The sequence below is a fragment of the Gossypium hirsutum genome, chromosome A13 (genome assembly GCF_007990345.1).
Source record: "Gossypium hirsutum isolate 1008001.06 chromosome A13, Gossypium_hirsutum_v2.1, whole genome shotgun sequence".
NCBI classification, from domain to species: Eukaryota; Viridiplantae; Streptophyta; class Magnoliopsida; order Malvales; family Malvaceae; genus Gossypium; species Gossypium hirsutum.
In genome coordinates, this window is record NC_053436.1 from 52,896,376 (window position 1) to 52,968,464 (window position 72,089).

A 72,089-nucleotide genomic window follows, 5' to 3' on the forward strand; every position below is an offset into this window, starting at 1 on the left:
GGAGCCATTGGTGTGTTTCGGATGGATTAGCTCTTGTGAGCATTGGTGTGTCTTGGGTCGACCAGCTCTTATGAGCATTTGGTGTGTTTGGGTTGGACTGCCGATGTACTCTTATCCGTAAGTCATTCAACGAACTAAAAATCTCGGTTAGGTAATTTGTTGAGTAATTTGATGGATTTACCATATATTTGAGTATTGAATTGAGCATTTATGATTTATCAATTGAGATTATGGATGATAGGAAACATTCGTGGTTGTATTATTACTATTTGAATTGTTATACTTACTTCGATAAGATTTATTTTTTTAAATACATCGAACTTACTAAGCTTTATTGAGCTTACTTGTGTTAATCTTTGTTCTTGTAGATACTCGGAAGTTTGAACGATCGAATCGGCACTCAAGTCACATGATCCATAAATTTTGATAGTTTTTGGAATGTTCCTTTTCGATTATATAGCATGTAATAAGCTTGTATGTCATTACTAATGTTTTGAATATGTAAATCGTTAAGTATGATCTTGAATGTATATTGTTATACTATATAATAAATGTGAATTTATGTGATATATGTGAATGAGGTAAAATGTGTTGATACAAAATATGATATGTGTTAATACAATGTTGTGTATATGATGCTTAAGTATGATAGATTTGATGAATTGAAAGGTTGTGATTAATGTTTCATTTAGATGTATAATTGTATATATTTATGGTATCAATGAGGATTCATTGGTTAGGCACTTAGGATGTTGATTTGGTATGTTTTTGGCTTGATTAATGTCACTTTGAATAGGTATTTCAGTTGGTAAATGGTTTACTTAGGGTCTAAGTAAGTTTGAAATGGTAAACTTATTGTTTGAGGTTCATTTTGAGTCCACACAGCCTAAGACACGGGCGTGTGACTCAGCCATGTGTGACACACAGCCAGGCGACATGGCCATATGTCTCCTGTAAGTTCTTTTGTATGCAAGTCAGTTAGTTACATAGCCTAGTACACTGGCGTATAAGGTTACCTCAAGAGTTACACAGCCTGGCACACGGGCGTGTGACACGGCCTGCCACACGAGCGTGTGACATGGCTGTGTGACCTTACTCAGTGAGTTACACAGGTGAGGACACTACCTGGGACACGACCATGTATCCCTAGTTCGAAAGTTACACGACCTGAGACAAGGGCATGTGTTTCAGCCATGTGAGGCACACGGCCTAGCCACACGGTCATGTGACCACTATTTCTAAAATTTTGTAACTTTTGCATAAACTTTCCAAATGATTTCAAATTGGTCTTAAATTGTTTTTAAGGTAATTTATGGGCCTCGAGGGCTCGATTTAAGGACATTATGTATGTGAATGATTGATTTATAATGTGTATTGGATAATGTATGAAATGTATATTCAAACATTCAATTTGTATAGTAATGCTCTGTAACCCTAAATCGGTGACGGATACAGGTTAGAGAGGTGTTACATTTAGTGATATCAAAGTTACGGTTTAGTCGATTTTCGGATTGAATGTAGCGTGTGAAATGTTTAGAATTACATGCCATGTAAATCTGTAATAGTGTGATATGTTTGATATGGTCTAACCGTTGTTTTTCTTATAGATATGTAAAGATGTCAGACAGATCTGATGGTGTTGATAATGATGAGGTTAATAGTAATATACCAACCTCTGATCAAGGGACGAGTAGTAATATCTCAATTCGTCATGTACAAGAGCATGAACTTAAAATATGTTTTTCGGGTTTATGAACCAATGGTTCAATGAGTTTATGCAAATGAATACTCTGGCTCAACAACCTCCACCCCTTGTTATATCTTCTGTTATACCCCCTATTGCACCTCCACCTCCTACTGTGACTGAGCCTAGTTGACCTATTCTGATAAAGAAGCTTACGAAGTGTAGTGCCGAAGAATTTTGAGGTAGATTGAAATATGATCTAGTTAAAGCTAAGTATTGGCTTTAGAACATCTTGCGAGTTTTTGAAGAAATGGCTTGCCCTCTTGATAATTTTCTTAGATATGTCATTTCATTGTTAAAAGAGGAAGCGAACAGTTGGTGGACTACGTTGGTAGTTGTGGTACCAAGAGAGAAAATTTCCTAGGATTTCTTTCAGACCGAGTTTAAAAATATGTAAGAAAACGGTATCTAGACAAGAAAAAGAGAGAATTTCTTGAGTTATGACAAGAAAATAAGTCGGTGGCTGAGTATGAGAGAGAGTTTGTGTATCTTAATAAATATGTCCGGGACATTGTGCCTACTGAAGAAGAGATGTGTATCCGATTTGAAGATAGTCTTAATGATGGAATTAGAATGATGATCGGAGGTAATGAAATTCGAGAATTTTTTGTCTTATCTAATTGTGCATAGAAAATGGAAGAAGTGTACGATCGCAAGATACAAAGGGATAGACAGATTCGAGAGTTTAATAAAAGAAGTCATTCATAGTCATTTTTTGTATCACTGACAAAGAAGACCAAAAAGGATTTCAATCGGGCTACTTCAGTGTCTGAGCACCTGAACAAAAGTAAATTAACTAAGCACGATTATAAAACTCCCACAAAACCAATTGATAGTATGGGAAGTGTACGGAACGCTCCAAAGCTCAGTTGTAAACATTATGGAAAATTTCATCCTAGTGAGTGTAGAGCTAAGTCGGAAGCATGTTATAAATGTGGGTCGATTGATCACTTTCTTTGAAATTCTTCTAAACAGTTAAAGGAAAATGAAGAATAGAATGAAAAGAAAATGTCTACATCTCAGAAAGATAGAAGTTTGGACCAGAATAGTAACGTTGTACAGGAGCAAAAGACACCATTGTTTGATCAGAGGCTAGAGCACCTACTCGTACATATGTCATTCAAGCCAGAGAGAAGCTGCTACATCTAATGTGATTGTTGGTACATTTTATCTCTTTGATGTTATTGTGTATGCAATGGTTGACCCTGGGTCAACTCATTTTTATACTTGCACAGCATTAGTAATGGAAAAGAAATTACCTGTTGAATCCATTGAATATAATATTCAAGTTTTTAATCCACTAATCAAAGTATGATAGTTAACTTAGTTTGTCGTAAATGTCCACTAAAAGTTAGAGGCTGTGAATTCCTTATTGATTTGATGTTATTACCCTTTCGAGAATTTGATGTTATTCTGGGTATCGGTTGGCTATCGTTGCATGATTTTGTGGTAAACTGTAGACAGAAACGGATTGATTTGAAACATCGGACAGGAGAGATGATTTCAGTGAAGTCCGAAGGGCCGAAAAATACTATTGGAATCATTTCAACTATTTTCGCACAGAGATTGACACGTAAAGGTAGTGAAACATTTCTAGCGTACATTCTTGATACCAAAGATTCAGAATCGAAGTTAGATCAGTTGCCGATTGTTAGTGAATTTACTGATGTATTTCCTAAAGAGTTTTCAGGTTTACCTCCTGATCGTGATGTTGATTTTATGATTGATCTGGTTCCTGGAACTGCACCGATATCTATATCACCCAGCTGAATTAAAAGAGTTGAAAGCACAATTGCAGGAGTTATTAGATAGAGGGTTTATTCGACCGAGTACATCTCCCTAGGGTGCACCTGTGTTATTTGTGAAAAAGAAATATGACTCTTTGAGATTGTGTATAGATACAGGCAGTTGAACAAAGTCATGATAAAAAATAATTATCTATTGCCATGTATCAACGATTTTTTTAATCAATTAAAAGGTGCCACATTGTTTTCAAAGATAGATCTCAGATTCGAGTATTATCAGTTGAAGGTTAAAGACTGTGATGTGTCAAAAACTGCTTTCAGAACTCGTTATGGTCATTATGAGTTTCCGGTAATGCCATTTGGTCTGACTAATGCCCCTGCTACTTTTATGGATTTAATGAATCAAGTTTTTTAGCCTCATTTGGATAAATTTAGGGTTGTGTTTATTGATGATATATTAATTTATTACAAGACAGAATCGGAGCATGCTCAACACTTGAGAATTGTGTTACTAACTTTGAAAGAAAAAAGGTTGTATGCAAAGTTTAGTAAATGTGAATTCTGGCTTTGCGAGGTTGGATTTTTAGGTCACATAGTATCAGCTGAAGGAATTCAAGTTGATCCGAGTAAAGTTTCTACTGTGATAACTTGGAAAACTCTAACAAATGTTTCTGAAGTGCAAAGTTTCCTGGGTTTAGTAGGTTACTACTGTCGTTTTGTTAAAAACTTCTCAATCATTGCTTCACCGACCAGATTACTATAGAAAAATGTCGAGTTTGTTTGGTCTGATAAGTGCCAATAGAGTTTTGATCAACTGAAAAACATGTTGACAGAAACTCAAGTGTTGACTCTGCCTGAGTCTGGGGTAGCATATGTTGTTTATAGTGATGCATCTCTCAACGGTTTGGGGTGTGTGCTGAAACAGGTAGAGAAAGTAGTAGTTTATGCTTCTCGGCAGTTAAAGTCACATGAAAAGAATTATCCTACTCATGATCTTGAGCTGGCCGCGATTATATTCACTTTGAAGATTTGGAGACATTATTTATACGGCGAGAAATGTCACGTGTTTACAGATCACAAAATTTTAAAGTATTTGATGATTCAGAAAAAACTAAATTTGAGACAGAGATGTTGGTTAGAGCTACTGAAAGATTATGATTTGGTTATTGATTATCATCCGGGAAAGGCTAATGTGGTTGTGGATGCACTCAATCGAAAGATGTCTTTGTTTGCACTTCGAGCATTGAACACTCATTTAGCTTTGAATGAAGATGGTTCTGTATTGGAAGAGTTGAGAACTAAACCCTTGTTTCTACAATGAATTTGGGACTTACAAAACGACGATCGGAAGCTAATGTTGGAAAGAAAACTATTTCAGAATAATTTGAGTATTGAATACAGTGTTGATGATGATGGTACATTACGTTATCGTGATAGGATTTTCGCTCCGAATGATTTAGATTTGAAAAGAGATATCATGTCTGAAGCTCATAGCAGTATGTATTCTATTCATCCTGGTAGCATGAAGATGTACTGTGATTTGAAATAGATGTATTGGTGGCTGGGTATGAAACGTGAAATTTGTGAATTCATAGCTAAATGTTTGATTTGCCAATAGGTAAAAGCAAAGAGTTTACTACAACCTGTTATGATTCTTGAGTGGAAGTGGGAACGAGTCATGATGGATTTCACATTTGGTTTACTTGTAACTCCGAAAAAGAAAGATTCAATCTGGGTGATTGTTGACAAATTAACTAAATCAGTAGACTTTATTCTAGTCACAACAGATTTCTCACTTGAGAGATTAGCAGAATTATATGTGTCTGAGATTGTTAGATTACACAGGGTCCCGATATCTATCATTTCTAATCATAATCCAAGGTTTACATCGAGATTTTGGAGTAAACTTCACTAGGCTTTGAGCACTAAACTCAATTTCAGTACAGCGTTTTATCCTCAAATAGATGGGCAGTCAGAACGAGTGATACAGATTTTGGAAAATATGCTACAATGTTGTATACTCAAGTTTAAAGGTAGTTAGAAAAAGCATCTGACGTTAGCTGAGTTTGCTTATAATTACAGTTATTGGTCTAGTTTCAAAATGGCACCGTTTGAATCTCTTTATGGAAGAAAGTATAAAACACTGTTGTATTAGTCTGAATTGAGCAAATCCAAAACGGTGGGAATTGATTTGATTCGAGAGACTGAAGATAAAGTTTGAATTATTCGAGATTGTTTGAAAGTTACACTTGATCGTCAGAAATTGTACGCAGATCTAAAAAGAAAAGATATAGAATTTGCTGTTAGCGATCGAGAATTTCTAAAAGTTTCTCCATGGAAGAAAGTTCTATGTTTTGGTAAGAAAGGAAAGATAAGTTTGAGATTTATCGAACCGTACGAAATTGTTGAAAGAATTGGCCCTGTAGCTTATAGATTAGCTTTACCCTCTGAACTTGAGAAAATTCATAATGTGTTTCATGTTTCAATGCTGAAACGGTACAAATCTAGTCTTTCACACATGATTCCTCATAGTGAGATTGAACTACAGCCAGATATGACGTATTCTGAAGAACTAGTGAACATTTTGGCTCGAGAAATTAAAAAACTATGGAATAAACAGGTACCATTAATAAAAGTCTTGTGGCATCGTCATAGAATAGAAGAAGCTACCTAGGAAACCGAGGAAACGATGAAATTACAATATCCAAATCTATTCTCAAGTAACAATTTCGAGGCCGAAATTTCCTAAGGGGGAGAGTTGTAACAGTCCAATTTTTAATGGTGATAGAATAGTGGTTTCGAGGTAATAAATTTTCGTCTTGCCGATTCATACATATTATTTTTAGAATATTTATGGAGTTATTAGCATCTTATTAAAATTTTGGTTAAGAAATTTTGTCGTTTAGATAGTTAATTAAAGAAAAATGACTAAATTGAAAAAGGTGTAAAACTTAGTAATTATTGCATTTAAAAGATAAAATAGTTTAATTACTAAAAGAGGAAGGACTTAGGTAATAATTAGGCCTTATGTAATGAGGTTGGACAGCAATTGATATTAAAATGTTAGTATAATATATGATTAATGGAAAAATTGTAAATAAACAAAAGTAAAATAAAACAAATTGAAAGAAATAAACTTTTATTCTTCATAATTTGACTTCATCTTTGCCGAAAACCCATGGAAGAATAACTTGGAGAATCGGCTAGACTTAATACCTTGCATGTAAATGAATTTGATACTCGTTTCTTGTAATTTTTATATTTTTAAGATCGTTGCAACTACGTACAGCTAGCCCGTACCTTCGTTTTTGAATCTGTTAAAAAATTTAGAAGTTTTCGTTGATGAATCTTGAATTTTTTTTATGATAACTATGTATTTGAAGCTTTAGTTGTGTTGTTTGATGATTTTGTAAAGTAATTTTTGTTAGATTTTGATTTTAGTATTAAATTGTGAAAATGTCAAAATTTTAAGGTTTGATAGTGAATTTAATATTCATTAGGGACTGTTTAAGGGTCTAGTATATTCAGCTAAAATATTAACTTGAGAAAATGGTTAATTTGATGAATTTTAGGTTAAGGGACTAAATTGTAAAAGTTTTAAAAGTTAGGGATAATTGTGTAAATTTAAAAAATAAAAGGGTATAAAATGTAAAATGAATTCAAAACTGAAATGTAAGTTAATAATTGAATAATTTTACATTTTAGATCAAGACCTAGTTGATTCTCCTAGAAAATGGAAAATTACATAATAGTCCCTGAACATCTACAACTACTACAATTCAGACCAGGTAAATTCGTATAGTTCATAACCTAACATCTTTATAAAATGTTTGATGATAATATGTAATGTGATAGTTATATTTGATTAGAAATGTTGTAAGTTAATTGAGGAAAATTTGTTGAAATTCTATACTTAGATCGGATTGAATGCGGGATAGAGTATAGTCGAGATATGGTGTGTTAGGGGGGATTAGAGTGGAGATGGTTGTGGAGTGCTACATATATGCTTTTCGAGTAAACCGAAGTTCAGCATTTGTTGTGAACACTCGTGTTATACTCTTTGTTTTGGTGTGTTTCGGTTGGACTAGCTCTTCGGAGCCATTGGTTTGTTTCGGATGGATTAGCTCTAATGAGCATTAGTGTGCCTCTATTGGATTATCTCTTATGAGCATCTTGGTAAGGTAACTTGTTGAGTAATAAAATGGATTTACCATATATTTAAGTACTGAATTGAGCATTTATGATTTATCAATTGAGATTGTGGATGACAAGGAACATTCGTGGTTGTAGTATTTGTAACAGCCCGATTTTGGGTCTAATTGGAACAGTGGTTGTCGGACCACAAATCCAACACAAAAAAATTTATTTTTATTATATTTTTATGGTCTACAGTTTTACGGAGTGATTTCGTCAAAATTTCGTTCAAAAATTTTGATGTTTGGGCACTCAATTTGGTCAAAAGGACTAAATTGTAAAAAGTACAAAACTTGAGTTTTATAAGCTAGAGGTGTCTAATTGTTATGAAATTTTAAATTGGATGTCCTTATATGGTAATTAGACCATTGGTTAAGTTGGTGGACAAAAATGGATATGGTTAGGTATGTTTCTAAAGTTTTTCATTAAGGGCATTTTAGTAATTTGGTAATTAAATGAATTAAAAAGCCAAATTAAAAGCCAAATTTTTGTCCATATTCCTCCCATGCTTAAATTCACAAGGGGAAACCATGGCTAGGGTTTTTCAAGCTTCCAAGCTCGATTGTAAGTCCGTTCTAAGCCCGTTTTTAATGAATATTTGTGTATTTTGATGTTTAATGGTAGAAAATGCATCTTAGTTGTTTGATAAACGAATTTTGCTAAGTGATTTTTGATGAAAATGCCTAAAAAGGACTAATTTGTAAAAAGTTGTAAAATGGGTGTTAAAATGCAAATAAAAGAAAAATGTGAGCTGTTATGAGTATGTATAAGGTTCGGCTAGGCATGGGTATTGAAGAAATTGAGTATATTTCATTTTACGAGCCTAAGGACTAAAATGTAAAAATGTCAAACTTTAGGGGCAAAAATGTGTTTTTTGCCATAATGTGATTTTGGACTGATTTGAATAGTTTAAGGATTAAATAAGTTAAATGTGATATTATAGATCAAGAAAAAAAAGGTTTGAAATTGGAACGGAGGAAAAACAAGTATTTGACGGTTAGGCTCTTTTCGTCATTTTTATGCCCAGGTAAGTTCGTATGTTTAATAAGCATTAAATTATATATGTATAAATGCTTAATTGATATAATTGTGGTAAATGTTATATTATTGAAATGAAATGTGAATGCTATTAAGTACGATGCTACGGAATGACCGACAGAGATTCGATATAGAGAAAGTTCTGGTTGAACCTTAGGAATAGATAGGATACAAATGTCATGACATTAGGGTTACTGATATTTACGTGTAAGACCATATCTGGGATATGGCATCGATACGGGACTTCGTTAAGACCATAGCTAGGCTATTGGCATCGATACGAGATTTCATGTAAGACCATATCTGGGATATGGCATTGGTATGGTACTGTGTGTATGAGACTCCCGAGTATCCTTTAGTATTCCAATTGGTTCAACGAAAAATTCAATGGGTATGTCAAAGAAGAGAAAGAGCATGTAAGTATTACGAATTTGTACAGGTATGTACATAAGTTTATAAGCATTGACTTCATGATACTGTGAGTTCATGATTTTCATGAGAATATTTTTGTGAAAGCCTTGTGATTATTGGCCTATACTTGTGACGTATGAAATTCATGATAAATTTGGTTGAGGATCATGTGATTGGCTTCAAGGCTAAATTGAGTTATTATATAGCATGTTTTATTCACACAAATTGTGATTTATTGGATATGAGAAAAAAGAATGATTGGCATAATTGTCTATTAAAATGACTATGGAAGTATGGGAAGATATGAGCTTTAACAATTGAAAGATGTTAAAATATATGCTTGAAAAGTGAATACTCATAATTAATGTGTATGTTTATTATGAGGTTTGAAATGATTGGTTGATTGTGGTAATCGATTATAAAGAAGAAATTACGGTTGTTAGGCTAAAGTCAAGACATGTTAAATTATGCTTGCAAATTGATATAGCAAACAATGTGACTGAATAATTTATAACTATGAGGTTTATAGCAATTTATACTATTTTTTTGTGTTTATATTGTAGACTTGGTAAATGATTGGTAAGAGTTGCTTATTATGTTCATATGGAATTATTAAGCTATATAGCTTACCCCTTCCTTTCCCATGTTTTATAGTGTCGTCAAGCTAGCTTGGGTTGGAGATCGCCGGAGATCCTATCACACTATCAAGCTATCATTTTGGGTATTAATGAATTCAAGTATTTTGGGTTATCGCATGTATAGGGACTTAGTCATTTTGTTATATGCGTCATATGATTTTAGCCAATGTAATGGTTTGTAATCGTCAAAGGCTTGTTTTGTTATTTGGCCATGGAAGTTGGCTCATAGTGGCAACATGGTTGTAAGTCTAAGTATATTCATATATGTGTCAATGTCTATGGTGATATGATCATGGTATGCTTGGTGAATGTGAAATATTTGGAAATGTGATTTATGGCATGATTGTGTAATGTTTGGAATTGTGACTTATTGATGAGATGAGGAATTTGAGTATAATTTGGTAACTAGATAGTAATTTAATGAAGCCTAATGAATGTGAGATCTGTATGTTTGATTTAGGGCTTAATAAATGTAGTGAATATGTTAGATAAAGATATATGTTGATATGTTTTAACCATGAATGTGGATGTTTTGGTTGCCTAAGTATGTATTGTTTTGTGCCTTGAATTGGGGTAAGTGTATGTGTGAATAAGGGTTTCAAATGGATTGGTAAATAACCTTATTATTGTACACACGGGTAGACACACGGGTGTGTGTCTAGGCCGTGTGTGACACAAGGTCAGCCCCATGGACGTGTGATCCGATTGTGTGTCCCCTGCACCTAAATTGTTGCAAAACAGAATGCTCAGTATCGAGCACACGGGCGTGTGACTTGGCTATGTGACTTCAATTTGTTCTTGGGTGACAAAAAGAGAGTTACACGGGTTCGCGACACGGGTTTGTGTGACCACACGGCCTGCCCACACAGGCGTGTCCTAGGCCACACGGGCGTGTGACCCCTGTTTAGGCAAAAATCTTCTGAGTGTTGTAAAATTTTCTAAAGTTCTCGATTTAGTCCCGAATCACTTCCAAAGCACATTTTGGGTCTCGTCGGCTCGAATTAGGGACTTTATGCTTGATTTCAAAAATTTTTAATTTGGACGAAAATTTATGACTCGGAAATGCATGTTTGCTTGTGTTTAAGTCCGATTGTGTGTCCCCTGCACCTAAATTGTTGCAAAACAGAATGCTCAGTATCGAGCACACGGGCGTGTGACTTGGCTATGTGACTTCAATTTGTTCTTGGGTGACAAAAAGAGAGTTACACAGGTTCGAGACACGGGTGTGTGTGACCACACGGCCTGCCCACACAGGCATGTCCCAGGCCACACGGGCGTGTGACCCCTGTTTAGGCAAAAATCTTCCAAGTGTTGTAAAATTTTCTAAAGTTCTCGATTTAGTCCCGAATCACTTCCAAAGCACATTTTGGGTCTCGTAGGCTCGAATTAGGGACTTTATGCTTGATTTCAAAAAGTTTTAATTTGGACGAAAATTTATGACTCGGAAATGCATGTTTGCTTGTGTTTAAGTCCGGTAATGCCTCGTACCCTGTTCTAGCGTCGAATACGGGTAAGGGGTGTTACAATGTTACTATTTGAATCATAATACTTACTTCGGTAAGATTTATTGGTTTAAATTCATCGAACTTACTAAGCTTTATTGAGCTTACTTGTGTTAATATTTATTCTTGTAGATACTCGGAAGGTTGAATGATCAGATCGGCACTCAAGTCACACTATCCATAAATTTCGATAGTTTTTGGAACGTTCTTTTTGGATTATATGGCATGTAATAAGCTTGTATGTCATTACTAATGTTTTGAATATGTAAATACCTAAGTATGATCTTGAATGTATATTGTTATCCTATATGATAAATGTGAATTTATGTGATATATGTGAATGAGGTGAAATGTGTTGATACAAAATATGATATGTGTTAATAGAATGTTGTGTATGTGATGCTTAGGTTAAGTATATTGGTTAGATGATAGATTGATGAATTGAAAGGTTGTGATTGATGTTTCATTTAGATGTATAATTGTATATATTTTTTGTATCAATGAGGATTCATTGGTTAGGCACTTAGGATGTTGATTTGGCATGTTTTTGGCTTGATTAATGTCACTTTGTATAGGTATTTTGGTTGGTAAATGGTTTACTTAGGGTCCAAGTAAGTTTGAAATGGTAAACTTGTTGTTTAAGGTTTATTTTGGGTCCACACGACCTGAGACACGAGCATGTGACTCAGCCGTGTGTGACACACGGTTTGGCAACACGATCGTATATCTCTTGCAAGTTCATTTGTATGCAAGTCAGTTAATTACACGGCCTAGCACAGGGCCTGCTACACGGGCGTGTGGGGATATTTCGAAAGTTACATAGCCTGGCACACGGGTATGTGCCATGACCTGGCACACAACCGTGTGACCTTACTCAGTGAGTTACATGGGTGAGAACACGACCTGGGACACGGCTGTGTGTCTCTAGTTCGAAAGTTATAATGCCTGAGACATGGGCGTGTGTATCAACTGTTGAGGGACATAGCCTGGCCACATGGCCTTGTAACCCTTATTTCTAAAATTTTGCAACTTTTGCATAAACTTTCCAAATGATTTCAAATTGGTCCTGAATTGTTTCTAAGATAATTTTTAGGCTTCAAGGGCTCGATTTAGGGACATTAGGTATGTGAATGATGGATTTATAATGTGTATTGGATAATGTATGAAATGTATGTTCAAAAGTTTCATTTGTACAATAATGTTTCGTAACCTTAAACCAGTGATGGATACAAGTTAGGGGTGTTACAAGTTGAATGTAGTTTGATGTGAGAGTATATTCTAGTTTCATGATTTAATGAAGTGTGAATACGTTATTTTGACTTAGTTAGAATATGGTTGTGAATGTGTTGTAGTATGCTCTTGTTTAACCTTTGATGTTCTGTATACTTGGTGGTTATTCCGACATTCACTGAGCTTGTTAAAGTTCACCAACTCTTTCAAACCATTGCAGATATTTAGCATTTGTAGTGTGAGGGGTGCGCTTCAAAGGAAGTGATCCAAGTTAGACTTTGGTATTTAATTAGGTGATATTATTATTCATTGAACTGTGGAAATAAAGGCAATGTGGTTAGAACTTTGACTGGTTATTATTATGTTCTTGTTGGTTTAGTATGTTTGTGAACCTTTAGAATTTTTGCTTGGTAATTATTACTATTTTTAATTGTTATTACCATGATTTGGATCGGCAAGGTAAAGATGTTGTGTTGGACTATGTTTGGGTAAATTTGATGCTTGATACTGCGATGATTAATACATGTTAGAATAGAGATATGTTGAGCATCTTTAATACTCTATTTTGTTGTGTTTTTGCAAATCTGAGTAGATGTATCAATACTCGGGACATAAGTATCGATACGTTGGATTTGAATTGTATCTTTGTGAAGTCAGTAGCTTATTTTGGTATTGACAACCAATCACGAGTATCGATACTTAGGGTGAAAATACTGATACCTTTGCTCATGTATAGATAAAATGCTTTCGTTTAAAATTTGACAGAATGCTAGTTTGGTATTGATTTTCTTACTAGTACTGATACTTATCTTCCAAAATATCTATCCATGTGATAGCGTATCAATACCTATGTGGGTTCTTTATAATTTTATCAAATGTTCCTAAGTATGTTTTTAAATTATTTCTAATGTTGACTAAGGTATGTTAAGTTATTTTAAATGTTATCTAAGATGTTTAAGACCCATTACTCCTCTAAATATTTGAAAGTGATAATGGTTGCATGTATTTGAGACTGTACGAATATATATGAGTTCGATGTTTGATGTAGCGTCCTATTACTTGGGCTCGACGATCAGGCCGGGTATAGGGTGTTACACTATCCCACTTTCTTTGTACCAAAACTATGAAAATGGAACAATTTCATCCTTATACTATTAAAAAGTTTATGACAATGTTAACTTTCCCTATTAATAAACTATAGGATGAGGAACAATTTAGTTCCTATAAAAATAAATCAAGTAATTTAGTCTCAATAGTATTTGAAAGGTTAAAATATGCCACAAGTTCCCATACTTTTCGAAAATTAGAAATTTAGTCCCTATATATTTATTTCATGGAATTTAATTTTTTTTATTTTCAAATTTCAAAATTCAGGTCTAATTGTTAATATTATTTTTTTTTGTTCAATTCAAGTTAATTACAAAGTCATTTTCTTAATTACAAGGATATCAAGTAAGTTTTTTTTTTCAAAAACATCATTGTAACAAATTTAACATTTAGACTTAAATTTTGAAATTTGAAAAATATAACGACTAAATTTCATAAAATAGAAGTACAAAGACTAAATTCCTAATTTTCGAAAAATAAAGTGAATTATAACATATTTTAACCTATTTAAAATTAAACAAATAAAAATAATTGAAGCGATATTAATAATTTTCCTTAATAAAAACAATGATCATGTGCAAATATACAATTTGTTGAGTTTATAAAAATTAACAAAAAAAAAGAGAAAACTATATAATATCCATGACAAAAAAACTATCTAATATCAATAAAACTTATAAAAATTCTCAAATTTTTATAAAAGATAAAAAATTAAATATTTTATTCCAAAATTTCGAAAATAAAATTTCTAAAATAATTATTTAAACATTTTTACAATTCAAAAAATTGATTTAAATGATTTTAAATTTTGTTTTCTAGTTTTGAAATTATTTATTAATTTATTATTTTTTATGAATTTTCTATTTTTATAAAATTATGTAACTCTTAATTATTTTTTATATTTTTAAACTTCAGCTAATTAACATTATAAGTTGTTTCAGTTCTGTATTCATCTACCGTTCTTTTACGGCACGTTTGGTTCACTGTAATGAAATAGAGCTATAATTGAATAGAGCTGTAATGGAATAGAGCTGTAACCAGTAATTCAATTGTTTGGTTGAATGGAATGGAATAGAGCTGTAATAGAATTCTTGTGTTTGGTTGAATGGAATGATGTTGTAATAGCATAAGAAAAAAGGCTAAAATGACCAAAGTACCCTTAACAGAATTTTGGTTGGTAGATGATTATTGTTATTAAATTTTAATAAGATTATTGTTAAATATATTTTAATAAAAATAAAAATAAATAATTTAATCATATTTTAACATAATTATTATTAAATACAATTTAATAAAATAATATATATTTTAATAACATTATTAATATAATTATTAATAATATTTATTAATAATTTTAATATAAAATTATTAATAATATTTAATAATAATTTTAATATAAAATTATTATTAAGAACATTTCAATGCCTAATATATTTGTTTTAATCTAGCCTTTCACCTGTTGTCTTAGGTCACAATTGCTAATATAAAAAAATGAGTTTAGCATATCATATGATTATTGTTATTATTATTAAATTTTAATAAAATTATTATTAAAAATAATTTAATAAAAAATAATAAATAATTTAATCATATTTTAACATGATTATTACTAAATATAATTTAATAAAATAATATATAATTTAATAAAATTCTTAATATAATTATTATTATATGAATTAAAAATTTATAATATATAATAGTATAAAAATAATATATAATCTACTTTATTATTTTTAAACTGCACTACATAATGTGCTAAAATATCATAAGTGAAACAAATAATTTGATTATTCTACAATAAAAAGTAAAATATAAGAAGTAATAAATAACTTGAGAATCATATTTCACATTATTCTACAATAAAAAGTAAAATATAAGAAGTAATAAATAACTTGAGAATCATATTTCACATCCAAACATAATATTCATAAATTAACAAAAAGTGACATGATTTCATTAGTTTATGTCATAATCCATATGTTATAAAATTTTACAACCTCAAAAAGTTACAACATTGTAATGACATTCTATCATGTCATTATACCATCAAACTATTACAAACACGAAAAGTTACCAAAATATCATCAACACAACTATGATTTTTTAATGGTCAGCAAGAAATCTTCTGACCCATCCCAATCGCACAGAAGAAGGTAAACTAAAGAAAATGAGCATTTGCGTTGGATGATCTGGAATTTTGCTCAATGCGCGATAGCGCTCATCATCAGTTAAACCTTCTACTTCACATAATGTTGGATATAATTTTAGAGAACTTTCTTGAAGTGTCATTTCTGACCTTTGTTGAATTAGCACCTCGGAGGCAATACTCCTACTGATTTCAACGTCAACGGTCTCGATCTTTTCCGCTAATAAAGTGGTAGCATCATTAAATGAAGTAGATGAAATATGATCACTTGCATCAGAAGTCTTTTTCTTCTTCTTTGAAAATGTGGAATCACCTTGGTTTATAGCTGGTTGTTGTTGTGTGCCTGAAAGATCCATGTCATCCAAAGAAACATCAGCTTCGCATCCATGGAAATCATTTCTTTCTTCATGAGTATTTGTAGTAGCTATATCCTTAGCATCTATTTCTTCAATAATATCAGCGGCTGTTTAAGCATCTTCCCCAGTGGCTCGATCTTTTGCGTAGATGGCTGTAAGTTGGTCATAATAATAGAAACTACGATGTTTGAATTGAGCGGCTTCTTTATGACTCTGAAAAAAAGAAGAATTCATATTAGATATAAGTTTGGTCAAATTAAGATAATAAAGACTTGAAATAATTCTTACATTTATATATGAGTTCCACACCGCATCTTCAGCAACAACAAGCTGCCTATGCTCATCCCAACCAAAACCGCTATTGTTTTTTCCGCTGAGCATGTCATAAATGATTGACCAATCCCTTTTCAATGTCCTAATCCTCGATTCAAGATTAGGTTTAGCCTTCAACTTGGCATCGGGTAAAACTTTTTCTAACATTTTTTCCAACTCATTTAAATAACTGGCTTTAAATCCCGTATCAGCATTAAAGGTTCCAACATTGTGCAAGTTGACCATACAGGCAACCAACGCAGCATCTTCTTCTGGAAGCCATTTCCTTTTGGTTCCTCGAGAATTTTGGGAAGAAACACTTGCTTGTGAAAAACCTGACATAATTATCTTAAGGAAAAAAAACTAAACATAAGTTCAATATTATGAATCAAAAAGTGAACACTTTATAAAATTATAACACATGATGAATCAATACAAAATAATTTATAATTCAACAAGTCTAGTACAATACAAAAAAATAATTCAAACACCACCAAAGTTTCATAAACTAGATTCATGAAATAACATAAACAAATTAACATTTACTACTTTTACCCTAAACCTAACTAATTTCTAGATGCTTGCCATTCATCGAACATTTGGTTGGCTAGTTCCATCCTCCAAGTAGCCCATGCATCTGATGGATGAATATTTACGATATTCGGATCATCATCTATCACATTACTAGGTAATCCTTCTCCCAACTCTGCTTCAATAGGATCAAGACTCATATAGGTTCGAATAAAATTATGGAGCAAACAACAGGCAATAATAATTCTATTGTGCACCCTCATAGGATAAAACGATGGACTCCTAAGTATTCCCCATCTAAGTTTTAATAACCCAAAGCATCTTTCAATAACATTACGCGCTGAAGCATGTTTCATATTGAAAAATTCTTCCGGAGTACTTGGCTGGTAACCCTGACGCCACTCATTCAAATGATATCTTTGTCCTCTAAAAGGTGCAAGAAATCCCTCACAATTTGTGTATCCAGCATCAACTAGATAATAACAACCTATAAAAAAAACTATTTGTCATGATTAATTTCCCAAAAAAGTATGATCTTAAAGATTTATTCAAAGTCCTCTAATTTTGCACTTTACCATGAGGAACTTTTAATCCATGTCTCCTACTAATGGCATCTCGAAGAACCCTTCCATCAGCAACAGAACCTTCCCAACCAGGAAGAGCATAAACAAAATGCATATCAGGTGTACAAACACCTAACATATTTGTTGCTATGTCACCTTTTCGCGTTTGATATCTAGGTTTATCAACTGTTGGAACCCTAATCTTGATGTGGGTTCCATCTAAAGCACCTAAACAATTATACATCACATGTATAAAACCTCGAGTTAGGATACTATATTTAAATCAAACTCAACTAAATTATGTAGGAGCTATATATAGAACTCACTCCAATACCTTGAACCATTTCCACCTTGGGTCTGTAGAATTAGCTGTAATTGGCTCCGCCTTTTTAAATAGCACATCTTGTAAGCGTATGACAACATTTAAAACATTGTGAAATGATCTACTAACGGTTTCCCCAGACCTATTAAAGTGATGCTTGATAACTCGATTTTTAAGATGATGAGAAATGATATGTAAAAACATTGCCACTTGCTCATCAATAAGCATGTTCCTTGACGACTTCAATCCCCCTAAAGTTTGTAACATCTCACATAGTTTAAAAAAGGTAGTTCTATTCATCCTAACTTGTTCAATACAGGTCTCGTCACTAGCATATACAAGTCTTTTCACATAATCTCGTTTTGCATAAAAATCTAAAATATAGGATCTAATCCTTGGTCTATAAGTATGTAGGCTATGGATGGCACCCAATGTAAGTAAGAACCAACTCACAACTGTACACAGTTGCAACCATATTGTCAATGCAAGACCAATTCTTTTACGCCTCACACTTTGTACTATTAAAGGCAGACGAGCCATTACTGCAAGATATTAAAGTGTTACATATCTTCAAATCATAGTAAAAAGGTCACATTTCTTCAATACTAATTTCAATAAAAGTAAAACAAAATCAAAGAATTTAATTGATTAAAGAACTTACAGTAGTTTAGTGAGTACAAGAAGCTCAACTGTGAGTGGAGGAAGCAATCAAGCAAGCCAAATAAGAAAAGGAAGTAATAACGCACTGTCAAAGAAAAATGAACAATATAGATTTATCAAATTTCATTCAACAAAATCAACTCTTTGTTTAGCAAATAATAATATCTTGAACATTAAAAGAGAAATTAATAATGAACATCTAATCTTGAAATACATTCACATCCAAATTACATAATTTCAAACTTTGATTTTTAAAATCATTACTATTATTTGAAGGGTTGATTAATTCGTATTCATCCATAAACTAGATTCCAACTTACCGGTACAATTTAATTTAATGTGGTTTAACAAAGTAGTATTAGTCTCAACATTGTGATAATTGATTTGCTATAAGAATTTCGAGGGTTATTTTTATTTTTAATAAGATGTAACCGCTGAAGACTAAAATTGAGATTATACCAAAATATATAACTTTATTTTCTTTACCTAAAATTGAGACATGAAAGGATGTAATCCTTGAAAATGTACAATTGTAAGAAAAGTAAATATAGTCCATACATATTGGTAAGAAAGGTCAAAGTCAAAGATTATCTCAACAAGAAAGTATAATATGAAGCTTTTACAAAGTATATTAGTAAAAGTTCGAATACAAAATTCTCATCATACCATCAATCATATAGAGTGTTTTATTTCGCAGTTCAAGATCCTCAATTCCTATAAAGTGTTTTATTTCACAGTTCATATTGAGCTGACAAGCATTGTAAATATTTATTATTCTTTAAAAAAAAAGCCTTTATCTCCTCACTTATAATTTCAGCCATGGGACCATTCAAATACCATAATACAAATATATTACCCTTTCTCATAGGTTTAATTATAGAAATTATATAAATATATTATATTTAATTTTTTAATATGATAACAAATAATAGTTTAATTTTTTTAATGAGATTTAATAGAAAATAAACTTATGTTGACATACATGTATCAGTTTTAACCGTAAAAATAATAAAATTTTTAATAAAATGATTAATTTACAATTTAATCTAACATGTAAAAATTAATTTATTTATTTTTTAAATAAAAAATAAAATAAAATCCGATTATTAATATGACATCTTTTATAATATTTTTACCATTCATTTCCCTCTCATTTTTACTTGTTTTAAAAAGAATAAAAACAATTGACCAATCTCAAAGTAACTTTGTAAGTGTAAGAATCAAGACAGTCAAAGTTTGTACAGACTTCACTCTCAGCCCACCACTTGTTTGAAGGTTGTTTCTTCCACTTTTAATGACCCTAAAAATATAACAGGTTAAGTTGTTCTGTTAAATTAATTCGTATAATGATTTTCCCTAGAAAATTCGTATAAGATGAATATGAATTCGTATAATGATGTACCCTAAAAAGAACAAACTTTCCCCTAATGATTTTCCCTAGAAAATTCAAGGCAAAAATAGTCAATTCCATCAACTTAAAGACAATCCCCTAAAAAAGAGAACATGCTAACACCATATAAGTATAAATAGTCATGCTAGGAGGAGCATCGACCGCCGGGGAGCAGTTAAAGAAACCATGTGGCTGCATTGCAGATACCAATGGTTAACTTCTACATCACGCTTCTGTCAACCAAGCTGTAAACTTACTATGTTGTGAACTGAACAGTTACTAACGCTGCTAAAGAGAAAAGTGAACTGAACAGGCTTGAAATGCATGATCCGGACTTGCGCTCCTCTTCTAAGAGTTGGGATACATACGAAAGCACAAATACTAGAATTTGAGCAGGCTGTCTACGTCAAGCATTTTGTTTAACATGCAAGCCTACCACAATAGCGATTTGTGTCTAAAGGGGACAATGTGTAGACAACATCTTCAAAAAAAACAGACGATGGACAACTTTCCGAGTCCATAATAAGATCCTATATATCACATGTCGGTAACTAAAAGCTAGTAAATCAAAAGCAATAAACTTGTATGAGATGGAGTAACCTTTAACTTTGATATCGTTATGAAAATGATGAATTAACAGAAAAGGAAAGAGAATGTTAATATATTCTATTATGATGAAGCAATTAAGTGATGCAAAGAGTGAATGTTATTAGGATGAGTGTATACCGTAAACATAAAACCAATGCGATCAACTAGTTAAGAGAAATAGGAACCAATCAGGCAATCCAGAAATGGACAAGAATTTTTTTTAATAATAACTGAATATGGATCATTCTACCACTCCAAATATAAAATAATAAGTTCAAATTTTAAGTTTTTGTAGCAACACTTACCAAAATATTTTAACAAGATTGGTTATGGAACATATCTTAAGCGAAAAGAAAAGGAACCATCATTAAAATGACCTTAACTCTTGAATTTTATCATAGTTACTTGGAAATTTAATTAAAGTAGACCAGCAATTACATCACTACTAGATGAAATTACAACTGAATTTCTAGCTGATGAAAAGATAAAATAATGGATAAAAAGGTACGGACAGGGCATGAGGGCTAAGCCATCCCTAGGCATATGCCAGAGCTGCTCTCAGTTCCCTTGTTCCCAACTAACTAAATCATACAAAAAAACAAAGCTAGAAGGGCTTTAGCTATCACCATTAAATATAACAAGACCACACCTCTCTACTTGCATCTCCAATCAGATGCAAATCTGCCCTTGGAAACGCGTGAGGGTTGTAATAGCTGGAAAACAAAGAAGATTATGCAGCGCTAAGCTATATCAATGTTTCATGCGGTACAAGAAGATTATATGGATTATGGAGGCTTAAGAATCTTCTAATAATATTAATTATTATAAACACTAACAAAAAAATATTTTTTTTTAGGTTCTCAACTTCTTAGCAGGTTAATCGTAATGCATAATTGCATATCTTCTACAGATAATATGTTTTCTTATCAGAACTGGGTAATCGACTTATGGCAGAATCAAAATGTAGACTTTACATGCAGTATAGAAGAGAGGAAAAAAGGCACAAAAATCGGCAGAAATATGCATCTATAATTGAAATAACTTAATCTCATGGCAGAATCAAAATCGATTTATGTATGCCAAGCCATATAGAGATTATGATACAGAAAAAAAGAGAGGAAGCCAACAGATGAGAATCATCATGTTCACACAATAGATAATCCAGAAATAGAAAAGAATGAAGGGACGTGCTTGGGCTTCGAAACGCTGATTTTTTTACCGATTTGAGTGAGATCGTTGAGATACTCTACAAGGTTCTGCCATTGTTTCTTTCGATGAATCAGTAAGGAAGAAACTCGTTTAATCATAAAACTAAAATGAAAAGGCAAAAATGAAGATGATATGAAGGAAGCAGAAGCAAAAATGTTTACCTGGCCTAGGATGAGGGGGAGGAATGCCGGAGTCGAAGGGTACGTGAAATGGCTGTCGATTGAGAGTGTTTTTGAGGTGAAGTTTTGGTAAGGCAAAATAGGGTTCCTTAAGCAACGATTAGCTAAACGGTGATGGGGGAAGGGAATAAAAATCCCTAAAAATCTCTATTTAAGCCCGGAATGGAATACCCCCGTAATAGGGTATTCCATTGAACCAAACGTTGGTTTATGTGGGGCTGCAGAATAGGGTGGTAATAGGCATGTAATGGCATAGCCATTACATCCAACCAAACATGCCCTTAGGCTTTTCAATAGTAGAAGGACTAACTCATATCATTTAATTTAAAATGGACTAAATTGTTTATAGCCTAATAAATTATTAAAAGAAATAGTAAATCTCATCATTAATTGTCTTATTTATTTATTTTTTAAAAGTATAAAAATTAAATTGTTTTGTTAATTTTGAGAGAACTAAAATAATTCTACCCTTATAGTATATATTTAACAAAAAAAAACTTATGAAAATTTGTTTCAAAAAATATTCCATCTTATTAATAAATTATTTAGAAATAATTCAAAGAAGTTCTTAAAATGATTTTAAAATTTTATTAATTTTTATATTTATTAAAATTATTTTATATATTTTTTTAATTTTCCATTTTTAAAATTTAAATTTTAACCAAGAATGGGCTTGATGTTTTTCACACCTATATTTATTTATTTTTTCACCAAATCTTTCTTTAGAAATATAAATGGTCAATGTGACATTCTAATATCCTTATTTACCTTTATTTACTTATTTCTTAATTTGATAGTATAAAATTAAGTTATACCGGACTATTTTACTAAAAAAAAGCTCATTTCTAACTTTATTTATGAAAATGGGTTACTCAAAACTTTATTTATCAGAATGGGCTAAAAAATAAAAAACGCACCTATGTGGGAAGCGTTTTAAGGGGAAATTTCAGAAAAACACGCTGATGGGGACACGTTTTACCCCATGTCAACAAAAACGCGTTGGCATGGGTATGCTTTTGCCCATGCTCAAACTAAATTTTTAAAAAAAGATCATTTTTTAAAAATATTATAAAAATAAACTAATTTTTTAAAAATTATAAAGACCTAAAGTAGCAACACTATTTTTTTTAATTTTAAGATGTAAGCAATTAATATGGAAATAAAACTTACAAAACAAATCTTTATATAGACTCAAAGTCTCATTTCACTTATTTTATTAAACAATATGGGATATGAGATATGTGTATATATAGAGCCATAAATAGGTTTGCAATTTATTCCTATACAATGTGGGATTCCTTCCTTTTTTAACTAATAACATAATATTAAAGGCTACACTATATTTTTAAATTTTTTTTACAAAACAGTTTCTATTTTTTATATTTTGTTAACATTTTCTCATATTATAAAATTATCTTTCGAGATCTTTAATCTTGTTGCATTTTAGAATTGTTAGCATATACAAAAGGACTATAAAAAAAAAGAACAAATTGCACGTATAAAATTTGTACATACAGTAATTTTCTATTCAATTTTAAATGTTTGAAGTTTCTAATTTTTAAAATAATTTTCTATTATTTCAATTTAGAAGTTATACGTTTAATTTTTTATTGTTTATTTTATGTTACGTTATGAATGTTTGATTAATAAATAACTGGTGAGTATTTGGTACTTAAATAGTATATTATTGATATCTCTTTTTTTAAATATTTATTTTTTTAATATTTTACTATACTCATAAATTTTTATAATCCTAATTTTAATTTAATTTTCATCACCTAATGAATGCTAATAAATTTATTTTAAATGTATTTTAACTAGATAGATAATCTATTTAAAAATAGTATATAATTATGTTAAATAAGTTTCTTTTATAGAAATATATAATATACATAAAATATAATAATTATTTTTCATATTTTTATATCTAAATTAAATTACATTAGTAGTCACTTAACTACGATTTTTTGGCTATTGAATTATGAAAACTTACAAAATGATCACTCATTTAGTAATTTTTTAAATATTTTACCATACTTATTTTATATTTTATAATTTTTTTACTTGTGGAGTTTAAAAATTGTATTTATAATGTAACAAATATTAACTTTTTGTAAAAAAAAAATTAAACTCTATAAGTAAACAAATATAAAATATAGTGTAGCCTTTAATTTTATGTTATTAGTTAAAAGGGGAAGAAATCCTACATTATCTAAGAACAAGTTGTAAACCTATTAATGAGTCTATATATACATATATCTCACATCCTACATTGCTTAAAAAAAAAAGAGAAATAAGACTTTGGTCTATATAAAGATCTGTCAGCAAAAATAAAATAGTGTTACCACTTTGGGTCTTTGTAAAGGCTTATTTTCGTAAATTTTCAAAAAAATTATCTATTTTTATAATATTTTTAAAAAATGACATTTTTTTTAAAATTTAATTTGAGCACAAACAAAAGTACGCTTACATCAGCGCATTTTTCTAAAATTCTTCCTTAAAATGCTTTCATGTAGGTACATTTTGATTTTTTTTAGCCCATTATGGTAAATAAAGTTTATAGGCTTTTTTTAGTAAAATATTCATTATCTTGTTTAATTTAAAATCACAAAATTGCTCCTCAAATATATAACTATTATCGTTATCACTTGTTACTATTTTTTTTTCTATATCTGGGGAGGTTAATGAGATTAATTGGGATACAACTTAGGCTTTTATGTTTATAAATAATGTTATTATATGATTTTTTTTTCGTATCGTTTGTACTAATTGAATTTTTTTCTCTTTTATAATTTATTTTAATGAAATAATTTTGAATGTAAAATCTAAAATTGGTCATAAAATAGATTTAGATATAAAGTATGTTTTTTTGCTTGTCAATGGGTATCGATCTAATGTACTAATCATCAAATTATTACTTAGAACTTGTTAACCGAAATTTTTAAAAAAAATTTAATCTAGTAACTTAAATAAAAAAATTTCAAATAATTTAATAATTTAAAATTTAATCATATATATTTTGAAACTTTTGGAAGATAGGAATAAAAATGTAAACTTAGATAACCTGGGTGTGTATATTTTTAAAAAATTAAAATTAAAAGTCAACGTAAATATAATTAAGGGGTAGATGTAAACCCGATTCAACGTCTGATCCATAGGTTGTAAAATGAAAAGTGAAAACCGTTGTCGATGATTAGTTCTCAAAGGAAGAGAGGGTCTGACTCGCAAAAAGTGGGGAGGATGAAAGTAGCCAGGGGTGGGGTACCTAACAAACCTACACGTGCACGCGATATCACCGTCATCATCATCATCTTCACTCTATTCCCACTTCCACTTTAACCTTCCCTTTTTTTTTTGTTAGCCCTCTGCTGTTTTCGATACTAAATAGCTTCTCCGGCGAAAAACAATATCAACTTAACCATTTTGACTTTGAGGAACAGAGCTAAGATTCTTGTCAGGTTCGAAAAAAACGAAGTCAAAAGGGAAAAAGAGAGAAAAAAAAAGGTAATGGTTTTTTTCCTTGTATTTGTAGTTGTTGCTGTTTGGTTGGAAAGAAAATTTGTTTTTTTTTTTAAATCCTGAGAAAGTGAACAGGTAAAGTGGTGTTATCAGTTTGGTTAATTTAGTTCTACAAATGGGAATGGGGAAAGTGAAGGAATGATGTTGGAGTCTCTCAGGCAAAAACCCAAATCCATTAAAATAATAATAAATATTGAGAGTGTTTGGTTCTCTCAGCCATTAATAACAGATAGTAGCTGTGGAGTTTTAATCTTTCGATAATTACAACTCACTCATTTCTTCATTAATTTACAATATTCCTCTGTTTTAAAACCCCCAAACCTTCTTCAAACTTGGGGTTTTTTTAAGCTTTGCTTTTAAAGCTTCTAAATGAAAAGATTGTTTCTTTATTATTTGCTTTGCTTCCTTTGAAGAGTGAAGACCCCAAAACTCCATAGGTTCTCCCTTTTCTCTAACCTTTATGCAGTGAAATATTGATGAAATTTTTATGTTCTGAATCATAAAGGTACAGCTACTATCATTTATTTTAATATATTTTCTTGAATGATTGTTTCTCTCTTTTGGGTTTTTGTATTTGTTGGGATCTGTTTCAGATCTCTGATATTCTCTCCTTTTGTTTTTTACTGCATCTTTTTCATCTATTTGATTTAAACCAATCTGTGATTTTTTTTCCTCTATAAATAATTGCTGTGGATTAGATCTAGTTAAAGGTATAAACACAACAGATGGCAGCTTTTGTTGGAAAAAAAAAAGGGGAAAAGGGTTCCTTTTGGGGTTTGAAAATCAATTTTAAACTTCATGTAAGCTTTTCAAAAAAGTTAAAAACTTTTCTCTCGTCTTTTTGTACATAAAACAGAAGATTCCCCATAGTGAAAAGGAAGTTTTTTTTTTTATCATGGAGCAATCTCTTGGTAACTATTTTTGTTGTATATAATTGGATAATTAGATTTTTGGTTTAGGAAAATTACTGTGGTTTGGATATTTAGGGCTCTGTTTTTGGTGCCTATAATTGGATAATTGTTGGTTTCTTCAAGCTAATAAATGAGCTTGGACTTAGGTTCTACTAATCTGGTTTAGATTACTTCAATCTCTGTTATCATATTGCCTTTGTTTCTTTTTAATGGATTTCTGTTTTAATCTTTGAATATCAGTTAGTTTTAGGGTTAAGACCGCTTGGTTCTTACAGATGTATTTCTTTTTCGATTTTCATGTATTTCAGTGTTTGAAAGCATTCATGAAAAAATAAAGGATGGTTTTCTTTGTCAGTAATTTAGCTGGAGAATATTTATGACATGGTGGTTTCAATTGATCCTATCAGCTGCTTCGTCTTAGCGAGTTTTTCATCGAACAATTTTATTTTTAATGTCTGCTGGTAGCTGTTTCTGTTTTCTCTTTGTAGGAAACTTCAAGTTCGTTACTGACCTAACTTGTCCTGCATTTCATGTGCAGAGTAGCTCTCCAACGCCTTTGGTGTATGGCTGAAGACATTGTGATCCGAGGCCAAAATCTATTTGAAACATGAAACTTGGTAATAACCCCATCTCTATTTTCGTTCTCTTTCATCTCTGCCTCTCTGTCTGTCTCTCCCGTACATATTTTCATCTTTCAGATGTTATTCTGCCAACTATATTTAGTCATTTATATACGAAGAATTTGGTGTTTATAGGATGTTTTTATGATCTTGCAGATAATGAACAAGTGATTTGCCATTCAACTATAGGCTACAAGAATGATTCGAAGCCTTATTCCTTCTTAGTTGACACTAAGCCTTTTGAGAACAAAGAAAAGTCTTCAGATGCTACTGAACTGAGCACAGATGATACTGTGAAGGAAAATCAGAATGGGGTCATGCATGATATAAAGAGCGATGAACTGGATTCAGATTTCTCAATATATTCGGAGAATACACGAGATGAATGGACAGCTTCTGAACTTGATTGTTCCAACAGTGTACACGACTTTTCTAATGGTAATGAAAAGGAGGTCCGAGATATTGTGACATTTAACTCTCATTCTTCAAAGAATATGGATTCATTTCAGGACTCGGTTTTTTATTTGGACAAAAGTGTAATGGATTGTGAATTGCCTGAATTGGTAGTTTGTTATAAAGAGAGTACATATCATGTTGTCAAGGACATTTGTATTGATGAGGGAGTTCCGACACAAGACATGTTCTTGTTTGAAAGCAGTGTGGACGAGAAGAGCGAGTGCAACTTTTCGTATCCCAAAAAGGATCAAGATAATGAACTGATGAAAGAAATGTCGGAGACTGATATACCCATGCAAAACATTTCCTTTTCTCTGGAAGAAAATCAATCTGGGAAGGATATTGACAACGACTGTGGCTCTAACAAAAAACTCAACGCTGATACACATATGCAAGATATTGCCTTATCTCTAGAAGAAAACAAGTCTAACAAGGGAATTCCGAATGAATGGGATCCTAGGGATTTGCTGGTGACAAGGGACATGAAGGATGATGCAATGGAAATGATGTCAAATGAGGGCTCCAAAGAGTTGTTTATCCTAGGAGACATACTTTCATTGCCTGAATTGACCACACTGAAATCTGAAGCCATGTCTCCTGATTGCAAAAGTGACAGAAATGAACAACAGTCCTTTGAGGTAAAAAGATCTAGTTCAAAGTTAATAAAATATCAATTTACCATATCGAAACTCCTTGTAATAACATTATGGATTCACTGTATACGCAGAACTCAAGTAAAAAGGAAGTGATAGTGGCTTCTGAGGTTGAAGATTCAAACAACCTAATTCTTTCTGCTCCTGCTTTGGCCTCCACAGCCGAAGGATCGGACAGTGGGAAAGGGGAAGCTACCCCAATCAGTCCTGCTCCGGCCTCTGCTTCTTTGGAAGCAACTAGCAGTGGCCTTGTCAATGAAACTGGAAGCATCACATTTGACTCCAGATCTTCTGCAACAACAAGCGGCAAAGGTTCTAGCGAGCCTCTCGAGACTGGAAGAACATCCAAACTTGAAGAGACAGCTGATCAACCTTTTTCAAGCAATCTTCAAAGCGGAAACGGGGAGTCTAGTTTCTCTGCTGCAGGGCCCTTAACAGGTCTAATAAGCTACTCTGGACCGATAACATATTCAGGCAATCTCTCTCTTAGATCAGATAGCAGCACGACAAGCACTCGTTCCTTTGCCTTTCCGATGTAATTTACTGCCAAATCATTTTGTTACTTGCACTTGTTCTATCGTATTCATAACCAACCATTAGCTGTTTATTCTCTGTTTTCCTCCATATACAGATTGCAGTCCGAATGGAATAGTAGTCCGGTAAGAATGGCAAAAGCTGACCAGAGACAGTATCGGAGGCATCGGGGATGGAGGCAGGGCTTTCTTTGCTGTAGATTCTGAAAAAAAGTTCTATATTATGCATGGGTTATACAAATTTATTATTTTTGCATATCAAATACAACATCCCCTTCTTCCCTCGCTTGGCGTGTAATAATGTGCAGTAGGTTTAGAGTGTCTTCTTGGTGCTTAAGAGTTTTTATCATGCAAATTGAGCTGTAAGCAAAGCAATATGCTGTAATTTTCATGTATCATTGTAGTATTTTCTTTTTCGTTTTCACGTTCTTGCTCATAATATCAACTTATAACAGATAAAGAGAGATCATTCTTCTTTGTCGTTTTTCTACTGTTGTTACGATTTTTGTTTTCCGATCAATTGAATTAAGGATAAATTTCAGTTCATTTCTTTAGTACATTTTTTACATGAAAAATCTCCTTTAATAACTTAGCAAACAACTGCATCCTTGTCCAAAATATGAGTTTAGAGTAGAAGAAAATTGAAAAGTAAGAAAACAGGAAGGGTAAAAAAATATAAAATTTCTTTCCTAGGTGTACTTGGGAAAAGGAAAAGGAAAAGGAAATTACTTTTTTCTTTCTATCTATTATTCTATTTTGTTTGATAAGAGTTGAAAAATGAAGAGTTCTTTCATTTTATTTCTTCTTGGAAGTATTGATTAAGATGGAAAAAGATCATCCCTTCCATTTTTTCTTTCAACTAAGTTTACTTAAAAATATATTTTCATTCCATTTTTCCACTCATTCCTTCATTTTTCTACTTTTCCACCCAACTAGCAATTGCAGAATTTGCACTCCAAGAATCACGCTTAATCCATCGAGGTCTTGATTCGATCTGTCTATCTGTGGAGGCCGGTTAAGTGAGCTCCCTTTTAAGTAACTTTAACCAAGTAAGTTTTTTTTTTTTTTGTTCCAATAGTGTAAATTCCTTATCGGAGTTAATTTATTAGATTTTAAAGTTTGACTCAACAATTTCAGCAAGACTGAAATGTTACCCAAAGAGTTAGTGCATTAGCAAATTCATAGGCTTCGACTCTTGTAACCTTTATGCATAAACAAAAGGTTATACATTTATTCAAATAATGTGTAATGGCTCTCTTTATTTACAACAGCTATAAGCAACAAGCAAAGATTGTAGCAGTCTTGTAAAGTTTGCACCTTGTGATTGTCATTACTCATTGTGAACGAGAATGAGTGAATCCCCGTATATTCTCCACCTCAAATCAAACTTTCCGAGTGAAGTATTATTTTAGATTTTCTTACTTCATCCTTCATCATCTTTACATTTACTCTCCTTTCTCCTTCCTTCAGCTTTTTTTTTTTTTTTGAAGATTTCCATTAATGGTACAAGTATTTGAAAGCAATTAGATTGCTAACTCGATACTCCATAGCTAATTTTCTTTTTTGCGAGATGGTAAGAGCCTCAATCAAAGCTCTATATCCTCCCACAACCTAGTTATTAAAATCTCAATTTGAAAATTATGATTTAGTGTAAAATATTTGAATTTAGATTTAAAAATTCAAATTCTTTGAATAACAAATAAAAAAATTGGACTTTAATACAGGTAAATCCAAGTCCAATTTTATAATACTTAAATTTCAGATTTTAAAATTTATTTTAAAACTTAAAATTTTTTAAATCCAATATTGATTAAAAAATAACAACTTTTTTGTTCTCTCTTCTTTTATAATACCTTCAAAATCCAAATAATAAATAATTAATTTTACTTATAATATATCATCAACTAAGTTCAATATTTTCAAAACCAGATCAGTGGACGAACTAGTTAGACTACTTATTCCCGATTCAACCGGTTTGACTGGTCCAATCTATTCAACCATAAGCCAACCAATCTTTCCCTTTATTCCATTGGTATCCAATCAATTCCCAACCCGATTTTGAAAACAATGATGAATATTTATGCATTTAATTTAATACAACATAAAATATTCAAAATTTTCATAATTTTAATTTATAAACCCCTGACTTTTAATTTATACCTAAGTAAATCCATTTAGTTAAGTACAAATAAAATCATATGTTTTTATTCATGCATAAACAAAATATAAATGACTTATATGATAATGTTGAGAGTTGTTTTTAATATTTTAACCTTAAAAAATTATAAAAATATAAAAATGGAAAGTTACATCCTAATAATGAAAGTATAATTAAAATTAAAAAACCTCTTTGAAAGAATATACAGAAGCAAAACAATTTTTATCCTAAATTGTTTATAACAAAATGAAAAATAGTATTTTTTTCATTCAAAATCAAAGTTTTCAGAACTAATCTGGTGGTTCAACCAATTAGGTTATTGATCTGTCGATATGATCAATTCGACTAGTTTATTCCGTTCTATTAAATAAATATGAAAAATTCATAAAAAAATTCTAGTTTAATTGGAAAAACCACTCGATTCACTGATTTTTTTCAGATTTAGTAGGTCCAATACTAGTTATCGAGTCAACCGTTTTAATGTCTTTCTTCAAACCATTACCTCAATTGCATATTCAAACAACAATATTCAAAATCCTTCTAAATAACTAAATTAAAAGAATATTTTTAAAATTTAGAATTAGTTGAAATTCAAATCTAAATTTAAATTAATTTAAAATTTAAATATTTTAATTCTCAAATAAAAAATTTAAAAAACTAAATCCAAATCCAAATTTAGGTAAAAGTTTCATGTAAATTTTCTTGAATCTTCAAAAGAAATGAAATATATATATTAATTAAAGGAAAAACCATGGGTGAAAAAGTCTGTTTAAGTAGTTGCCAATGTTGGTCAAACACACCCTTTTTGGTCCTTTACGTCCATCTCTTCAATGGACTCTCTCATGGATTTACTACACATGCATGTGTCGTCTTTGAAAAACGAAATGGTGGAATTAAATGCATTTGACTGCTTTGGGTTGGGTATGTTTGTTCTTCCAATGTGCCCTTCGATAAAGTTTGTACGGAAAAAATCTTCAATCTTCACCTTTTTTTTCTTTCAATTTTCCTTTTTTCTCAGAAGACAAACAGAAACAAGAAAATTCCCACTTCCAATCTTCTTTGCTGTCAACCACCAAAACCCCAGGAAAGTTGTTATTTTAGAATCTGAATTATGAATAAACATATGAGCTGGCCTGCAACCCTTTTCTTTAACTAAGGAATGGATTAAATCATAATCAAAGATCAAATGCTTACTTCGTTTCTCTATTAAGACAACATGAAATCTATATTTATGCAATCAAAAGCTCATAAATTCACTAACATTACCAACATAATGGGTGCTTTTGATGCAGATATGTCTTAGACTTTGTTATAATAAAACAGAACCTAGGGTCCTACTCATACCATATTATTCCGGACATGAAAAAAAAAATAACAAACTCAAATGGTTTGAAGCCTTTCTAAAAAAAGTAAATAAAAATTTAAGTTTTTCAATGGAAGTGTTCTGGGACACTGCATCTTTGTGCTTTGTGTCTGTTCCCTTTCCTCTTTGTTTGATGGGGGCTTTGCTTGATATAAAAGCAACCCACTTTGAGAAAATTAGAAAGTTGTAGCCATACAAGAAAAGAACAGAAAATCTTCAGAGAATTGCAGTGATATGGAGTTGATAGTGTCCATTACTGTGCTGTGCTTTACCTTCTTAGCACTGCAAACACCTTGTACTTCCCTGCAAATCAAACTACAATCATCAGATGAACAAGGTAAAACTGTATAAAAAAAGGGTCCCTCTTATCTTTTTATTTTCTAGGCTTATTTTTTTCATTATTTATTGAGTTTAAATGCTTTATATCATGAGCAGCAAAAGGAGTTCATCTTTCTCAGTACCCAACATTGCCAAGGAAGCTCAGATTCACCGAGGAAGCTGTAGCAGTAAGAATCTATCCACAAAACATATACGATCTTTAAGTAGTAGTACCAAAATGACAATCTCCGTAAAGACTCATTTGCCTTTTTATTTTTGAAACTACAGTTTAAGGGAAATGAAGCTCATCATTCAATTAGAAACAGCAAGCAGAAGGAAAATGCTTCAGGTAACATATCTAAAGTAACAAGCATCCATCTGTTCAGTTGCATTTTCTACTAAAACTATAACATGAAGCTTAGTCCCCGTTCAAACTCTGTCTTAAAATAATATAAGCAACCTTATTGGACAGGCAAGGCATACCAGAAAGAGAGAGGTACAGTGCATGCAAGTCGAGGCACAAGGCAAGAATGGATGGAGTCTGGGACTGACATTTCGCAATATTTTACTATGGATTATTCGCACGTAAGAAGACGACGCCCCATACATAACAAGTCATTGCCGGTTGGTCCTTGAAACCTGGGGGGATCCCATCCTTCTTTGATTGGTGCTTTTGATAAGTCCCCATCAACAACAACAGTACAGATAACAATCCTTTTTTAGGATCACAATTTTGTTAACAAAAATATATGTAACACCAATTACTGCTTTTGTAATATAATTAGGGAAATGAGGAACCTGTCTTCTTTTTGTTTCTGTTTGTGGCCGACACTTTTTTTTGAGAAATGGAAAACTTTGAAATCTGATCTCGTTTAAATAAAACTAAGATAGGGAGTTGTTTGGTAATTATCGACTTTTTCTTGATAGTGAAAATGGTGGCTACAAACCCCAACATACCTGCTCTTTTTTCATTAAACAATGTTTGGTAAATATTATTACAAAATCATTGCAGCAATAATTAAAATTTTAATATATATATTAAAAAATAGAAAATCTGCTTTAGAATGTGCAAGTAGACTTGCTCATGGGTTGGGGTTGGACCTGTTCATAACTCGCACGAAATTTGTGAGGTTTTAGGTCAAATATTAGACCCAAAAAAGAACTTGAATAAAAAAATTAAGCTCGTTTTCAAGGCCGGAGCCTAGCCCGACTCATTTTTAAGTATTTACATATTATATAATTTAGAAAACATTCAAAACATAAACCTATACTAAATATATAATACTACTCTAATGTAAATATTAAAATAGTATTAAGATGATTATATAAAAATTTTCAATATATAAAAAAATATATAAATTTATTAAATATTAAAATAATATAATATAAATATATTTTTTAAAAAGTTAAAAATAATATGGGCGGGTCTAAAATGACATTGAGTTAATCTTTTGCAAATATGGGTAGGTTTGGACAAAATTTTAGACCCATATTTTGGCTTGGGTCGAGTTGGGCTTGGGCAAGCATAAATCATTTTAATATCATGCTTAGGCCCGACCCGAGCCATGAGCACCTCTAGTCGTGCTACTCACCCAAACTCGAAGATTAATCTAGAATTTGGGAGGGTTTGAGCAAAAAAATTAGGGCCAAATAATGGGCTTGTACAAAAAAAATTAGGCTCATTTAAAATATGGTCAAGCACGAGAGTTGAACATCGAAGGCTTGAGCCTAACTCAACCCCACTCATTTTTGTAAGTTTGTAATGTTTTATATTATGCTATTTTTTATATATTATTTAATTTATGCCACATAAAAATTAAACTTATAGTAATTAGTAGTATATAATACAACTATAATGTAAACATTAAGAAATGTTAAGGTGAGTATATATAAAATTTTAATAAAAAAAAATATTAAACTAGAAATAATATAAATATATTTTAAAATTTTTTAAGAAATAATATAGTAGCCTAAAATGAGATTAGGTTAACTATTTATAAATATGGACAGGTTTAGACAAGATTTTAAGCTCATGTTTCAAGTCTGGCCAAGTTTGAGTAAGCACATAGTGTGTTAAGATTATGCCTAGGCTTGGCTAATGTTAATTAGTTTGCCACTATAATATTAAAATTAATTAAATAAATTATTGAAAATTCAATATTTAATTTTTAAATATCAAAACATAAAAATCAATTAAATAAATTATTGAATTTTTTTTTACTCATTAATAATATAACTAGTTTGTTACTATAATATTGAAATTAATTAGTTTAATTAATTTAATCTCCTTCTAAATCTTAAAATTGTATTTTATGTTTTTAGATTATCCTTAATGAAATCAACTCAAATAAGTAGTATTTGATAATTGTCTACAAAACTTTAATTTCTTTTGAAATGTTCCTTGCAACAATTAATTAAATGAATCACTTGTTCTTCATTTGGGTAAAAAAGTGATGAAAAAATTCTAAGTTTTGTTTGGCATGTAAGAAAATTTAATTAATTAAATTAAGGTCAGTTTGTTTGCCTGTAAAAGGTTTTATGAAAAACATTTTCATTGCTTTCCCATGTTTCTTTGGTGGAAAATGAATTCCCACCGTAAGTTGTTATCCAAAACACAAGAAAAGGAGAGGTTTTTTTTGGGCAAATGTCTTACCATTTTCTATTCGGTAAGACATTTTAACGACATTCATCTTCCTCTTTCGAAGGTAAGAATGAAAAAATGAAATATTTGTAATATATTTTACACAATTTTATCTTGTTTTTCTATTTAGTCCCATTAAGTTTCTCACTTTCTTGTTTTCTTCTTCTTCGATTCCATCTCTGTGCTAGAAAAGCAGTAGTTTTGTTGACAAAAAAAAAAGCCCTAGCCATTTCTAGTCTTTTCAGAAATGGAACTCTCAACAATTGGGTGATTTTCCTATTCAATTTCTTTGTGCATTTCCCTTCAACGATTTTCCACTTCAAGTGAAATCAGTCGATTCAAGTTCGAAACTCAATTGTCAAAATGGACGGTGAGACGATTCACTATGGGAAGTAATGAGAAATTGAGAACCATTTTGAAATTATATGATTTGTTTGCTTGCTTCTAATTTATTTTTTTATTTTAGTTGTTTCTAGTTCTGCTTGTGATAATTAGGTAATGAAATGGTAAGGATTACTCTATTGAAAGGGCGGAAGCAACTCTGTAGTTTGTCTTCCCTTAAGGTAGTTTGGACATGAACATTGCTTAGTCATTGTTATTGTTTTAATTTTGAAAAAGGAATTAATGTTTTTTAGGTGTTGTGACTTTCGTGCTTCTTCCTGTGTGTTTGCATTGGTGATTTGTTGAGTTGGTTCTTTCTTGTTAGCTATATGGCTATTATGAGTAGTGCCATTATTGAGTTCATTGGTAGTGGTATTATGGTTCTTGTTGCAACTTGTGTAGTATATGAACCTCTATTTTGATAAAAAAAAAAGATCTCTTCTACCTTCAAAAAAAAAAAAAAAATGAAAGAAGCTTAGGTGTCCTAGAATTATATATTAATATAATAAGGTCATTAAAAGAGACATTAATGATTCATTTGTGCTTTCCTAAGTTTTACTAGTCTTGTGATTTTTTAAGCTTAACTAATCTTGTAGATTGATGTATTTCCTTATTATATAAGATGGATACATCTTAGATTAGATTTATCAAAGACAAATTTTGATTCTTCTATTGCTTATTTAAATGTTTAGTTGACTTTGTCTTCAACATCACTTTTACATTGGTGATTCATTTTTGTTTTGCTGCACAGGTATGTAAATTGGACTGCATCTGTGTTGGCTTGATTTGAGTTCTAGGAACTTGTTGGGAGTTGTGCCACATGTAGAGTTCATCTAATAGTTTTACCCATTGATGTGGGTCTGGTGCATGTTTCTGAATGATAATAATGTGTCTTTTTTAATTCCTTGTGACATTCTGTTTCTTAGTTTTCTCAATAAATCTAACCCTGATACTTGTTAATATTGATATTAATTCCATTGATTACATAAGTTTTTGAGGTTTTGAGTTTGGTGGAGATTATTATAATTCATGTTCACATGGAATGTGTGAAGGCTGAGTTCTTCATCGAAGTTCAAGGTTCTGAAGGAAATGATCCCACTGGCTCCTTTTTTAGAGAAAATTGTCTCCCACTTTATTGGAATAATATGTTGATATCCATGGATGGTGTGTTTCGATGGATTACCTACAATGAAGTTTTCTTTTAGTAGAGGGTTATTGTAATTGAAGCATGTATGTGCACATATTAATTTATGTAATTTAATTCAAATAGAAAATAAAATTATGCTATAAAGAAAATTTCTTTTTAAGTGTTTTGAAGGTGGAGCATCATATTTTTAGTTGAAAATGTTGTCAAGCAATAAAAAATACTTTGCATAAATAAAATTTAAAATGTAGGTTTGTTTTATTGAAAATAATTTTTATAAATAGTTTTAAAAAATTTACCAAACAATATAAATCATTTTACATAGATTCATCCAAATATTAGAAAATATAGACAATTATTAAATATGAGTTATTTGAGTTTATTTTAATTTGAAAACATAAAATAAAAAAAAAATTAAATTTAGAAAGAGATTAAATTAATTAATTCCAATATTATAGTAATAAATTGGCTGACACTATTAAGAGATAAAAAAATTTCAATAATTTATTTTGATGTTTTAAAATTTTAAATTTTAATATTGATTTTCTTTTTTGAAAATTTGGCAAAGGGGTAAACAAATACAATTTGAAAATTTTTAATGTATTATTTTAGTTTTTATCGCTTTTTTACTTAATTCTTAATGTGCTCTTACCCCGACCAATACTTAAAAATGAAATTTTTTGAGCGACTAAAATGAAAGCAAACTAGAAGTTTGGTGACCAAAATGAAAGTGTAAACATGTTATGACGTATATAATTAACCGTTACTTGAGATTTAACAATTAAATGACTAAAATGAAAGCGTACTAATCCTAGAAAGTGAATGACTCAAATTACCCTTATCTATAATTTCAACTAAATCTTCAACTAATTGCGAGACAAGTAATAATTAAAATATTCATTAAACCTTATATGAGTTAAAACATTTTCTTTTTAGTATTTTACCGTTATATTGAGGTTGTACCCCTTAATATGAGTTCAAACTTTGTTATTTAATATTATATTTGATAAAAAAAATTTAAAATCATTTGATGAATTCAGATCCTGTCATATGCGTGGGTATACATAAAATTTTAAATCGAATAGTCAATTTTAATTCTACATTATTTTTCAATTATTAGTGTAATATTTTATTAATATAGTAAACATTCAAAATCAAGTTATTATTATTTTATTTCTAGAATGGATTGAAATTAATTGAGCAGTCAATATAGTAACAAAATTATAACCATTTGATGAGTTATCTAATTATGAACATTCTGTTATTTAATTTTTATAGGTAAAAAAAAATTAACTAAAAACATATTGATACTAATTAAGAAAAACGTACAACATGTCGGGGTTTTTTACCGGAATATTATAAAAAATAAAATAAAATACGAAAATGGGTTGTTGCAAAGATTAAGTATTAAAATGGTATATTTTGATGGGTGGATGGTGGTGTATAGGTGGCACCATCCTCATTTTCTAACACTATACAGTAAATTTTTTTTATTATTTTAGTAGTGGAGGGTGCGAGATAGGCGGCACCACTTTTTCTTTTTTGGTATATTCGGATACAAAAATATGAAAAGCGGGTGGTGCCTATCTGATAAGCGGCACCAGTGACCCCTATTTGATAGGCAGCACTGATTGTGCTTATTTGATAGGCGGCACACCCAGTATATTCCCCCGCTTCCCCACTCCCCCATCTAACTCGTATCAGTTTGGAAAAAAAATTTAGCAGAACAAGAGAGGGAGAAGAGAAGAAAGAAAATGTATTTTTTTTATTGTTATTTTCAAATATAATAGATTATGATATGAAAAAAATATTTTGTTAGTATTATATAGTTTGTTTAGTGTTATTTTTATGTTTTGTTTTAAAGTTATTTTGTTTATTGTGATTTGTTAGTAAGTTGTGTTTAGATTATTGAGAATGTTATCTTGTAAATTTTTTTAATATATTTGATAGTTTTTATGTTAGTAATTATTATAAAGTAATTGTTAGTTACTGATAAAAACAGGAAAAATAGATAAATACTGAAAATATTTTTGGCATAGATATTGTTAGAAATTAACTATAATCATTCATTAAATTTTTTAAGTAAGTATTTTTATGCTGTTCGAAATTGTTTTGAGATTTTTCTTGTTAATTTTTTAACAGATTGAGTATTGAAGATGGATAATTAGTTTTTCATATGCATTTATTTTAATGGAATCGTCTTGAAAACAACCGTTGGATGTATACTTGAATGTCGGCAACAAATAACAATGAGATTTAATAGAAATGTCTCGTTGGATGGTATGAAGAGAAGGATTAATGCAAAAATTGTTAGACGTTGTGGGAGAAGGATCTCAAAACTTTTCTACAAGTTTCCAATTTCGACAGATCCCATTAAATTCACCAAAATGGAACTTGTAGTTGACGAATACGTGTAGACAATAATCCCTCTTTACTGTGGGAATCGGAATGATAAAAATGCACCGATTCACTTATTTGCTGAGTTAGCCAGTATGGAGCAAAATGAAGATCCCATTGCATATGGTGAAGAACACGGAGCTCAAGAACTATGCATGGTGGCTCCAATATCGTGAGTTGATAGTGAATCGACTATACATGAGATCTATATCGTTCTTAATGTTACATCCGATATTGATGTGGTTGGTGATGATGGATACGATAGTAGTGATCTTTGTGATCAAGAGGTCGATAGTGATAGTGATCCTGATGTGGATGAGGTCCCCGATGATATTGATGACGAAGATGTGAATGACAATGGAAATATTAACACGTCTTCAGTCAGGAACCAAATTCGACGTATTGTGATACACAATAATCCTAGCCACACAAGTCACTCATAGACCCCGATGCCGCGTACGTAGCTGAGTTTTCGAAGTACCCTAAAATACTTCATGCTTATCGGCTGGTCGTAAATTCTGATTCTAAAGAGTTGTTTCTTGGCTAGAGATTCGAAAGTAAGGAAGAGTGCGTATTTGCTGTTAAGCTATATAGCATGAATATATCAGTGGACTACAAAGTTGCAGTGTTTAAACCGAAATTATATATTGAGGAGTGTTAGAAGTCGGCGTAAGGCTACAATTGGTGGGTACAAGCTGTACTTATTCAAAATTTGCAATGTGGGAGATACGGAAATTTATTGGGCCTTACATATGCACATCAACACGTATGACATAAGATCATCAAAAACTTGATTCCAAAACTATCTATACGTGTATCATGCTAATGGTGAATGACATACCGACTATTAAAGTTTTGGTACTAATTGCCGAAATGGAGACACAATTCCAGTATCAAGTATCATACCGAAAGGCATGGATAGCTAAATAGATGGCAATAGAGCAATTGTATAGGGATTTCGATGCGTCGTATAATGAGCTACAGAGATGGATAGCCGCTATGCGGGAGTATATACCGGGGACTGTCATTGAGTTACAGAGACGACCTTATTATGGCCCGAATGACCAACTACAACCGGGAAAAAGAATTTTCTATCGGATGTTCTAGACATTTAATCCATGTGTGCGCGCATTTTCCCATTGCACGCCGTTTGTGCAAGTAGATGAGACCTGGCTATATGGAAAATATACATAAATCCTACTTCTTGTTGTAATACCCCTTACCCATGTTCAACGCCGGAATAGGGTACAAGGCATTACCGGACTTAAACATAAGCATACATATATTTCCAAGTCATAAATTTTCGTCCAAATTAAAACTTTTTGAAATCGAGCATAAAGTCCTTAACACGGGCCTACGAGGCCTAAAACAGACATTGGAAGCTGTTCGGGACTAAATCGAGAACTTTAGAAAATTTCACAACACTTAGAAAATTTTTCATGTTTTAAGAGCCACGCGCCCATGTGGCTTGGGACATGCCCGTGTGGGCAGGCCATGTGGTCACACACGCCCGTGTCCCTAACCCGTGTAACTCTCTGTTTGTCACCCAAGAACAAATTGAAGATACATGGCCAAGTCACACGTCCGTGTGCTAAGCCATGTTGTCAATTTAATTTTCATAATTTTTCATAAAATAGGTGTAGACTTCACACGCTAAGGGCACACTCCTGTGCCTGAGGCCATGTCATCCACACAGCTGAGACACATGTCCATATCTTTGCCCGTGTGCTTAATTCTGAGCATTTCGTATTGCAACAATTAAGGTGCGACCGAAACACATGCCCATGGGGCAAGCCGTGTGTCACATACGGCTTAGACACACGCCCGTGTGTCTCCCCGTGTGGACAAAAACAAGGTTATTTACCAAGTCATTTTGTCACCTTTACATGCACACATCTACACAACAAAACATAACAACAATCCAAGCAATTATATTCAACCAATTCAGCCAAAAACAAGACATCCACACATCATTCACATGCTACCATTTATCACATACAAACATCACATACTAATCAACTTAAACCATGCAAATTTCCACATCTATGAAAACATCATCATATGCATATATACTTAAACCAATATTAGCCAATACCGTATGGTCATTTACAAAATGAATTATCAACCAATATAGGCCAGCACATTAGGCTAATTTAATTATAACACATAACAAAATAACCCAGTCCCTATACAATGCCATAACTCAAAATGTCAAATTCATTGGTACCCAAAATAATCAGTTGATAGTGTGATGGAGTCTCCGACGATCCCCGAATCCGAGCTAGCTTGGTGACACTATAAGACAAGGGAAAAGAAAGAGGAATAAGCTTTAAAGCTTAGTAAGTTCCCACGCAAATAATAGGCATCATAAGCACACATTTAACATACAATTAACATGATGATAATTGTCATAAATGTGATTAAGATCTTATAATTATAACTTACTCAATCATAACCTTACCGAGGGTTCATCACATAACGAGCTCATTTCGTTTGAGTTTTACATACATGCATGAGTCATCTCGAATTGGATTTACATACAATTCATCTTTGACATACTCGTTAAATTACTTATTGAACCACTTGGAATACTAAAGAATACTCGGGAGTCCCGTACACACGGTACCATACCAATGCCATATCCCAGATATGGTCTTACATGTAATCTCATATCGATGTCAATAGCCCAGCTATGGTCTTACACGAAATCTCATATCGACGCCATATCCCAAATAAGGTCTTACACGAAATCTCATACGATGCCATATTCCAGATATGGTCTTACACGTAATCTTGTAACCCTAATGTCATAACATTTGTATCCTATCTAGTCCTAAGGTTTAACTGAGATTCCAGGCTTGTCGTAACTTTGTTGAACACACTTAATGGTCAATCATAGCTCATAAAATAGTAAAGCATTTAAAACACAATTAAAACAATGCATAATTTATATAAGAACTTACCTCAATACAAAATAGTAGAAATAGGACCTACTCGTCAAACACCTTATTTTTCCCCCGATCGAGGTCCAAACCTCGTTTATCTTGATTATAATAGTAAATTTAACTCATTTATTATTCACATTATTCAATTCAGCCCAAAAATTACATTATGGAAAAATTATGTTTTTGCCCCTAAACTTTGACATTTTTACACTTTGGTCTCTAGGCTCGTAAATTGAAATAAATTCAATTTCTTTGATTCCCAAGCCTAGCAGAACTCGTTTGTACTTATAACAGCCCAAAATTTTCATTTAATCACACTTTTACACATATTTTATAACCTTTTTACAAATTGGTCCCTTTTGACATTTTCATCAAAAATCACCTAGCAAAAGTTGTTTATCATACACCAAACACACATTTTATACCATTAGACATCAAGATACGCACATATCTGATATGGGTCAAACCCTAGACCTTAATCATTTCTCAAATTAATGGTAGAAATAGATAGATCGAGTGATAACGACTTCAAAAATGTAAAGAACATTAAAAACGGGGCAAGAACGGACTTACAATCGAGCTTGAAAGTGGCCAAACCCTAGCTATGGCTTCTCTTCTAATGTTCAGCACAAGCATGAAGAAGATGGACTAAATTTTGGCTTGATTTTTGCTTTTAATTCTTTTAATTACTAAATGACCAAAATGCCCTTTTCTCAAAACAATAAAATTCTCTTATCTCATATCTATTTTTGTCCAACTTAAAGTAAAATAGTCTAATTACCATCTAAGGAACTTCAATTTAAAATTTCATAACAATTAGACACCTCTAGCATGTAGAACTCAACTTTTTCACTTTTTACAATTTAGTCCTTTTTGCTAAGTTGAGTGCTCAAGCATCAAAATTTTCAAACAAATTTTTCACGAAATCATTCTGTAAAATTGTAGACCATGAAAATGTAATAAAAACAAGTTTTTCTACATCAGATTTGTGGTCTTGAAACCACTGTTCCGACTAAGCCCAAAAGCGAGTTGTTACACTTGCAATTGCTCAAGACGAAAACAAGAATGTGCTCCCGATAGCATTTTCCATCGTATATAAAGAGAACATGGAATTGTGGGAATTCTTCCTTACCAACCTGCGGAGGTATGTTATTAACAACGATAATATTTACAACATCTCTAATAGAGAGAAAGGATTAATTGCCGCCATTAGGCGTTCCAGTGTGTCATGGAGATCCGTTTACTACATCCGGTACATAGCAGATAACTTCCATCAAGATTATAAGAATGTATACTGGTGGAGACAAGTTGTGAGAATTGATAAAGGATAACCTTTTCTTTTCAATATAAGTTTTAATGTTTTACTGCAATACTGTAACTTATCTTTTCTTAATACATATACAGTGCACGAGCTAGAGCCACATATTTTCTGCCAAATAATGACTCGACTTAAGAGTGACATGAAGGGTCAAACAAATACATCTTTTTTACGGTGGTTGGGTACCATGGAGCCGTGGCAATGGGCTTAAAGTTTTGACGAGGGCTTTCGTTATGGTTAAATGACCACAAACTTGGTGGAGGGGATCACTATGTTATTGAAAACACGGCATCTTCATATTTCATCTGTCTTCTCGACTACATTCTACAAGTTGGCTACCTTGATGACAAGAATGGGTCAGCAACAAGTCAACCAGCTGGAGGCGGGACACGTGTTTGTCGAATATGTCAGGGATGCAATGGTTGCAAACCTTCGGATGGCGAGGTCGATGAGTGTAAAAGTATATTCACGACATCTTGAAACGTTTCGAGTTATAGAGACCATTGGTCATCAACTCAGTATAGCACCTAGGTCCTATGAAGTTGATCTTTGGAATAGACGGCGTGATTGTAGGAGGTTCCAAACACTTCATTATCCATGTGTGCATGTTGTGGAAGCATGTGCTATAGTCTCCTTCAATGTTGAACTATTTGTCATGATGTGTACACACTAGAGCGCACGTTGCGTGTCTGGGAGAATGAGTTCCCTGTCCTACCTAACCTATTTATGTGGGGAGGTGCCTCTGATGACTTTCGAGCTTGTCCCAGACAAAAAGTTGCGTAGGAATCCGAAAATTTGTTCGCAATCAACTAGAATTCGTAATGAAATGGATAATAGGGAGAAATCTGATGGTAAGTGTTGTGGATTATGCAAATTAGCTAGTCATAATCGGAGTAAATGCCTACGGCGAAACTATTATGTTGGACAATCGTCACGATCGGGTAGGAATTGAACTTATGTAATTTATATAAAAAAATTTATATTACAAAGTTTGTTCCAATTTTTAATGTTGTAATGTATTTAATTTATATAAAAAATTTATATTAAAAAGTTTGTTCCAATTTTTAATGTTGTAATGTATTTACTTTATATAAAAAATTTATATTAAAAAGTTTATTCCAATTTTTAATTTTGTAATGTATTTAATTTAAATTACAAAATTTGTTCCAATTAGATTAATTTTGTAATGTATTTAATTTATATAACAATATTTATATTACAAAATTAAGTTTGTTACAACTTTTAGTGTTTTAATGTTGTAATGTTGCAAATAATCTAATTTATGACCACAAATTTTGTTCCAATTTTTAAAGTTCCAATTAATCTAATTAAATATATACAAAGATTGTCTTTTTCTTGATTTATATATTTTTTAGAGTAAAAAAGTACAAACTTTGTAATATCAAAACTGCAAGAAACCCTTAAAATTGATGGTTTGATGGTGTGGTCCTAGGGGTATATTTCTGCGGGGGTCAATGTTCATGTTGTGTATGATTGCGGCGATCAACATCCTCTTCAGTCGTAGGTGGGGTGTGCAAAATATGGAAGAAAAATAATATGCCTCGAACGTCATCGATGAACTTGAGCTGGGAGGAGTGCCATACTGCGATGGATACGACCCAAAAGGAGTGGAGTATTGCAGTGGATACAGGCTAGGGAGAGTGCTGTATTGCGGTGGATACGACCCAAAGATATCAAACCCAGAATAGTATCCGTGTCCTAATGAGCCCGGGAAATAGTCATTAACCGGCAAATCCAGATGATAAGAACTATTAGCCAAATGTGTATGCGATCGTTCAGACTCAGCCTCCGACTGTGGCTCAGGCTCGGGCTCGAGATCTAGTTCTGGCTATGGCTTAGCCTCTATATCAGTCATTAGCTCGTATGCCCTAGGTCGATGCATGTACGGGGGGACTATAGTCGACTGCCCACAAAGTAAATATGGCTTTCACGTACTAGAGTACCATTGTATGTACTTTAACAATGGTTGCAAATCGAAAGAAATATCTGTCTGAGGTCTCCGTGCCATTCGATTATCCCACACTGCAATATATTTCCAGTGCACAACCCCCCAATTATTTCCATGTTTTCCTCTCCTGTTGATCAAGTGAATCTTCTTCACCTGCATTGGCGGATCTGGGATATACAGGATGCAACCAAACTGCCGGAGTACTCGATCCCTATTATACCACTCGACTATCTGGAAATTAATAATTGGTGCATTAATGCACCACAAGTGAGGATGAATGTGGGCAGCCAAGGGTATAACAACCATAATTTATGGTCTCCGATACGACATCCAAATAAACTGCACGATTAATAATATGGTTAAAATTTAACACGGTTCGAGTAAGGTATACAAATTAATTACATGTCACGAATATTGGAATAGCTTACCCCTTCCCCGGCATGTTGTTCAATCATCAGATGATATATCGGGACAATGTACGACATCCCGATACCGGGATAAAAACTCCATCTACGAAAACAAATTTCAAGTAAATATAGTATCGTTAGAATAGTATCATTATAAAGAAATTTCCAATTAATAACAAGTTAAATTTTATCACCTGTTCACTAGTGGAAATACGTATGGTTGGTGCCTAACCGATGCCAAGAATGACATCCGATAAATAGCCCATAATACAAGACATCCGCCTATGTCTATGACATCAAGCTTTGTCATCCAACAAAGCTCACGATACAACATAGCCAAAATTGAGGAACCCAACTATACGAGCAAACATTTTGCAAATCAGCTAATAAGGGTAAATACATCAAATGAACCTTGTTGTAACAGCCCGATTTTGGGGCTAGTCAGAACAGTGGTTTCAGAAACCATTATTTTAAAGCTGGAGAAATTATTTTTATTATTATTTTATGTGTTATGACATGATTATATGAATGTATGAAAATTTTAGTGAGATAATTTTATTGATTTCATGCTTAATTGCAAAAAAGGACTAAACCGCATAAAAGGCAAAAGTTTTGTTTTACTACCCAAATGTGTTAAATAACTAGAGAACCAAAATTTAAGGCTTTTAAAGGGCGATTAGACCCTTTTAAATAGAAGTGGCCGACCATAGGGACAAGATTGGTCAAAATGTCAAAGTTAGGTGACATTTGGTGACTGGATTGGTTAAAATAAAACAAAAGAAAAATGGCAATCATCTTCCTCACCTCTCCACCGAAATTTTCAGCCATTCTAGAGGTTTTAGAAGCTCAAAATTTCAGCAACTTCTCATCCTTGCAAGTAAGTGGCTTAGATAGTTTTTATTGATGATTTTTTCATTTTTAGGACCCTTGTAGCATGAGCTGGCTAATGAGGGAACTATATTGCAAGATGGTTAAAAGTCTAGAGTTTTGCCATGTAATGCCCCTTACCCATATCCGATGCCAGAATAGGGTTCGACCCGTTACCGGACTTAAACATTCACAAACATGCAAAACTAGGCCACAAAATTTCGTCCAAAATTAAAATTTTTTAAACACATGCATATTGTCCCTTATACGGGCCTACGAGGCCCAAAACATATATCGAGGGTGGTTCGGGACTAAACTAAGAACTTCTGGAAATTTTAAAACGCTTAGGAAATTCTCTATGTTTAGAGAGTCACACGCCCGTGTGGGTTAGGCCGTGTAGTCACACACGCCCATGTCCTCAGCCCATGTAACTCTCTGTTGATGATGTCAGCAATGAAATAGGGTCACACGGCCAAGTCACACGCCCATATTCTAAGGCCGTGTCCCCCACACGGCTGAGACACACAACCGTGTCTCTGCCCATGTGGCCAACACTTAGGCTATTTTCCAAGCCTCGGTCAACCATAAACCCTCACACATTTATACAACATCCATAACATATAACATGGCATCCATTTAATGATTAAACATCTTCAATTAAGCCTCAAGCATAGCATTTGCATGTCATGATACATGTGTTTGACATACTCATTTTATACTAAGTTAAACACACACATTTCACACTCATTTGGCCTTGTCTATTATAATATCACTTACTTTTATACCATGGTTTCCATCATACCAAAAGATTTCAACTTAATCATCAAACATTAATAATCAAGGCTAACTCATAGCTTTATAAAATACCAACATATTTCACATATGAAGAATAACATGCTTGTCTAAGACATTACACACCATAGCAAGTCACATACTCACATCACATGAAATTTTTAAGCTTGTGCATGCACATATAATAGGGTTACAACCCATTAATCAATATAAGCCACATCTCATGGCTATATACAATTGAATCATTATAAGCTAATACATTTTTCCAAATCATGAAACACATATATCGAAAGAATAAGTCTCTATACAGGCCACTCGCTTGTGTACGCTTAACTTATATATGTTAACAATCCAAAGGGGATGGCTTGATAGTGTGGTGCTGCCTCCGACGGTCTCTAACCCTGACCCGACCTAACAACACTAAAGAAATAGAGAGGGGGAAGTAAGCTTAAAGCTTAATAAGTCTATATGAAAATAATAAGCAAATTATCAACATGATTCCATGGTAATATAACCATAATTATACTTTTTTCTTATATTTTGGTCACGTTGTTTTCTCGAGTCATAGTCACTAAATTATTTATATCTGGAGCTACAAAACTCCAAATCAAGATACATAAATTTTCCCTAAAACTATACTCATATATATTTTTACCATAAAATTTCCATAATTTTTGGTCTAGCCAATAAGTATAGTTTATTATTTAAATTTACCCCTGTTCTGCTGCTTGACAACTTCGACCTTTATTTACTAAAAATTGATTATCTCATATTACATGTTTCGATTAATGTTCTTGTCTATTTATCTTGAAAATGAACTCATTAAATATTTAGTAATATAAATCCTAGCCCATAATCATTTTTTTTAAAATTTTTAGTGATTTTCCAAATTTGAGACAGGGAGCTCGAAATCACTCTGACTCTGTCTCACAAAAGTTAAAATATCTCATAATATGAAACTCTTTTTCTTACAACGTTTCTTCTATGTGAAACTAGATTCAACAAGATTTAATCTCATATCTTATTCAATCTCTAATTCAATTTTCTCAATTTTTGGTGGATTTTAAAAGTCACACAACTGCTAATGTCCAACGCTATCTTAGTGCAATATAATGGTAACTATCATAAGTTCATTTTCAACTAATCATGAACTTACCATTTCATGGATTTCATGTTCAATTTCACAAAGACATAATAACATAATCATAAAGATTATTCATCATTCAAACCCTTTTGGCTTACTTATCATATACACATATATACTTGCTCATTGTAAACCGATCTTTATCAAGGCATTACTCATAGGTTTAGCATACATACCTGTACTCGTTGTAAAGTATCGATAACCATACCTCTTTCATATGTCCTCTTCTGGACTTTCATCACATTCATTTCATTACCCATTGAACACTCGAAATACTATTGGATACGTGGAAACTTGAACCTAAGTGCCACATATACATACGTAGCCAAAGCTACCTCATAACATGTATACATCCATAATGAACTTGGACCAACTCAACGAGCTCGGATGTCACATGCATCGCATCCATAATGAACTCGGACCAACTCAACGAGCTTAGATGCTTGCATCCATAATTAACTCAGACCAACTCAATGAGCTCGGATGCTTCACATATATCACGAACTTGGACCACCTCAACAAGTTTGGATTTCTCACATATATCACGAACTCGGACCAACTCAACGAGTTCGAATTTCTAAATTCCTAGTGACATGTCACTTGTATCCTAAACTATTCTTAAGGTTCAAATGGGATTTTCCTCACTTGCATATAATATCTTTATTGCACTTGCTCACGACATCGTATGTAACGACCATAATAACATTCATGCTTACAAATTCACCATTCTCATATTCATGTAATAAACATGGCATTGCTCATAATTACATTAAGGCATTTGTCACATAATACAATCCTCATATCAACTATATAAACATTCATCACACAATGTTAACACATCAATTTAAGTTCAAGCATAAACAATGATATTATTGCATTATTATTAACATACGAACCTACCTCGAATGCGAGCACGACTATTTATTCTGATTTTGTCCATAATCTCATTCATTCCCAATCTATGCATGAATCTCATTTTCCTTGATATATAATATCACATTTAGCTTAATAATTAGTCACATTATTCATATGGATCCAAAAATCATATTTTTATAAATTTTCATTTTGACCCCTAAACTTTTACATATTTGCACTTTTGCCCTAAGGCTCGTAAAATGATTTTTTATTCAATTTCCTTGCATTTTAAGTCTATCCAAATCATTTTCATAACTATATCAAACTACAATTCTCATCATAACACCCTTTTATACAATTTTTACAACTTTTACAAAACGGTCCTTTTGGATGTTTTCGTCAAAAATCGCTTAGTAAAAGTCATTTATTTAACATCTAACATTCATTTTCTACCATTAGACATCAAAAAACATTCATGACATCCATGGGTAAATTTTTAAACACAAACCCTAGCTCAAAATAATGGTGGAAATAGCTAAATCGAGTTACTGGACTTCAAAAATGTAAATAACATTAAAAATGGGGCTCGGGATCACTTACAAATGAGCTTGGAAGCTTGAACATAAACCCTACCCATGGCTTCCTCTAACATAAACCCTACCTGTGGCTTCCTCTAACAGTCGGCTGGATGGGGAAGAAGATGAGCAATTTTGGCTTAATTTCCCTTTTTAATTCATTTATTTACAAAATGACTAAATTGCCTTTACTGACTTTCTTTGAAATTTTACCTAACCATGTCCATTTTTGTCCAAATTTTTAGAAATTGGTCAAATTACTCTTTAAGGACCTCTAATTTATAATTCAATTTAATTTCATGCTTAAAGCTTCTAGAACTCAAGTTTTACAATTTATTCAATTTAGTCCTTAAAGTCCAATCGAGCACCTTAGAAATAAAATTTCTTCATGAATTTTTTACAGAAGCATAGAAACATGTCATAAGCCTTATAATAATCATAAAATAATTATTTTTCATTCAGATTTGTGGTCTCGAAACCACTATTCTGACTAAGCCCTAATTCGGGATGTTACATGCCATGAGAGTATTCCTGTTGTTTTTTTGAAATTTTATGGAATAAAATGAATCATGGTTGTGAAATAAACAACTTTTGTGAAATAGTTTTCATTGAAACCCTAACTAAGGACAATTTTGCATAAGTTATGAAATAGGTGATAAATGTGTGAAATAATGAGAATTATGAGATGCTATAATTATAAAATGAATTCAGTTAGGCTTGGCTAATAGGGAAATTTGATAAAAAATAATTTTCGGGCCTAAGGGTAAAATCAAAATTTTTGCGATGTTTAAGGGCAAAACAGTCATTTTACCAAAGTATGAGTCTCAAGTTGAATTGAATGGTTTTTGTATTAAATAAGCTAAATTCTAACATTTTAGATCAAAAGAAACGTGATTCGGGTCTTGATCGAGGGAAGAACAAAGTTTACGAGGATTAGGCTCGTTCCCATCATTTTGTGTCGAGGTAAGTGCATATGAAATAATATGTCGTTGTAGCTTATTTTTAAATGTTTTATCATTATCATGTATTATAATTTTACTTGTTACCATTGCAGCATAAATATTATGATATAAGAGTAATCTACATGATGAATAAGTATGACGACATCAGGTTAAATATGAAATCCCGTTGAACCTCAGAAATAGTATAGGATACAAAAGGTATGTCATGAGGAACTATATGGTCTGAAATCATGAGTTATGTCTGAGTTCATGAGATAAATGTTATATGTAATGTGGGTCCGGGTATTGAGCTTGAGTGCAGACCCGTGAGTAGCTCAATGAGCCATGATAGAGTTATGGGGTTCGGGAACTGACATGGCAAAAAGGCCCATGAGTAACTCAAAATGCGAGCATTACAAAGTACGAGGTAGCTCTGACTACTTATATGGCACTTAAGTGTAAACTTTTTATGTATCCATTAGTATTTTGAGTGTTCAACGGGTAGTTTGAAGAACGAGTTGAGGAAAATTTCAATGAGGTATGTTATTAGAGAGAATGAAATTAAGATATTTTACGGATGATTATAGGTATGTATACTAAACCCATGAACAAGACCTTAGTGTGTGATGAGACGTAGTAAGTATGCATAAAGGAAGTGAAGAGTAAGATAGTGAGCTTAAAATGATATATCATTTAAGTATGATAAGCCATTGTAGGATGAATGTGTTTTTTTTATTACACTTATTTGCGTATCTGTACTTACTAAGCTCCCATGCTTACCCTCTTTCCTTTCCATTTTCTTATAATGCCGCCAAAGTAGCTTGTAGATCATTGCCTATGTCGGGGAAGCCAGCCACACTATCCTTGAAGCACTTAGTATAGCTAGTTTTATCATTTTGATTATGGCATGTATAAGAACTTTTGATTTTATTTTGGTGTCACATTGTTTTGGGGCCAAATGTGTTGGCTTGTTTTAGTATTTGACTCATTTTGTTTAAGGCCATGGAAATGGCTAATTTTGAAATGTATATAGGCCTTAGCTATGGTTGTGGTTGAGAAATCATATTAAGTTAAGACTTTGATATGTTGGTTGGTATAAAATTTGTTTCAGGATGGCATAAGGCTTGATAAATATCCTTATATTGTCTACATGGGTAGACACACGGGCATGTGTCTAGGACATGTGTGACACACGGTCAGCCCTATGGGCGTGTTACATGGCCGTGTGTCCCCTGCACGTAAATTTTACAAGTCAATATGCATGGTAGTAAACACACGGGCAGAGACATGGCCGTGTGTCTTAGCCGTGTGAAGGGTACGATTTAGCACACAGGCGTGTGCCTTGGCCGTGTAACCCTTAATGGTTGCTGACGTCAGAAACAAAATATCAAGTTTTTTTAGACACGGGCTAAGACATGGGTATGTCATGGCCGTGTGAGAGACACGGGCCATAGACACGGGCGTGTGCCTGGCCGTGTGAAAATCCCTGTAGATTCAAATTTAGAATTTAATTCACATGGGTATGGGGCACGGGCATGTTCCCCTGTACCTAGGCTGTGTGAACTACACGGGCCATCAACATGGTCATGTTTTAATGGTCACACGGGTGTATTGCCCATCCTCATGGGCATGTGCCCTGTTTCAAAGGTCATTTTTTTAAAGTTGGTTAAGGACCCGAGTTGGTTCCGAATGGATTCCAATGGACGTTTGAGGCTTTATAGGCCTATATTAAGGAGTTTAGATAAAGTTTGAAAAGGTTTTAAATTTGATCAAGCCTTGATGATTTGAAAACGTTGGAAATGCATGTGTTTAAGTTTAGTAATATCTCGTATTCCGTCTCAGCGTAGGGCACTGGTGTGGGGTGTTGCATTTAGTGGTATTAGAGCTATGGTTTAGTCAGTTCTCGGACTAACCTGGCGTGTGTACGAGTCTAGCTATACATGCCATAGATAAATTGTTATAGTGTGATGGCTCTTGATTTTGTTATTATGTTTTCTTATAGTAATGGATCCCGATCGAACTATGGCAGACGATCTAGAAAGTAAGCACCGGCTCCTGCTAAAGGGGCAGGGCCATCCGATAATCGACCCCCCACGGTTAGTCAGGGAGGGGGAGAAGGGGCCCGAGAAGCCTTTCTCCACATGATGAATGAATGTTACTCGGAGTTCGTCCAAGCGAGCCCGAATGCTCGACCCCCTCTACCTCTCCCTATTCCTCAACCTGTCCCTGTAGCACCCCAGGGAATGGATTTTGTGAGATTGAATAGACCGCCAATGGACAAAATTCAAAAGCTTGGAGCCGAGGAGTTTCGTGCTAATAAAGATAATGATCCCGAAAGGGCAGAGTTCTGGCTTGAGGATACCATCAGGGTATTCGATGAATTATCTTGTACTTCCGAAGAATGCTTGAAGTGTGCCATATCCTTGTTGAGGGACTCGACATACCACAGGTGGAAAACGTTATTTTTAGTGGTACCTCACGAGAGAGTCACATGGGAATTCTTCCAAGAAGAATTCCGGAAGAAATATATTAGTGAGAGATTCATGGATCAAAAGTGTAAAGAGTTTCTTGACTTGAAGCAGGGCCGCATGACGGTTACTGAATATGAAAGGGAGTTTGTCTGACTTAGTAAGTATGCTTAGGAGTGTGTGTCCTCCAAAGCTAAGATTTTTCGAAGGTTTGAGGATGAACTTAATGAGGAAATTAGGTTGTCAGTGGCCGTCCTTGAATTGAAGGAGTTTGTAGTGCTTGATAATCGGGCATGTAAAGTCGAGGAGTTGATCAAGGAAAAGAAGAAAGCTGAGGCTGAGACTAGAGATGCAAGTAAGAGGCATGCAAGCAAGTCATTTCTGTCTCAGTCTAAAAAACCTAGAGACATTTACCCTCATTTGCATGTTTCAGTCGGACACTCGTACAGAGATCATAAGAAGCAAGATTCAGGTTTGTAATCTCAGGTTACATTAGTGGCTAGTGTGAGTAATGTCAGTTTTTCTGGACCAGAGTGCCAGTATTGTGATAGAAGTCATTTCGGCAAGTGTAGAATGAACGATGGATCCTGTTTCCAATGTGGTTCTCAAGACCATTTTATCAAGGATTACCCCGAGATGAACGAGAAAGAAAAATTTCAAAGTGCAAGGCCAAGTGGCACAAATTCTAAAGGAGGACCTCAGAAGAATGTCAAAATTGGGGCTAGCAGCAAGAATGTGACGAGAGACACCATAGTAAGATCAAAAGCTAGAACTTCGGCTAGAACCTACGCCATATGTAGGTGTGAAGATGCATATTTGATAAATGCCAAATTATACATATTTTTACCCCAAATACTTTGCATATTTATGGATGTTTATTACTAGATTTGTGGATTTTGGTGCTCTTAATCCAGTTATTTCAGGTTTTGTACTCAGGAGAGCAACAAGAGTCAAAAGGAGCTAAAAACGAGCAAAAAAGTGACAAAACAGACCAAATGGAAAAGATGACATGGCCTAAGCCTTGCCACACGGGTAGCTCACACGCTCGTGTCTTTTGAAGCTGTCGACCAAGGCTTTCATGATTCACATGGCCTGACCATTGACCCACACGGCCGTGTGCAATTTAACGGATCAAACACGGACTGGCAATTACGTCACACGATCGTGGCACATGGGCGTGTCCCTTTTTCAAGGAGTTGTATTTTACACGGAAAAAGGATACTTAGGGAGGAAGAAAGCCAATCCAAAGCCTATATAAACACCCTACGTATGACTTAGAGAGGGGCCCCCTCCTCTAGAACTTTTCTGGAGTACACAACCACACGCCGGGAATTACTTGAAGGAAGCCAGACGATCCATCCCAAAAGCCGGAGCTACTCCAAGACTGAAGATCTCTCTCAGAATTCTTTCAGGGGTTTTCGAGTTTTCTTTATATTTTGTTATTTTCATACTTTTGAGGTGTACTGTTATTTTATTATGAACTAAACCCCTTAGATACTTAAGGGGGTTGAAACCTATGATGGATCTTGTTATTATTATCTGAACTGTATGATAAATGATTTGTTCTTAATTATGTGTTCTTAATGCTTGAGTTAATATTCCGGGTTTTGATTCATGATTTGATGTGCTTATGTAGAGGAGCAAAAGTCCTTGTCTAAGAGTAGATTTGGCATAATTAAGCGGAGTTGATCGAACGCCTATAAATAAGGTTACGAGATTTTGCCAGATTAGGGTGAAACTTAATATGGGAGTCCATAGATCGATTTACTACTTCCCTAGGGGTTTTAATTGAGAGAGAGATTTCGATTAATTCAACCGAGGGTTAGATGTTATTAGTCTCGAAAGAGATAATAATATAGGTTAGGGAGTCTCACGGATCAAATCAAGTGAATAAATCGTCTGGTTCAGAGTCAGATAAAAGTGAAATCTAGGTGCATTCCTCATTGGGTGTCGTCTTTATCAATTACTTTTCTGCAAGTCTTTTTCCAAATTTTCTGTTCACTTTAGTTTAATTAGTTAATTAGTTTAGTTAATTAGTTTAATAAACAACCCCTCTTTATTTCTAGGTTAAATAATAAAAAAGATAGTTATTACTAGTACTTTTGGTTCCCTTGGGTACGATATCCTGGTCTTGCCATTACTATACTATTGTTCGATAGGTGCGCTTGCCTTTTCGTCCTGATAATAGTTAATATAGGTTTGATCTTCATTATAAATATTTATTACTTGTTACGAATCACGCGATTAATTTTTTGGCGCCGTTGCCGGGGAACTAAGATATTAGGAACGCTCAATTTTTATTACTTTAGCCATTTATTTTTCTTGCAATTTAATTTAATTTTATTATTATTATTTATTTACTCTTTCTTTCTCTTGGCAGGTTTTTATAGTTTATGACTAGAAGAAACCCATCGGGACCATTACTTTTTGATGAAGAAATCGATTGCACAGTTCATAGAAACCAAAGAGAAATAAGGCTTAGCTTAAGATACATAGAGAACGAGCAAGAAAACGATACTCAACCTCCAACCGACAAGATGGCTGAAAACCAAGGTAATTAGTTACCTCCTGCAATTGCGGCTCATCAAATCTGCTCCACGCACTATGTATGATTATGCTAAACCTTCTTTAACAGGAACTGAATCTAGCATAGTTAGACCTGCTGTAGCTGCAAATACTTTTGAATTAAAACCTAACACTATTCAGATGATACAGTAGTTTGTTCAGTTTGATGGTTTGCAGGATGAATAACCCAACGCTCACTTAGCAAACCTTCTGGAATTTTGCGATACATTTAAAATCAATGGCGTTTCTGATGATGCCATTCGTCTTCGATTATTTTCTTTTTCATTGAGGAACAAAGCTAAATAGTGGTTGAACTCGTTACCACGAGGGTCAATTACTACTTGGGAACAAATGACCGAGAAATTTTTACTAAAATATTTTTTGCCGGCTAAAACGGCTAAATTACGTAATGATATCTCTTCTTTTGTGCAGATGGATTTAGAAACACTTTATGATACATGGGAGAGATACAAGGATTTATTGAGAAGGTGCCCTCACCATGGGTTACCGCTTTGGCTGCAAGTACAAACATTCCACAATGGTCTGAATCCCTCGACTCGGCAAATGGTTGACACAGTTGCTGGCGGAACAATCAACAACAAAACACCTGAAGAGGCTTATGAATTCATTGAAGAAATGTCACTGAATAACTATCAGTGGCAAGTCATGAGGACTAAGCCAACAAAAATAGCCGGCGTTTATAACGTTGACTCAGTTACTATGCTGTCAAATCAGGTAGAACTTCTCAATAAAAAGATTGATGGTTTACTTGGTTCTACGTAGATACATCCAGTAATGAGGTGTGACTCAAGCGAAGGAGGTGTGCATACATAATATCAATCCTTCAATCCCACAACCGAAGAGGAACAAGTCAACTATATGGGTAACAATAGCTTTAGATCTCAAAATAACCCATACAGGAATACTTATAATGCAGGTTGGAGGAACCACCCAAATTTCTCCTAGGGTGGTCAAGGAAATGAAAAGCCACAAAATCCTCAGGGTTTTCAACAGCCACCTTATCAACAAGAGAAGAAACCGAACCTTGAAGTGATGCTCTCAAAATTCATATCAATGTCAGAAACCCGTTTCCAAAATACCGAGACAACACTTAAAAATCAACAAGCATTAATCCAAGGACTCGAAACTCAGACAGGCTAGCTATCCAAACTAATCTCCGAACGACCACAAGGTAGCTTACCAAGTAATACTGAACCTAACCCAAGGGAACACCTCAACGCAATTAGTACTCAAGATAAGGAAGGATTCATTGCACCTGAGCCAGAATTGATGCAAGGAACTGTGGTGAGCAAAGGTAAAAGTGAGGTAAGTCATAAAAAAACGGTGAATGAAGAATATAGACCTCGTGTCCCATACCCTAACGCAACAAGGAAAAATCGCTCAGACGAACTATTCGGTAAATTCCTCAAACTTTTGAAAAAATTACATATTAACTTACCGTTTATTGAAGCTTTGTCGCAAATGCCAAATGCAATGAAATTTTTAAAAGAGCTTTTAGTAAATAAGCGGAAGTTGGATGAAGCATCACATGTGGAGATAAATGTAGTCTGCTCAGCTATTCTACAGAATAAGCTACCCTACAAATTGAAAGGTCCAGGGAGTTTTACAATTCCTTGTTTAATTGGTAGTTTAGATATAAGTCATGCATTAGCTGATTTAGGGGCTAATATTAACGTTATGCGTTACAAAATGTTTAAGCAACTAGGTCTTGGGAAACCTAAACAAATTAGGATGAGCATTCAATTAGCAGGTAAAACTATAAGATTCTTTAGGGGTATTATTGAAGATGTACTCGTGAAAGTAGATAAGTTCATATTCCCCGTTGATTTCGTTGTTCTAGACGTAGAGGAGGATAATAACACCCCTTTGATTTTAGGAAGGCCCTTTTTAGCAACTGTTAAAACAATTATTGATGTTGACACAGGTGAGCTTACACTTCGTGTGGGAGACGAAACGATCACCCTTCAAGCTCGTAATTCTGGCATCACATTGAACATTGAAGGTAATAGTCCACGCCAATCTACTAAAACTAACAATATGACTTTGCAAAACTAAGCTTCAAAGAAGTTCACGAACCATGTTCCAAAAATGATAGAGGACACATTCATGAAGAACGAAGGCTACGGATGAGGAGCTAGACGAATGGCGAGCACACAAACCGAGAACACATGATAAACTGAAACTACGCCAAAACAAGTCCGATACCTCTCCTCATCAACTTAAGGTTGGCAATAAAGTCTTACTAGATGTCACAGATCCTCACATTGTCACTACCACACCGATTGAGGAAATCCCTCTTACGGTACTCAGTATTTTTCCATTCGGTACTATAGAGGTGAGTCACCCCAAGTTCGGCACTTTGAAGGTAAATAACACTTGATTAAAACCCTATTTTGATGAGATTGATAGCAGGAATGAGGAGTATAAACTCTTCGAACCACCCTGACCATTCACTAGAGAGGTAAGTCGAGCTTAGACTATAAATAAGTGCTTCTCGGGAGGCAACCCAAACACTAACATATTTTGATTTCTTTATTTTTAATTTCTAACACTTTGAATCATTAACTTTATCTTTGAATTGCAAAGTTTTTCAGCACACATGGCCAGCCACACGGGCGTGCCTAAAGCCGTGGCAAAACAGGGGAAGAGACACGACCGTGCGATATGGCCGTATGAAAGCAGGACATGATTTCCCGAAAACACAGGATGCGATAAATCCCCATGGCCGTGCGACATGGCCGTGGGTGAACTTGATAGGTGAACCCAGGCATGGGAATGGAAAAACACGGGTGTGCCAAGGACAAGACTCGATTCTGTTTCTTCGACATGGGCGTGAGGCACGCCTGTGCTGTTAAGCTGTGGACAACAATACACGGGCGTGGTACCCTAACACACGGGCGTGGGAGAAGCGAACAAAGCTAGGCACGACTGTGCGAGATGGCAGTGTGCCACACACGCTCAAGACACACGGGCGAGGGATTAAAGCTGGGCATGACCTAAATTGCAAAATTTGAAAAACGCGGGCTCACCTTTAGAGTACACGGGCGTGGGCCTAGGCCGTGTGCACCTCCACTATATATGCAAATTACTGTTCATTTTCTTCTTCATTTCAAAACCCTAGAAAAAATCTCCCTTTCTCCACTCCTTAATCCCTATTCCGGCTACCATTCCCTAGATTCTCACTTCCTCAACCCCCAAACCACCCTAAACTCCACTCCCCCTGCATTAATCCTCACTTTCTCCTCTCCTTTCCTTCCATTTTTCCTCCACACAGCTGTATCCCCACGCCACACACCCGTGCTCGCCTCCAACACGCCCGTGCGCCACCCTACAACAGCTTTTGGTTCACTTTCTCAACCTTGTTTTTCCAATTTGCATTACTGCATTGGTATTCTATATGCCTTACACAGATATTGTTACTGTTACCAAATTGTTCTGAATAATTTAGTAATTTGCTTTAGTATTTTCTACATTTGAACTGTTAAAGCTACTAAATAGCATATGCTAGTTTTAGGACTCTTGCTTAACTGATGATGCATCTTTGATTCCAGTAAATGTTTCTGAATAATCATATAAATTTTCACTTCTCGCTTGATATTGTTAAATGTTAACACATATTGGACGTGCTATATCAATGCTCATACATTTTCAGGTACATTATGTCATCATCGAGAGGCAAGAAGGCCGCGGTCCCATCCTCAAAGAGACGTCGGGGACCGAGTTCTTCCTTGGTACATGCTACAGTCGAAGTTGGCACTCATTCCTTGAGTTTTTGCAAGCTTCGCAAGAGGAGCTATTTCAGATACTACGCGCGCGACCCCTCACTATTGGTTGCTGCATCGACTGGGCTGCCGTAGAGCAAGTCCAGCTAGCTGATGCCCTCCGCGCCCTCTTGTCCACAGACCCATGGGAATGGTTCTTCGCTATTACCGAACCCACTTATTTAGAGCTAGCTTTAGAATTATGCTCTACTTTTCATTTACAGGTGGTGATGACGATCAATGACGACCCCGGTACCATTCACTTCTGATTAGGTGGTCTAGTTTACGCGATGAGTGTCCCAGAGTTTGGAGTCGCTCTGGAACTTTACACCAATGAGTTTATGGAGGAGGAGGACATGAATACACTACCACGCAATATCCACATTTCTCCCTCCTTGTGCTGTAAGGCTTTGGCACCACTCTCTTCCACCTACGACCCCAGCCGCTCGAAGGCCTCAGCTCTCGCCCCTTCTCTACGATATCTCCATGCCATGTTAGCACACACCTTGACCGGAAGGAGAGAGAGCACCGACGTCGTCAACACCCACGACGCCTACTATTTATAGTTCAAGGCGAATGCACACGTGACTGACTTGGCATATTTCATTGCTTTCGCCATTCGCCATCAGACCGAGCGGCATCGGAAGGGAGTAATCTCTACCGGCCCCTACGTGACACGCCTTGCCAGACACTTCGGCCTCCTCAACACTGTGGCCCAGTCATAAGCGCTTACACTGATAGGTCAGATGTCCTCACAAGGCATCACGACTATGTTACACATAAGGATGATCGAGCACCGATGTGGGACCGATCCTCCTCAGTACCGTCTCACTCATGCCATTGACGAAGAGGATCTTGAGGACATTACTGATTATGTCCCCCCACAGCACGAGGAGCCTTCTACCACGCCACCTAGGGAACAACCAGTTTATGCAGCTGCTTCATTGGCACACCTTTCCAATCGACTCGCTCACTTCGAGTAGTATTTCACTATACAGTTCGAGATGATTCACGAGCGAGATCGGTGACGTGATAGGTAGATGGACGACATGCAGGCCATGATGTAGTAGCTGTGCCAGCACTTTCACATTGCCACTCCAGCGCCACCACCTGAGGGCCCTACTGACGAGGATTATTAAATCCTCCTATCTTTTTATTTTTATTTTTATTTTATTTTGATTTCAATTTTATTATTTTCTTTTGCAAGACATATCTATATTAGTAAATTTTACTTTCTTCATTTTTCTGGTATTTCTAACAAGTAATCCCACACGCTTTCTTCCACACCAACTCTTAATAAGCTCTTCATGATTCTACAGACTTCCAAGCAAAGCTGCTAGGAATATGTTACGGAATGAGGAAACAAATAGGGAACAATACCCAACGAGTGCCATGTTCAACGACCTAATTTCTTCATCTAGCCAAGAACAGTGGCAGCTACCACTTTCCCCAAACACTCCAGCCTCAGAATCAAGCTCCGCATCTATATAACAGGGAGTTTCACCTCTTTCCCTCTTATGATTTTCTTTATTCTGAATATTCTATCTTTGTACATTGAGGGCAATGTACATCTTAAGTGCCGGGGGGGTGAACATGAACATGATGCCTAACTTTTTGCATTATCTCAAATCCCTAAATTTGGTCTTGTGCTTAAGTGATTTTCTCGTAATATTGATCGAATGAATTCTGAGTAATCTATAATTATTGTTGATATGTCATGAATTAGACCATGGGAATTATGCATGATTATTTGATTATAGGGCATTAGAGAATCGAGCATGCTAAGTTGATATTTTGAGAACTAAAATTTTTAGACTATTTTCCTAAATTGAGGTATTACTTGAAATCTTAAGTATACAGGAATGACATCACAAACCCAAATTTTTGGTGAGATTTTTGAGCCTTTTAAGCATATAGCTTTCTTTCTTGCTCACTTCTTTTGTGGTTTGAGTACGTCAACATTGAACTGTCATTCTAGAACTTGCTTCGATTATACATGTCGAGATCATACATATGATTTGATATACTGAGATGATAAAGGCACTTAGGATTTAACCCACTTACTCCATAAAAAGCCTTCCCACATAATTAAACCCTTAGTGAACCCCCTTTGAGCCTACTAACCTTTTTTATTGATTAACCCTCATCATTAACCCATTAACCCATTATTGTTGAAATCCTCTTACTTAAATTACCCTTTTTTATTGAGATTAAATTTAATATTGTTACCTCACTATGTTCACCATTTTTTGTTATTGAATCATGAAGTATGATTTCTATATTGTACTGACTTGATTTGTTCTAAAAAAATAAAGAGAGCTCGTGTAATATAGTTCTAGATATTTGTTTGTGATTCAGTAATTAAGTTTTTGATAGTGGGGTAATGTATTGAAATTATCTCGATTCTAACCTTTTTCTTTTCAGCTTGTATCCATACCCTTTACCTAAACCTCGTTACAACCATGCAAAGACCTTTTGATTTGTGTATCATATCATTTACAAGTAGTGGAGATTTGATTTTCATGCAAGCCTATGGTAATAACTTCTCATGTTAGATAACCGAGTGCTTAATCTTGAACCTTAAACACTTTGAGTGATTTGAGTGAATCTTTAGTGAGGATGTTATCTCTTGTATATTTAGGACTAAAGTTAATTAGTTGGAGGAAGGAGATTACCTATAATTTTATTATCAAAATATTTGATTTAGATTGTTTGAGGCTTTTAATGCCCCTATAGTTGAATTCTCACTGTATGATTTTTCGTGGAATAGTTTGTAACATTATCAGTAATGATTATGTGATTGAAAGGAAGGAATTCTAGCAGTAAATGAGAGTTTTGCTTGAGGACAAGTAAATGCTTAAGTGTGGGGGTATTTGATAAACGCCAAATTATACATATTTTTACCCCAAATACTTAGCATATTTATGGATGTTTATTACTAGATTTGTGGATTTTGGTGCTCTTAATCTGGTTATTTCATGTTTTGTACTCAGGAGAGCACCAAGAGTCAAAAGGAGCCAAAAACGAGTAAAAAAGTGACAAAACGGACCAAATGGAGAAGATGACATGGCCTAAGCCTTGCCACACGGGCAGCTCACACGCCCGTGTCTTTTGAGGGTGTCAACCAAGGCTTTCACGATTCACATGGCCTGGCCATTAACCCATACGGCCGTGTGCAATTTAACGGATCAAACACGGATTGGCAATCACGTCACACGACCATGGCACACGGGCATGTCCCTTTCTCAATTAGTTGTATTTTACACCGAAAAGGATACTTAGGGAGGAAGAAAGCCAATCCAAAGCCTATATAAACACCCTACGTATGACTTAGAGAGGGGCCCCCTCCTCCAGAACTTTTTTGGAGTACAGTACCACACGCCGAGAATTACTTGAAGGAAGCCAAATGATCCATCCCAAAAGTCGGAGCTACTCCAATACTGAAGATCTCTCTCAGAATTCCTTCAAGGGTTTTAGAGTTTTCTTTATGTTTTGTTATTTTCATACTTTTGAGATGTACTCTTATTTTATTATGAACTAAACCCCTTAGATACCTAAGGGGGTTGAAACCTATGATGGATCTTGTTATTATTATCTGAATTGTATTATAAATACTTGATTTGTTCTTAATTATGTGTTCTTAATGCTTGAGTTAATATTCCAGGTATTGATTCATGATTTGATGTGCTTATGTAGAGGAGCAAAAGTCCCTATCTAAGAGTAGATTTGGCATAATTAAGCAGAGTTGATCGAACGCCTAGAAATAGAGTTACGAGATTTTACCAGATTAGGGTGAAACCTAATATGGGAGTCCATAGATCGATTTACTGCTTCCCTAGGGGTTTTAATTAAGAAAGAGATTTCGATTAATTCAACTGAGGGTTAGACAGTATTAGTCTCGAAAGAGATGATAATATAGGTTAGGGAGTCTCACGGATCAAGTGAAGTGAATAAATCGTCTGGTTCAGAGTCAGATAACAAGTGAAATCTAGGTGGATTCCTCCTTGGGTGTCGTCTTTATCAATTACTTTTCTACAAGTCTTTTTCCAAATTTTCTCTTCACTTTAGTTTAACTAGTTAATTAGTTTAGTTAATTAGTTTAATAAACAACCCCTCTTTATTTCTAGGTTAAATAATAAAAAGATAGTTATTACTAGTACTTTTAGTTCCCTTGGGTACGATATCCCAGTCTTGCCATCACTATACTATTGTTCGATAGGTGCGCTTGCCTTTTCATCGTGATAATAGTTAGTCTAGGTTTGATCTTCATTATAAATATTTATTACTTGTTATGAATCATGCGATCAATCTTCTCCCGATGTGATCACCGGTATATTTTCTCTCTATGATAATACTGTTATTGCTTTGATTGACCATGGATCTACTCATTTGTATGTGTGTATGAAATTGGTGTCTAGCATGAACATACCTGTTGAGTCTACGGAGTTTATGATTAAAGTGTCAAACCCTCTAAGCAAGCATGTAATAGTCAATAAGGTATGCAAGAGATGTCCTTTGATAGTTAAAGGTCACTGTTTTCGGGTAGATTTGATGTTATTACCATTCAATGAGTTTGATGTCATTTTGGGTATGGACTGGTTGACACTCTTTGATGCTGTAGTAAGTTGTAGGCAAAAGGTTATTAAATTGAAATGTGAAAATGGTGAAACTCTTCTAGTTAAATCAGATAAACCGAAGAACTTGCCTATTATGATATCCTCAACGTTTGCCCAGAAATGTTTGAGAAAAGGTTGTGAGGCTTATTTGGATTTTGTAATGAATACTAAGGAGTCTGAGTTGAGGGTTGAGTCAGTGCCAGTTGTAGGTGAATATGTGGATGCATTTCCGAAAGAATTTCCCAGTTTACCCCCTAATAGAGAAGTTGAATTTGATATAGAGCTAATGCAAGGGAAAACGTCTATTTCGATTCCTCTGTATCGAATGGCTCTGACTGAGTTGAAAGAATTAAAGTCACAATTGCAGGAGTTGACCAACAAATGTTTTGTGAGACCAAGCTTTTCATCGTGGGGTACTCCGGTGTTATTTGTGAAAAAGAAAGATGGATCCATGAAGTTGTGCATAGATTACCGGCAGTTAAATAAGATGACAATCAAGAATAAATATCCGTTACCGCGGATTGACAACTTGTTTGATCAATTGAAAGGAGCAGTATGGTTTTCTAAGGTGAACTTGAGATCCGGCTACTATCAACTGAGAGTAAAGAGTCAGATATGCCTAAGACTGCTTTTAGGATGAGGTATGGTCACTACGAGTTCCTCGTCATGCCTTTTGGCTGAACAAATGCACCCACCGTGTTTATGGATTTAATAAATAGAATATTGGGCCATATTTAGATAAGTTTGTCGATGTATTTATCGATGATATTCTAATATATTCTAGAGATAAGGTAGACATGTTGAACACTTGAGAACCATTTTGCAGACTCTGAGAGACAATTAGTTGTATGCCAAGTTTAGTAAGAGTGCGTTTTGGCTTCGAGAAGCCAGATTTTTGGGTCACATTGTCTCGAGTGATGGCATTAGGGTTGATCCCAGCAAGGTTTTTGCTATTGTTGAAAGGAAACCACCAAAGAATGTGACCGAGGTTAGAAGCCTTTTGGGTTTGGCTAGTTATTACAGGCGATTTGTAAAAGACTTCTCTATGATTGCTACTTCCATGACGAGGTTACTGCAAAAAGAAGTTAAGTTTGAATGGTCGGATAAGTGTCAGCAAAGTTTCGAGAAGTTGAAGAAATTGTTGACTGAGGCTTCAGTATTAGTACAACCGGAATCAGGAAAGGAGTTCGTGATTTATAGGGTGCTTCTCTAAATGGCTTGGGATGCGTACTTATGCAGGAAGGCAAGGTTGTAGCTTCACGAGAAGAATTATCCAACACATGACCTAGAGTTGGCCGCCATATTGTTTTCCTTAAAGATCTAGCGGCATTATTTGTTCGGAGAGATATGCCACGTATACACCGATCATAAAAATCTTAAGTATTTGATAACTCAGAAGGATTTAAATCTGAGACAACAGAGGTGGTTGGAACTATTAAAAGATTATGAGTTGATTATCGACTACCATCTGGGTAAGGCGAATATGGTCGCAGATGCATTGAGTAGAAAATCATTATTTGTACTGAGAGCAATGAACGCCCAATTGGCCTTGTCACAGGATGGTTCGATTCCAGCTGAGTTAAAAGTTAGACCGACGTTTCTCCAAGAAATTTTTGAAGTTCATATAAGTGATAGTGAATTGCTAGCCAAGAGAAAACAGTGTGAATCGGGTGTTGAGTTGAATTTTCAGATTGATTCCGATGGTTGCTTGAGGTTCCGGGGTAGGATTTGTGTTCCTAAGGACACTGGGTTGATTCGGAATATTTTACTTGAGGCACATAGTAGTTGTTTGTCAGTACACCCCGAAAGTACGAAAATATAAAATGATATGAAGAAAATATAATAGTGGCTGGGGATGAAAAGGGACATTTCGGAGTTTGTGTCAAAATGCTTAGTATGCCAACAAGTTAAAGCTGAACTCCAAGTATCTTCGAGTTTACCTCATCCTATCATGGTCCCTGAGTGGAAGTGGGATCAGATTACTATCGAATTTGTGACGGGTTTGCCAGTAACTCCGAGGAAGAAAGATGCCGTATGGGTTATGGTTGATCGACTGACAAACTGGCTCACTTTATCCTGGTGTGAACGGACTTTTCACTTGATAAATTAGCTAACTTAAACATTTCTAAGATTGTAAGGCTTCATAGAGTACCCTTGTCGATTTTTTCTGTAACATCCCTAACCCGTATCTTTCGCCGAACTAGGGTTAAAGGCGTTACCAGATGAATCGGAACATTTAACTCTCATTTCGTATTCATCAAAGCATCAGAGAACAACATCAATATAGAGTCCCTTATATAGGTCACCGAGACCTTAAACATGCTTTAGAAAAGGATCAGGACTAAACCGAACACACAAAATTTTTTTCCAAAACTTAAAAATTTTTCAAACAAGTACAGGTCACATGCCCATGTGAACAGGCCGTGTTCCTCACACGGCATTAGACACGTCCATGTGTCTAAGCCGTGTCAAAATAGGGCATACATACTGACTTGATCACATGGCCACAAGACACACCCGTATGCCTTGGTCGTGGTCGAATCTGACTTGGTTCACACGGCTAGCCACACGCCCGTGTGCCTTGGCCGTGCTTGAGCCTGACTTACAATTGTAGGGTACCCTAGGGGACACATGGCTGAGACACACGCTCGTGTCTCTGCCCATATGGACAAAAATAGACCATTTGATTAGCCAATTTGCCACCCCAATTTGGGTCAACCTACAAGCAAAGGAACAAGCATATTTGCTCAACCAATTCAGCCAAATACAATACAAAAATATAAGCCATTCATACCATAACATTATCAATCATTTACATACTCATCAACCTTACCAATTTATACCAAAACATAAGTTTAGATCATATCAAAACCATCATTCAATCTCATGCCATGAACGTACCGAACTTACCATCTCTTTTAACCAACCAAAACATACCAGAATTTAACATTGGCATCACATATTATATACCATTATCAACTATAAGTTCAAACAAAAACTAGCCAAATCACATGGCTATACATGCCATACTTCAAAATATACAATTTCAAAATACTAATATGATATTCGATAGTGTGGTGATGATCTTTGATGATCCCCGAGCTTGCAGTAGCTTCGATATCTATAAAACAATACAAATACACACAATGTAAGCTTTCAAAAGCTTAGTAAGGACGTACTAAAAAAAATTCATCAACAGAGTATAAAATATAAAACATCAACACATAAGTATTTATGAATTCTCAAAACATCTATCTAATTATACCAACTCCATCCACATGTTTATACCATTTCAATAAACTTTATATACATAGTACCATCTACCACATAGGTATTATACGTACCGGAACCTTCCTATATTCATTCATTTTAATTCTCACCTCTCGTTTAGGATATTTTAAAACTTTCTGAAGATTATTCATGCTATAACCATTCGCACACTTAGTGCCTTAAGGGTTAGCCGAAGCTATAATAATTCCACACACTTAGTGCCATCTAAATTAACCGAAGCTATATCGGTATCGCACTATATCGGTATGCACACTTAGTGCCTCAAGTAGCCGAAGCTAGTTTGAACCGGACACTTAGTGCCAAATACAACTAATTTATCATCGTATTCATCCAAACCAAATATATATACAATCTATGTATCATCAAAGCATCAAAATATACTTACACATCAGAATTTGTCGACTCGGATCGTCTACTCTATAATCTTCAACTTCCCTCAGTCTAAATCCGAATTCCTCTTTTCTTGATCTATATGTATTCAAAATTAACCCTTTTATTCACCAAATCATTCAAAACAATCCATAGACACATATTTAGGGTATTTTGCAAACTAGCCCTCACATTTTCACATTTCGACACTTTAGTCTCTAATTCACAAAATCACAAAATACACAAAATTTGCTTGTACACAAGCTTAGATGAATTTTCATAATTCTCATACAAGTCCATACACTTAATTTATTTCACATTTTAGTCCCTTAACTTCTCATTTTCACAATTTAATCCCTAATATGCATATTTACTCAAAATCACTTTACAAAACATGTATATCAAGAAGCTTTCATAATTCATCATTTAACATGACAAAACTCATGAATTCATCAATGGCATCTCATCAAATCATCAACAATTTCATGGATTTACTCATTGGCTAGCTAGAGCACTTAACAACGATCACAAAAACATAGAAATTATTAAAAATTGAAACAAAAACATACCTCAATTAAGCTTTGAACTAGCCGAAAATCTAAAACTCTTTTTCTTTTCTTTTGTTCTTAAATTTTCGGCACCAACAACATATAATGCCTATTTTTCATGTTTCATTTTAGTTATAATTCATTTAATAATTGTTTTACCATATTACCCTTGCATTAAAACATTAATATGCTATCAACTAATGTCCACTAATGTCATTTAATCATAAATTTGGTCAAATAACCTCATAAGGACCTCATAATTATTAAGGCAATTCAAATAGGCACTTTTAAAATCTAGCACACAGCTTTTACATTTTACGCGATTAGGTCCTTTTTCAAAATTAAGCACACAAACATTCAAATTTTCATACGAGACTTTCACATATACTCATTCATACATCATAAACTCGAAAAATAATATTTAAATATTTTTTAACTCAAATATGTGGTCCCGAAACCACTATTTCTACTAGGATCTATATCGTACTGTTACAATTCTCCCCTCTTAGGGATTTTCGTCCCCAAAAATCTTACCAGTGAACAGATTCAGATATTGTTGTTTTATAGAATCTTCAGGCTCCCACGTGGCCTCTTCAATACCGTGTTGATGCCACATCACTTTAACTAACGGAATTTTCTTATTTCATAGCTCTTTAACTTCGCGAGCTAAAATACAGATTGTGTAATAGCCCAAAATTGGGTCTAGTTGGAACAGAGGTTTCGGGACTGCAAAATCTGAGATAGAAATAATTATTTTATGATTATTTTTAGGTCTATGATATTATTGCATGATTGTGTGAAAATTTCGTTAAGAAATTCTATGCATAAAGTGCTCTATTTGAAGTTAGGGACTAAATTGAATAAGTTGCAAAACTTGCATTCTAGAAGCTTCCAGTATGAAATTGCTTTGAAACATTAATTAGGAGGTCTTAAATAGCAATTTTATCAATTTCTAAGTGATGGACAAAAATTGGACATGGATGGAATTTTTGAAAGTTTAGTAAGGAAGGGCATTTTGGTCATTTGGTAATTAAAAGAAATAAAAAGGGAAAATAAAGCCAAAATTGACTCATCTTTTTCATGGAGGCCGAAATTAGCATGGGGGAAGCCATGGATAGGGTTTTAAAGCTTTCCAATCTCAATAGTAAGTCCATTCTAACCCCGTTTTTCAAGTTCTTTACGTTTTTGGAATCCCGATAATTTGATTAAGCTTATTCTAGTAATAATTTAAGCTAGGGTTCATATTTGGAAAAATACCCATAGGTGAAATGTGTTTATTTTGATGTTTTATGATAGAATATGAGGTTTTAAATTATGTTAGACAACTTGTGCTACTCGGTTTTGAGTAAAAACGAGTAAAAAGGCTTAATCGGTAAAAATACCTAATAGTAATAAGTATATGTTAGAGTGAGAATTTGATGTTGCCATAGAAGGGAAAAGTTATCAGCATGTCATAAAACATAAGAATAAGGGATGAAGTTTAATTCCCGAGCCTAGGGGCAAAAGTGTAAATATGCAAAAGTTTAGGGGCAAAATTGTAATTTTGCAAAAGTTTGAGTTAAGGACTGTTTTGAATAGTACATTAATTAAATAAGTAAAATATGATGTTTTAGATCCCGAAAAATGAGATTTGAACCTAGAATGAGAGAAAACTTGAAAATTGGGAAAGTTGGTAAAATGGTCGTTTTAGTATCGAGGTAAGTTCATATGTATAGTAAGTATTAATTTATGCATGTTTCAATGTAAAATTGATATATTTATTATAATTTCTGAGGTATTGAAAGTATGTAAGTTGGTATGATAATAATACAACAATAATGCTGTAATTTATATTTGAAAGTTAAATTTAGTGAATTAATTGAATTATGTTAAATTAAATGATTATGGTGCCAAGTTTATGAATTGATTTAAAAATATGTCTATGGTACATGAAGTGCATTGAATTATCATACATAAATGTGATTTCTATGATTATGGATATTATGGGAAATTGTAAGTTCATATGATTTTTAATAAGGCAATGTGTAATTTAATGTTTTTGCCTTGATATTAAAGGAGATGTAAGTTTATATGTAAGTAATTCATCAATATTACTTGTATTATGATATTTTATAATAATATTGGAAATATGTTTGTGGATAATTACTTGATTGGTGAAATTGTTGGAAAAGAGAGAGAAATCCCGGTTGAACCTTCGGAAAGATTGGATGATACAGATAGTATGTGGCTAGGTCACATGTATGGTGCTGGGTGCACATCATGTGTACAAGAGAGCTACAAGACATTATGATGTAGCTAGGTCCCATGGGTGATACTATGTGTACACTATGTAGACAAGAGAGCTACGGGATATATGTAGCTAGGGCGCATGCGTGGTTCCAGGTGAAGGACACCATGTAGATAAGAGAGCTACGAGATAAATTGGCTAGGTCACATGGGTGGTACTGAGTGTTCACCATGTGTACAAGAGAGCCGAACTATATGATGGGTAGAGCTATGTGCTGAAACCACCAAGTATCGAGGATTGATCCGAAGTGTTCAACGGGAGACTCTCTATGTATTGCTTTGTGGGTTTTGTGATGAATAAGTGCAGGAACTTGGTTATGTGAATGATGTGTTCATTAAGTGATTAGGATGTGGTAAGGTTATAAACAAGCAAGTTATACATGAGGATGATTTTATGGTGACCGTGTGATCATGGGCCTATACTTGTGATGTATGAAATGTGGTGAAAATAATTTGTGATATGTATGTTAAAATGAGGTTAATACAAAGAGAGTGTGAAAGAGTGAATTAGCAATAAAACTGTTTTGGACAGTAGCATTGATGTGATTTTGAAAAATCACCAAAAAAATTAGAAATTGAATCAGATACTTAATGAGATATCAAATTAAAGCTTAATGAGTCTATTTTCAGATAAAAGAAACAGACCAAGAAAAGAAGTTCTATATTTTGCGATATTTATGTTTTTGTGAGACTGGTTCAGAATGATTACGTAATCCCCTATTCTGACTTTGGAAAATCAAAAAAATTTGGATAAAAATAATTAGAGGATAAAAATACCTAATGAGTCTATTTTCAAGATAAATAAACAAGAACATTATCTGAGTTCTGTACTGTGAGATAATTAATTTTTAGTGAAGAGAGGTTAGAATTGTCAGAAAGTGAAACAGGGAAAATTTTAATGAATAAACTGTACTAATTTGATAAACCAAAACTTATGAAAATTTTATGGTGGAAAGATATGTAAGTCTAGTTTCAGGAGAAATTTACGGATCTTAATTTGGAGCTCTGTAGCTCAAATTATAAATAAGTAAGCGACTATGACTTGTGTGGACAGTTTGATGTGAGCATTTATTAGTAAATTGTGAACCGTACTTACAAGAATGCTATATACATTAAGGATGTGGAATGGAGAGGAGGAGGAGGAAAATAAATATATGTGGAATACATGGAAACTATGGTATATGAAATATTGATATAATAAAATAAATGATATGTGTTTATAAGAAAATAGAAAGAGAATGATATGTATCATGACATGTATATATATATGACTAGTCTCAATGTAATCTTGTTGGGTATGGAGTTGAATTGAAATGTTTCAGGAAAACATGTTATTTTGCGCATCTGAATTGTGGTATTTTATAAAGATATGATCTAGTTTTAAATATGAAT

At 33.7% G+C, this 72,089-nt stretch overlaps 2 protein-coding genes, 1 long non-coding RNA gene and 1 other non-coding gene across 7 annotated transcripts; 3 read left to right on the top strand and 1 right to left on the bottom strand.

Annotated features, from left to right (window-relative positions):
• The first annotated feature begins 25,007 nt into the window (after nt 1-25,007).
• Nucleotides 25,008-29,103, top strand: LOC107894985 (uncharacterized). 4 transcript variants are annotated; one of them, XM_016820151.2, is made up of 5 exons: nt 25,008-25,369; nt 26,834-26,912; nt 27,072-28,009; nt 28,099-28,559; nt 28,656-29,103. In XM_016820151.2, the coding sequence occupies exons 2-5, from the start codon at nt 26,903-26,905 to the stop codon at nt 28,762-28,764; spliced, it is 1,518 nt and encodes a 505-aa protein (XP_016675640.1). In that variant the 5' UTR covers nt 25,008-25,369; nt 26,834-26,902; the 3' UTR covers nt 28,765-29,103. The 4 variants fall into 4 exon arrangements, with proteins under 4 accessions (XP_016675640.1, XP_016675638.1, XP_016675641.1 ...); XM_016820149.2 differs by lacking the exon at nt 25,008-25,369 and adding an exon at nt 25,482-25,889; XM_016820152.2 differs by lacking the exon at nt 25,008-25,369 and adding an exon at nt 25,482-25,821.
• A 3,020-nt stretch (nt 29,104-32,123) lies between these two features.
• On the top strand, nt 32,124-33,215 carry LOC107894706 (protein GOLVEN 6). The gene is made up of 3 exons (XM_041084762.1): nt 32,124-32,423; nt 32,685-32,745; nt 32,869-33,215. Exons 1-3 carry the CDS (start codon nt 32,313-32,315, stop codon nt 33,030-33,032), a joined length of 336 nt encoding a protein of 111 aa, XP_040940696.1. The 5' UTR covers nt 32,124-32,312; the 3' UTR covers nt 33,033-33,215.
• A 1,764-nt stretch (nt 33,216-34,979) lies between these two features.
• Nucleotides 34,980-36,725, top strand: LOC121212706 (uncharacterized). Its single transcript, XR_005908011.1, has 2 exons — nt 34,980-35,101; nt 36,170-36,725. It is a non-coding gene; the product is annotated as an uncharacterized lncRNA (long non-coding RNA).
• Nucleotides 36,726-56,204: 19,479 nt separating this feature from the next.
• LOC121213155 (small nucleolar RNA R71) lies at nt 56,205-56,311 on the bottom strand. Its single transcript, XR_005908525.1, has one exon. It is a non-coding gene; the product is annotated as a small nucleolar RNA R71 (small nucleolar RNA).
• Nucleotides 56,312-72,089: the final 15,778 nt, after the last annotated feature.

Excerpts from the sequence above, each read along its gene's own strand:
- LOC107894706 (XM_041084762.1), top strand. The coding sequence starts at position 32,313 with ATGGAGTTGATAGTGTCCATTACTGTGCTGTGCTTTACCTTCTTAGCA. Across the intron at positions 32,424-32,684 it reads CAGATGAACAAGGTAAAACT|TTTAAGGGAAATGAAGCTCA; the intron begins GTATAAAAAAAG and ends TTGAAACTACAG. Across the intron at positions 32,746-32,868 it reads GCAGAAGGAAAATGCTTCAG|GCAAGGCATACCAGAAAGAG; the intron begins GTAACATATCTA and ends CTTATTGGACAG.
- LOC107894985 (XM_016820151.2), top strand. Across the intron at positions 28,010-28,098 it reads ATGAACAACAGTCCTTTGAG|AACTCAAGTAAAAAGGAAGT; the intron begins GTAAAAAGATCT and ends CTGTATACGCAG. Across the intron at positions 28,560-28,655 it reads CGTTCCTTTGCCTTTCCGAT|ATTGCAGTCCGAATGGAATA; the intron begins GTAATTTACTGC and ends CTCCATATACAG.